The sequence below is a fragment of the Malania oleifera genome, chromosome 5 (genome assembly GCF_029873635.1).
Source record: "Malania oleifera isolate guangnan ecotype guangnan chromosome 5, ASM2987363v1, whole genome shotgun sequence".
Taxonomy (NCBI): Eukaryota; Viridiplantae; Streptophyta; class Magnoliopsida; order Santalales; family Ximeniaceae; genus Malania; species Malania oleifera.
In genome coordinates this window covers 33,668,713-33,740,801 of record NC_080421.1, presented here as the reverse complement: position 1 = coordinate 33,740,801, position 72,089 = coordinate 33,668,713, and the positions used below count along the sequence as shown (strand labels likewise).

The window sequence follows — 72,089 nt, the reverse complement described above, 5'->3', positions numbered from 1 at the left end:
TCAGAATTTGAATTTTTCACAGGGTTCAATCGGCTGTGTTAGGTGTCAGTTAGCCAAGCCAAAAGCAATTTATGAACCTTCGTAGGTTCGATCGGCCGAAGCTAATGTCTGGTATGCCAGTTTTGGTAATCGGTCGGTTGAGGGCCTTTTGTGCTTAGTTCGCCGGTCGGACGAGCATTAAAGAATAGGCTAGATAGGATAGGTCGATTACCAAAATAATTAATGCTGAAGAAATTTCTCTCTCTGCTTAGTCAAACCTCCTCCCATACTCCTACTTCAAGGGATGTGTTGTTGGAATTGGTGTGATTTTAAGAGGGGGGTGAATTAGACATTTAAAAATTTTCGGCTAATTTAAAACATTTCATCGATTCACCACAGTTCATATCCCATTCAACATATATACATGTATGTAAAGCGAGTTTAATAATAAAAGCAAACATACATGTGTGCAGTATCTTTTTTAAATCAAATGTGTGTATGAGAATAATTTTGACATTAAATAAACATTTATACACATGCTGAAATTAAAGTGCAGGAATTTAAATAAGATAGAGAGAACACCAAATTTGTTATCGAGGTTCGGCCAAACTAGCCTACATCCCCGCCTTGGGCATACCCCCAAGGATTCCACTATATCTGCTCACTTAACCGGGCAGAGCAAAAGCCTTTTACATCCTCTCCTTACAAGGCAAGGAACACTCCAACTCAATTACTAGGCTGAGCCGAACTAGTCTCACTTACGGGGCTGAGACTCCCTAGTTCAATTCCGGGCGGAACCGAACCGGTCTCATTTACAGGGCTAAGACTCCCTAGTTCAATTAATGGGCTGAACCCAACCATTACATTAAAATCATTTTTGTATATGAAAATGCTTCTGAAAATATAAGCAGACATGCACACAATAAAGCTCAATACAAGCACTCTAAAATGATATGAAATGATGCTCAGTAAAGTAAGGGTGCTTTCCTAAACATAATGTTTTCAATCTTTGAAAAGTAGTGTATATGATATGCACAACAAAGATTTGGACCCTAATAAAATATTCTCCCAAAAATATTTCTCCAAAAATAATTGGAGAACCTAGGGTTTTGATTTTTCAAATGATTCTTGCAAGATAAATATTTTCTATGAAAGCATGAATGCAAGAAGTAAATGCCCAAATAAAATGTATGCTCTCTTTGAAAAGATTTTCTAAGAAATAATAAAAAGAGATTTGGAGAGTAAAATATTTGCCCCAACGAAAGAGTTTTTGCAATAAAAATGTTTTTGGGGGAACTTTGATTAGGATAAAATTAGAGAGAAAAGTTGGCTAATCAAAGTTGCTAATTTTGGCTTATGAATGGGTATATATAGACTCAAGGAAATTTTTTACCATTAGGGACACGCTGGGTATTATTAGAAAAGTTTAATTAATTTTTAACCCTAATTACCCCAGTTAAAGAATTGCAACCCGAGAGTTTCGGTCGCCCGAGCCATAGGTTCGGTCGCTCGAATACTCCCAAAGAAAAAAGGTATTTTTGAAGTTTGGGTGCTCGAGTCTGAGTTCGGTCGGCTGAACAAAGGTCATAAACATTCGTTCGTAGGTTCGAATACCCGGTGCTAAGTTTGGTTAACCGAATTGACCAATTCGATCACCCAAGGTTTGATTTGAACGTGAAGGTTCGGACACCCGGGTTGGTGAAAAGCATTCTGACATGGGTTCGGTCGCCCAAGGAAGCTCAGTTCAAATTAGTTCGGTCGCCTGAACCAAGTCAAACTTTTGACTGGATAGTAGTTCGATCGACCGAGGCAATTTGGCTTGCCTAGGTTTGGTCGTCCGAAACCTCACAAAAATGTTGTATTTGGTCTCTTAAACCTATTCAACCATGTGTGAATAAGTTATGGCATTTTTGTGTAAAGGGCTAAGGGTCCTAGAGTCAGACTATGATTTAGGTATTTTAATTTATCCTAAAATCCTGGCGTCGGTCGACTGAACGGTCATTTGATTAACCTACGGTCTAACTATGACATTACTGAGCATCTAAACATATCATGCAAATGCATGCAATATTACAGACCGGAATAAAAAATAAATGCATTACAAATGAGATAAACAAATGTCTTCTTCTTCCTTTTGCTCTTCAAGCCTCCATGGAACGCGCTAGAATGATGATAAACTTGAAGTTTCTCCTGTATTCCACTTCCCCTTATATGTGTGTTGAATTATAACTTGTTCAGTCACTAAAATAGACACATAAGTAACACATGTGTTTGTTAGCATCAAAATAGAGATCGGACTTAAAAAGCCAACATGTGTTTTATGAACATTTCAGCTATAAACATGTTAGAACAAGGATTTTTCGGGTCCAACCATTTAGAACATCAGAATTATCTTTTACCAACACATCCACATACACTAGACTTCCATTGTTCCCTCGTTGCAGATATCTCGAAATAAAATCTAGATTATACTCATTCTAATCAATGCATAATCCTTCATATACATTCTCTTTTAGATTTTCTAACTTCATTCTCCTTCTAACTTGAATTACCTTGGACTTGTACTACACTCAACACTAGTTGACCAATGTATAATTTCTCCCCTTATAAATTGCAAAATGATAATTTTATTAGAAAATGAACTTAATGCCATTCTCAAATTTCAGTATCAAGCTTAAGTGCACTTTGAATCCTAGGTATTAGATTTCTATGTTCGAAAACCTTATTTTATTGAATACTATCCTAATGATAAATATATTCCTATTATAATTTTGGAATTTAAACTAACTATAACTTATTAATTGTAATACTCACTAATACTCTTTTCAAAGTAACCTAACCAACGTAAATGGTATTCCTTGTCAATAAAACTTAATTATACTCATTGATAACTGAGTCAAAAATCACAATTTAATATCTGCTATATTCTAAATGACTACTAACTATATTTTATGCAACTAAACTTAACCGTAAAATAACGACACTAATTTTACTTCTTATTTCTTGAAAGCGCCTAATACTTAACCTAACACCACATAAATACTGCTCAATAATACTATTTTTAAACTACAAACAGTAAATAACTATTTCTAAAACTTAATTATAAACACTAATAACTAAGTTGAATCTTATTTGGAAACATATTTCGAAAAATGACTACGTTGTTGAATCTTACTAGATCAATAGGAGCAATCCTTCAAATATGGTATTTTATCAAAGCATCCAATCAAGAACTTGCAAGAAAACCTTATGTGAATGGGGATTTTAGGAATAACTTAATGCCTAACTTAGGAATGAATCTTATAAATTGTTAATCTAGAAAGTTTGACCGATCACATACCCCGCTCCCACCTAGGGCCTTCACCCCCCCTTTTGTTTGAATTTTATTTTTGTAAATGCTCTCAAAATGGACACATTCAACCATATTGATTATCTAATAAAATTCATGCTTTTTGTCACTATGCACTAATTATTATATTGATGTTTCTCTTGCCAAAAATAATATTAATAACTTTTTCAACATAAAATAATGCAACTTCCTGCTAAATCGACATAGGTGACGTGACCGTTTTGGTTATCCAACTTAAATGATATGATGTGCCAATTTGCAACCTTCGCTCCTCTTTATTAAGTTGTTTTTTGAAAAAAAAAAACTAAAAAAAAAAAAAAAAACATATCTGCTTTACTACGTTTTTTATGAGAAGAAACAAATTTGTAATATATGTATATGCATAGATAAATAAAAGCTCTTTATGAGCAATCCATGAGTCCATGTAACAATGTTTAACAATTTATTTTTATTTTTATTTTTACCTATCTCTACATTCACTGCTTGGCATTAGGACCTTTTACAACCTCTTTTCAAGACCAAGCCTTCTCTTATAAAGCCAATCATCATTCCTTTATAAACCACCTTCAAGACAATTTTGATTAAGCAAAAATTAGAAAGGAACCAGAGCGATTTAGTCTCCTCAAACAAACCCAACCCAACCCATCAAGCTTGAAGCCAATTGCAAGATTTGTGTGGAAAATTACTAAACCTTGTTAGCATGTTTCCCTAAATATATATGTCCCTAATTTAGGCACATCTATGTGCTTACTGAGTTACCCTTGTAATTTGCCTCCTTCACCTATAAAAGGATGGCTCTTGTATAGTTTTAAACACACAAAAAGAATAATATAGAGTTTATTAGTTTTAACATGGTATCAAAGCCTACTAAACCTATTTTTTTTTTCATCCATAACATTCCTTGCTGTCGCCACGCAACAGCCTCCGTACGACTCCCTCTCTGTCTCCATCGCGAATCACGTCTCTCTCGTCTGGCTGTCTCTCGTTGCGAATCACGTCTCTCTCGTCTGGCGTTCTTGATTCTCTACCACTCTATTTCTCTCATCTCTCAGCGTGCTTCGTCTCTCGGCGATGACAACTCTCCTTCTCTGGCGACGACGTCTTTTTGATAACTAGAAATCCTCGCCCGCAACTCCTTCATCCTCCAAGACCAGCTTTTTATCTTCCCCACCGCCGGCGGCTACAACTACCACAAACTCTTTGCCTTCGGTGACAGAACCACCCTGCCTTTTGGCACCTCTCTGCCTAGGTCCTCTAGTATGCGGCTTACCTCGAACACCTCTGTCTGCCTCCCGCGTTCTGGGTTTCTTTCTAGAGGTCGAGGGCACAACGACAGCCGAAGACAGTCCGACGCTACTGGAACCTTCGTCGACTGTGACCATTGTCACATCGGTGTCCACTGTAGACAACTTTACTATCTGATTCAAACGCAGAGAGCACCCGAGATCATGAGACACTGTGTTATCACATCTTAGCACATCTTCCTCCGCCATAGCACCAAGCCACTGCTGCATACTCTGAGCCAACTAAGGGAGGACGACATCACCATTACACAAAGGTGCCTCTGCATGACCGGTGGGCTGTAGAACCGATCTCCTCTCTTATTGTGAACCGTATCACTAATTCGAGACCACCATAGCACTAATTCGAGACTTGATTAATTTTTACTATGTTTCAAATTTAAAATATTGTCCTTGCATCTTTTTTTTTCTACATGACCACCATGTGCAGGATATAGATAGCTCTCCGCAGCGAGCCACCTCACCTCTCAGTTCCGTATTCGGCTCTCTCTAGTAGCGTTCTTTCACTGTAGACGCACCAGTTTTTCAGCGTGGTATCTCTCAGACTCGTCTCTCACATTCTATTAAATTTCTCTTTGCTCTACATCGGTCAATATTATCCATTTTTTTATGGCATCTTTAACTGATGTTGCTCACCCAATAAAGATTGTTTTGAATGGCTCCAACTACAATGCTTGGGTCCAACAAATGTCGGTTTTTTTTATTGGTTGGAGATTATGGCGTTTTGTCACTAGAACAAAACAAAAACCCACAAAAACTACCCCACAATCCACAGAGGAGTTTGATGAGGCTCTTAATGAATGGGAACGTACTCATTGTAAGATCCTTTCCAGGTTTATTAATACATTAGTTCCTACTATTCAGAGCCTACTTCCTAAGTTTCATAATGCCAAACTTGCTTGGGATTTTTTGGCAAAACGATACAACTGTGGTAATGAATCTGCTCTCAAGTTTCAGTTGGAAACTAGGCTTTCCCAGATGCGTCGGGCACCTAGATAGTCTATTGCTGAGTTTTATGCTCAAGTTAGTGGCATTTGGGATTAGCATTCTCAAGTTGACCCTACTTTTTCTGATGAGCAGTCAATTATGCTTTTTGCTGCATATCGGGATCGTCATCAGTTCATATACTTTATTATGCATATCCGGGATGAATTTGAGAATACTCAAGTTTCTTTGTTACATCAATCTCCTCTTCCTACACTTAAGGTTGCTCTTTTGGAGCTCATTTCTAAGGAGACACGCCAATAGACTCGTCGGGTTCATTTTACCAATATGGTCTTGGCTACTACCCCGTCTAGCTCCTCTACTTCAGCTACTCATGCTGCAGCTGTTGCTTCTTCTAAACCATTCCATTTCAATGGCCGGTGCCATTATTGTAAGGAAGATGGTCACCGTATTTCCGATTGTCCTAAGAAGAAGGCCAAGGATGTTAGGGATGCTCTTAAGGTGAAGACATCTTACTCTTCCAAGCCTGTTGCTGCTATCTCCACTAGCTCCTCAGTTTCTGCTACATCTTCTGCACCTCCTTTGTTATCTCTTTCTGTGGCTGACCTCGAGGCAATTATCACCCAGGTTCTATCCCGTACTTCTACTGCCTTATCAGTCTCCACAGGTACCTTTACGCCTTGGTTTATTAATTCTTCCTATTGCAATCATATGACCTCTGATTCCTATTTAGTGGCACATAAGCAGTCTTTAAATTCTATTCCCTTAATTTATACTGCTGATGGTTCACATATATCTGTTAGTCATCTTGGTCATGTTTCTACTCCTACTTTTTATGTACCTGACACATATGTTGTGGCTAACTTGTCTCTCAATCTGCTTTCTGTTAGTCAACTTGTTGAAAGTGGTTTGATCTTAACCTTTTCTCACAAAGGTTGTGATGTGCAGGATCTGAAGACGGGCCAGCTTGTTGGGACCAGGTGTAAAGTTGGTTGCCTTTTCGAGCTTACATCTCTACATTTGCCTCGTTCGTGTTCTCCTCTGTCTTTTTCTGCTACAGTGTCTTCCAGTGTTTGACATTCTCATCTCGGTCATACCTCTTTGTCTCGTGTTCAGTCTTTAGCTTCTAGTGGTTGCTTAGGAAATGTTAAGTTTGAACCTTTTGATTGTATGCCTTGTCAACTCAGAAACAAAAAGATTTACCTTTTAATGAAAGTAATTCTTTGTCTTTTGCACCTTTTGATTTGGTTCTTTTTTATATTTGGGGACTTGCTCCTGTCCCTACTAAGGGCGGGTCTCATTATTTTGTCATTTTTATTGATGATTACTCTAGGTATACATGGATTTTTCTTTTGTATGATCGCACTGGGTTACTTAATGTTTTTCGTGACTTTAAGCAAATGATTAAAACTCAGTTTGATCACACCATTAAAGTCCTTCTGTCTGATAATGCTCTAGAATATTCTTCTACCCCTTTCATTGCAGAACTTCAAGAGGCTGGCACCTTATCCCATCGATCTTGTCCATCCACCTCCCAATAGAATGGTCGTGCCAAATGTAAGCATCTTCACATTCTTAACATTGTTCGCTCTCAACTCTTCTCTACATCCATCCCTGAATCCTTTTGGGGTGAAGCTACTCTTACCACTGTTTATACTATTAATCAGGTTCAAACCCCTACTCTTTCCAATAAATCTCTATATGAGGTTCTCTATGGAAAGGTACCTGATTATTCTCTTCTCAAAGTATTTGGTTGTGCTTGCTTTGTTTTACTCTCACCTCATGAACATACAAAACTCGAACCTCGCTCTCGTCTCTATTGCTTTCTTGGTTATGGCATTGAACACAACGGTTATCGATGCTACGACCCCATAGCCAAGCGTCTTCGAGTCTCTCGGCATGTTCAGTTTTGGGAACACAAAATATTCACTAGTATCTCTCCATTTTGTTCCAATTGTCCCTCATACTCTCCCATTTTCACTACCCCTGCCATCGATCCCTCTCCCAATTTTTCCTCTACTACAGGTCATGACAGCTCATCAGGTGATCACTCCGTGTCTACCTCTCCCGAACCTAGACTATCTAATAATCATGCCATCATATCCACTTCTCCCGAGTCCTCTAATTTGGACGTCCGTCGTTCTAGTCGGGTAAGGGCACCTCCTACCTATCTTAGTGATTATCACTGTTTTTCTACTCTTGACTCCCTTCACGAGCATCGCAATTATCCCGAAACTTGTTTTGTTCCTGTTTGGTAGCAAGTTATGTCTGAAGAACTTGACGCACTTCACAAAACTCATACTTGGGACCTGGTTGACCTACCTCCTAGAAAGACTGTAGTTAGGAACAAATGGGTGAATAAACGGAAAACGAACTCTGACGATTCTGAAGTAAGACATAAAGCTCATTTAGTGGCAAAGGGCTTTACTCAGGAATATGGCATTGATTATGAGGAGACATTTGCCCCTGTTACTCGTATTACCTCTGTTCGCTCCCTTTTGGTTGTTGCATCTACCTGACGATGGCCTTTATTTCAGATGGATGTCAAGAATGCCTTTTTACATGGTGATTTGGCTGAGGAGGTATCTATGCAGCCCCCTCCAGGGTATCCTCATCATCTTGGTAAGGTCTGTCATCTTCGCCGTGCTTTATATGGGCTTAAGCAAGCTTCCCGTGCTTGGTTTGCCAAGTTTAGCTCCACTGTTGCACAACTTGGGTTTGCTTCTAGCCCTTATGATCCAGCCATTTTCCCCCGTCACACTACTACTGGCATCACTATTCTACTACTTTATGTTAATGATATGATCATTACTGGTGATGATACTTCTGGTATTCATGAGCATAGGCAATTTCTGTGTCCGCAATTTGAGATGAAAGACCTCGGTTCTCTTCACTACTTCCTCGTCTTAGAAGTGTCCCCTACCTCTGATGGCTACTCTTTGACTCAAGCCAAATATGCTTCTGATCTTCTCACATGTGCTTGTCTCACAGATTGTAAGAATAATTGATAATCCGTTGGCGCCCAACATCAAACTCCGTCTATTTGTTGGGGAGCTTCTTCCCGATGCCACCCATTACCGACAACTTGTTGGGAGCTTAATTTATCTCATTGACACTAGACCAGACATTGCTTATGCAGTGCACCTTGTTAATGTCGGCTCCTCGTTTCGTTCACTATGCAACTATTTTTTGCATCTTACGATATGTGAAGGGAACATTTTTTCATGGGCTTTTTTTTTTTTTCCTCTCACTCATCCTTGACGTTGCAGGTTTATTCAAATGCTGATTGGGTAGGGTACCTTATTGATCGTCGGTCCACCACTGATTTTCTTTTTCTACTTGGTGACTCTCTTATCTCTTGGCGGAGCAAAAAACAGACTGTTGTTGCTTGCTCTAGCATTGAGGTTGAGTATCGGGCTCTTGTTGATACTACTTTTGAGCTTCTTTGGCTTCATTGGCTTCTCCAAGATATGAATGTTCCTCAGTCCTCGAGCACTTTGCTTTATTGTGACAATCATAGTGCTGTCCAGATCGCTCACAACGATGTACTTCATGAACGCACCAAACACATTGAGATCGACTGTCATTTTGTGCGTCATCATCTTCAGGAAGGGACACTTCGCCTCTTGTCAGTTCCTTTGGCTAATCAGTTGCCTGATATCTTCATGAAGGCTCATCCACTTGATCGTCATCGTGCTTTGGTCTGCAACTCCAGTTGACATCTTCGATACCACCTTGAGTTTGAGGGGGGATGTTAACATATTAGGTACATTGGTGTACTTGTTGAGTTACCCTTGTAGTTTGCCTCCTTCACCTATAAAAGGATGGTTCTTGTACAATTTTAAACACATAAAAGAATAATACAGAATTTATTAGTTTTAACAACCCTATTAGTATTTTAATCAAACTTCCAATACCTCAACAATTCTCCCACAATCAAAAACCTCCATGACTACAAAATCCCTCCTATAGTTCACATGGACTTACCTATAACTATAAAGTATAAGGATCTACCTTTGACCTAAAGAACAGTAAAGGATTGTGATGAGGCTTCCCAATGCCCTCCCACCATATAAATGATTTTGTAAATCTTCATATTAAAATGATTAAACATGTAGGAGGACCAAAAATAAATAAATAAATAAAAATCTAAGATCTTTATACCCTACTAATTTTTCTTTTTACCTTCAATTTTTCTTTTTCCTTTTTGTCCTCTCTCTCTCTGTTCCATGCGGCCTGTTAACTCTTTTAAAATCATTTTTAATGAATTGTTTAAACTATTTTTTCTCCTTCTATAAATCAGGCCCCATTAATTTTTATTATTATTTTTAAAACTCCTTTTTCTATTTTATGAGAAAAATTTAAAACTCTCAACATGAATAAATTCTACTAAACTAATTTTTTTTTAATGAGTCTCAATTCAACCACTTTCCCTCACTTTCTTTCTCAATACTTTTATATTATAAAACTAATATAGGTTATTAGTTTCTAATTTTATTATCTTTTATTTATATTTACATACACTAAAATTATAGAATTGATTTAATTTATATTATTAAAAAATATAATATATATATATATATATATATTGTGTTCGATTTTTGAGTAGATACGTTACAAACATTAAAATTAGAAAAGTGATTCAAATTATTTTTAAAATATTCATTACAATATACACAAAATAATACAATTTTGTTTTCACTTACTTTGCATCAAAAGTTTTTATAATAAAATATTACAATTAATTATAAATATAAATTTATATATAAACACATAAATGCATATAAATTTAATAAATACTCAATTTCTCATATTTTATAAAATAAAGTATTTAATTTTCATTCAAATTTTATATTTTAAATTCTCATTCAATATTAATATTATCTATATATGTATTTTATTTTTTTAATTCATTTTAAATTTAATATGATCTACTGTAAATAAATTTATATCATATGTAAATATTCTTAATATTTTTAAAATTTTATATACTTTCATAAAGATTACATTATTTATATAAATTTACTAATATTTAATAATTTTGTTAAATAAATAATATAAAATAGTATGTTGAATTTAAATAGTATGGTTAAATATTAATTATCAAATAGCACGCGCGCGTGCGCGCGCGCGCACACACACACACACACACACACACACACACACACACACATATATATATATATATATATATATATATATATACACACACATATATATATATATCTTTGTCGGCCACTGGCTACTACAAAATTTGAAAGTTTGAATCTTAGAAGAAAAAATTCGAAGTATTCAAAAGACTATTGCTAGAAGTATTATTCAAGATCAAGGAGGAATGTTAAAATCAATTTTCATTCATTATTAACTAGAAGTAGAAGTGTAGGACAATCTTCAAGTTCAAGGAGTATCATAAGATTTAGGAAGAAAAAGTATTTCAAGTGTTTATACCGAACCAAACAAATATTATAATTATAAGCTTAGAGGAATTAACTTTGAACCATAAGTTCCTCAAGGATATTATCAAGAAAATTCAGAAGATTTAACTTCACCAGCTTTGTCACAAGCACTTGATGAAAAACAAAGAAAAGCCCTTGAAGAAGAAGGTCAAAGAAAAAAATTATTAGTCATAAATAAAGTTTTTGAACCAAATATGCAAGTTCTTAGAGAAGATTACAAAAACAAACTTAATCAAAAAAATCGAAATAAATTCTTCGCAAAATATAATGAAGAAGAAAGGGAAAAAATAAAAGCTGAATGATTAGGAGAAATGCAAAAGGTTCAAAAGGATATTCTATTTTTTAAATATTTAAAAAATAGACAAAATGTTTGTGTTATTCATAATAATAAAAAGAATTGCAAGTTATTAGACAATAACTATGTATCATCAACACATCCGCCAACAGATTTTTTCAAAATTGATTACAAAGGAACAGAAGTAATAGCCTCACCTTATAAAGAAGTTTAAAAAGTAAATAATGATCTTGATCAATTAATAAGTCAAAATAATTATACAAATCAAATGCTTCAATCTATTGCAAATCAATCTACAAGAATTGAAAATATTTTAGAAGGATCATTAGAAATTAAAAATAATAGTGGCTTTGAAAAAGGAGAAGCAAGTAAATGTAAAAAACAAGAACCAATATTCAAGCCTTTCTCAATATCTGATATTAATTTTAGCTTGGAGTCTCAAAATGATCAAATCACTAGAAAAATTGAAAAGATTCTTAAAAGACATAAAAACATTAGTACTTTAACAAAAGAAGAAGTTATTCATGATTTGGAAAAAGGTTTTAGAGAGGAAAGTGATTTTGAGATAAATAAAATAAACAATAATTCTTGCAAAACCTAAAGTGCTAGAACTTATTACAAAAGACCAACATCTCCAAGTTTATTATTTGAAAATGAACCTTTGAAGTCCTATAGGAGTTTTGGAAGTGATTTAAATGAGTGGAATCTTGATGGATTTACAGAATATCAAATAGCTACCTTAATTCAACAAATGACATTAGCAGTCACTTCTTTTAAAGTAACTAATCCAAGAGCTGAAGAACCAACAATAGCAGCTATACATGTTCAAGGATTTAATAGGTCACTTAAAGCTTGGTGGGATAATTATCTCACTCTAGCAGAAAGAGATCAAATTTATTCTGCAGTTAAAATTAAAGATAAAGATGGTCAACCAACACAAGTAAGTGATGTTTGTTGTATCAGCATTACTTTGGTCAATACTCAAAGCTTTTACAGGAGATTCTAATGATAATAAGGAGAAAAATAGTGTAATATTAGTCAATCTTACATGCCCAAAATTATCTGATTTTTCATGGTACAAAGATATTTTTCTTGCAAAGGTTTTATGGAGACCAGACGATAGAAGGGGGTTCTGGAAAGAGAAGTTTATAGGAGGATTACCCAAATTATTTGCTCAAAGAGTTAGAGAGCAAATCAAAGATATGCTAGGAACAAATTATATCACAATTACTTATGGGCAGATCATTAGTGTTATAAATCATGAGGGTCTAAAATTATGCAACGAACTCAAGATACAATCTCAAATGAAAAATGAATTTAAAAAGAATAAATGAGAATTAGGAGATTTTTGTACTCAATGTGGGTATGAAAGGATCCAAGCTCCTTCAAAAGGACATAAGTATCATAAAAAAAATTATAAAAAACCGTCTAAAAGATATTACAAAAGTTATGACAAAAATTATTACAGAAAGAAAAAGAAAATTTATTCAAATTATTCTAAGCCATCAAAAAGTAAAACAAAATATAAGGATGAAAGAGAAATAACTTGTTACAAATGTGGAAAAAGGGGTCACTATGCTAAAGATTGTAGAATTAAACAAGAGATTAAGGAATTAAATGTAATGATGAACTTAAAAGAGGAATGATTTCATTAATCATGAGCAGTGAATCAGAATTATCATTTGAATCATCTTCAGAATCAGAAGAAATTATTCATAAGATACAAGAAACCTTTTCCTCAAACTATTTAGAATCATCATTAAATGAAGAATCATGTAATGAAGAAGTAGGATTTTGTTTTTGTGATAAATGTTCAAAATCTCTTGATGTAATTACAAAAAAAAAAAGTGAAGTAATGTTAGAAATGATTGAACATATAGAAGATCCAAAGGTAAAAAACAAATACTTAACAAAATTAAAAGAACAATTAATTAAAGAAGAAAAACCTATGTTTCGAAAGGGTTATGACATTACAGAAATTATTAGTAGATACAGGGAAAAGGGAGTTTTAGTCAATAATACAAATAACCAGCCAACTATCCAAGATTTACAACGCGAAATTAATAATACAAAAGAAGAAATAAATAAGATAAAGAAAGAGATGAATAATCTACAAATAAAAGTTAGTTCATATAGTGACAAAGGAAAAGAAAAAATTGAAATAATAGAATCTGAAGATGAACAAGAAGATGAAGAAAATGACTTTCAAATAGATGATGAGAAGGAAGCTTTTTTAGGATACCTATCAAAAGTCAATATACATAAGTGGTATATAGAAATTAAAATTGTAATTAAATAAAACGTTTGTTCTTATTGCCCGTACCTTATTAGACACTAGAGCAGACATGAATTGTGTTCAAGAGAGACTAATTCCAACACAATATTATGAAAAAACTAGTACTCAATTATATGGAGCAAATAATGTAAGATTACAAATATAATATAAAATATCAAATGTACATATTTGTAATCAAGAGATATGTTTAAAAATTACATTCATACTTGTCAAAAATATGCAACAGGAAATCATATTAGGAACACCATTTTTCACTCCAATTTATCCTTTTCAAGTAGATGAAAATGGTATTCATACTCAAATAGGAGGCCAAGAAATTATATTTGAATTTTTAGACAAAATGAAAGAAAAAGAAGTTAATATTTTAAAGAATCTTGCTATCAAAAGAATTAATTTAATTCAGCAAAAAGGAAAACATATTAAATAATTATCAAAAGAAATCTATCATAAAAAAATTAAAGAAAGAATGCAAACCCCAGAAATCAAAAGTAAAATTAAACAATTTAAAGAAAAATTAGAAAAAGAAGTTTGTTCAAATTTACCTAATGTATTTTGGTCAAGAAAAAAGCATATGGTAAAATTACCTTATGAAAAGGATTTTACAAAAGATAAAATACCAACTAAGGCAAGACCAATTCAAATGAATCAAGAACTACTTGAATATTGCAAAAAAGAAATCAAAGATTTACTTGACAAGGAACTAATAAGAAAAAGCAAATCTCCTTAAAGCTATTCTGCATTTCATGTTCAAAATCAAGTAGAAATCGAAAGAGGTGCTCCAATATTAGTCATTATTTACAAACCTTTAAATAAAGTCTTGCAGTATAAGATTTTCCTCGCTGTAAATGAAAGCTACTGAACTGCAAGAGTTTCGAATATAGGGGAGATAGGGAGAGAATAAGCTTTACTGCAAAAGAAGAAAATGTTGAACTGAGAGGGAATTTCCGTGAATATCTTCCATGTCTAATTACTGTATAGGATCAGTATATATAGAGTACAAAATGGAATCAAGGAATCAGTTGGTTGCAACCACAGGAGTAATATACAACTATTTTCTAACAATTTTCTGTAACAGAAAAAAAAAAAAAAAAAGGAAAAAAAAAAAAGAATCTGAGCTGTTATGGACAGTTGGCTGCAGGCATGTTAGTCTCCTTTAGTCTTCAACAGCCCCCCACAAGATGGAGAGTAGATGTCTTCTACTCCCATCTTGGATAAGCACGAATAGAAGGCTTGTGAGCCTAAGCTCTTTGTGAGAATGTCTGCCACCTGCAACTTGCTTGCCACATGCTTTGTTGAAATGCAGCCCTCTTGAATCTTGTCTCTAATTAAATGACAATCTATTTATATATGCTTTGTCCTTTCATGGAATATGGGATTGGTGGCAATGTGTATAGCTGATTTTTTGTCATAGTACAAGAAAGCAGCCTGTGAATGAGTGATTTGTAAATCCTTAAGCAGATACCTCAGCCAAGTCAATTCATAGCTGACATTTGCCATTGCCCGGTACTCTACCTCTGCAGAAGACCTAGAGACCACACTTTGTTTCTTTGACTTCCAAGACACCAAGGATTTCCCAAGGAACACGCAGTAGCCTGTCACGGACCTCTTAGTGTCTAGACAAGCCCCCTAATCTGAATCACTAAAACCTTTGAGTTGGATTTTTGAGTCCGTTGGATAGAACAAACCCTGCCCTGGTGACCTTTTGATGAACCGTAGTACCTTGTGAGCTACCTGCAGGTGTGGCACTCTTGGATTCTTCATGAATTGACTTAGCATTTGGACTGAGTAAGCTAATCGGGCCTGGTTATGGTCAGGTACAATAATCTACCAATTAATCTTCTATAAAGAGCAGGCTCAGGAAGCAACTCTACTTCTTCTTTGGACATTCTCACATTTTGATCTAAATGAATCTTTGCTGGAGTAGAGCCAATGGTACCCGAGTCTCCTAAAATATCCAAAGCATATTTGCATTGGCATAGATGAATTCCCTTTGCTGTACTTGCCACTTCAATACCTAGAAAATAATTCAACTTACCAAGGTCTTTGATTTTGAATTGGTCATCAAGAGATCTCTTCAATTGACCAATTGTATCCATATCATTTCTAGCAACTATTATATCATCCACATATACTAAGATCACTGTGAAAGAACCTTCAGTGGCCTTTGTGAACAAGTTGTAATCTGCCTTGGACTGAATATCTCCTTGGTGAATGATGAAATTTGAGAGTTTTGAGTACCATTGACATGAGGCATGTTTGAGACCATACAAGCTTTTGTTTAATTTGCATACTTTTCTCCCACTTTCATTAGGATACCCCGGGGGCAACTCCATGTACACCTCCTCCTCTAAATCCCCATGCAAGAAAGCATTATTGACATCAAATTGCTGCAAAAACCATCCTTTTACTGTTGCAATGGCTAACAAAGTTCTCACTGTAACCATTTTTGCCACAGGAGAAAAGGTTTCATGGTAATCCAACCCCTCCTACTGTATGTACCCCTTAGTAACAAGATTAGCCTTGTATCTTTCTATGCTACCATCAATGAGGAATTTGATTTTGTAAACCCATTTATAGCCTATTGGTTCTTTGTCAGGAGGTACATCCATAACAACCTAAGTGTCATTGAGTTCAAGGGCAGCAATTTCAGCTTTCATGGCCTCCACCCACTTAGATGATGTACTGGCTTCTAGGTAAGTTCTAGGTTCAGTGTGTGAGGTTATGGAGGTCACGAAATCCTTGTGAGGTGTAGACAACTTATCATAAGATATGCTAGCACTTAGAGGAGAAGGCTTACCTGATAAGATCTGATTTTTCTGCTTGTCCAAGTCCTAAGATGGGAGAAGGAAGGTTGACTTTTGACATATGAAATATTGCAAATAGGTAGGAGCCCTCCTTATTTTGGTTGATCCTCGAGGTAAGTGTATATGGATGTTGTCATGAGTTTATGTTTCTGGTTTGGAGTTATTTTTGGGAACTGACCACTTCATTGTTTTATGAATCAGGTAATGCAGTAGGCATTGGCTCTGAAATGATATTAAGGCTGACAATGTCTATAGAATGATTATGAACAGGTAGAGTGGGAATGGAAGTGATAGGGTTTTGAGTAAAACTTAATTCATTTGGATTTGGTAGTGGATTAATGTTGCTGAGATGGCTGATTTTGTTTGTTTTGAATGGAAAAATAGTTTCATAAAATACAACATTTTGAGAGATGAAAATATTTTCTGTATCAAGGTCTAGCAGTCTATATCCTTTGACACCAAGGGGATAACCAATAAATACAAACTTTCTAGCCCTCAGATCAAATTTATGTTTTCCATTGACCGGAGTGGTAGCAAAAGTCAAGCACCCAAAAACCCTTAAATGATCATAGCTGGGTTTCCTTTTGAACAAAATCTCAAAAGGGCTTTTATGATCTAATAATGGAGATGGAGTTCTATTAATGAGATATACAGTCGTAAGAATGTAGTGGTTCCAATACTTCAATGAAATGCTACTTTGAAATTTTAGTACTCTTGCAACATTTAAAATATGTTGATGCTTCCTTTCAACAGTAGCATTTTGTTGAGGTGTCTTCACATAAGTTCTTTGGTGCAAAATTCCATGTTTTAGATAAAATTCTTTCATGTCAAACTCACCTCCATTGTCACTCTGAATGGTTTTTACTTTTGTTTTAAATTGGGTTTCTACCATTACATAAAAATTTTGTGAATTGGTGTTGACTTTTGATTTCAATTTTAGCATATAAGTCCAAGTACACCTACTGACATAATCCAAAAATACCTGCAGCCATCATGACTAATCTCATTACATGGACCCCATATATCACAATGTATTAGCTCAAAACATTTCTTAGATTGATGTTGACTAGTAGGGAATGGTAGCTTGTGTTGTTTAGCTAAAGGACAAATGAGACATGGCTGATCATCAGAGGGTTTTGGTATGCTGACTTTGGTATTTGTGTCAAATTGAGAGTAAGAAGAATGACCTAATCTATAGTGCTAGAGGTCAAAAGATTCACTGTTGTTACTGACAGAGGCTGAAAGGCAAGTTTTGAGGTTGTATTTGGATAAAGCATCAAATAAAGCTGAAGGAGAGACTTCATTTTGCAGCATATGATAGAGACCTTGCTTCACTTCACCCATGCCATTCGTTGTCCAAGTCAAAAGGTCTTGAATATAGCAGCAATCAAATAAGAAAATAAGGCAACAATTTAGTTCTTGAGTCATTTTCTTTGCTGAAATCAGATTAAAAGAGAAATTGGGAACACAAAGGACATCATGCAGTATAAGATTCTTGGTGACTTTGGCTGTTCCTACATGAGTAACAGGCACTATCTCATCATTTGGTAAAGCTATAAAAGAGGAAATAGTACTTTGGATGGAATGAAATAAGGACTTGGTGTAGATCATATGGTCTGATGCTCTAGTGTCTAGAATATAAGGAGTTTCTGAGATATTGTTGGATTTGGGAGTAAAAGCAGAGAGACACAGAGATATACCAGAAATTTTGTGATTATTTGCATCTGAGGATGAAGGTGTGACCATGGTATGAACATGATTGGCCGTGGGAATGAAGGCTTGGTTGCTAGAGACAAGTTTCAAGAGAGCCAGGAGTTGAGTGTATTGCTTTTGTGTAAATTACATTTGAGGTTTGTCTTTCAGAACCTCCTGCTTAGGACCAACAACTGCATTTGCACTTGCCAGATTCATAACGGGGTTGTTCTTCCCTTCTCCCTTGTATCCTACTGGGTACCCATGCAACTTGAAGCATTTTTCTACTGTGTGACCTGACATTTGGCAATGAGTACATGTGGGCTTGTTTGGATTTTCTTTGAAGCATCTCTCTAGAGAGTGTCCTGGGATTTTACAGAAGGTACAATGATACCTGTCCCTCCTTTGTTGCCCAGCAGATTGTTTACTAAAATTCCCTTTGCTCGCCATAGCCATAGAATCACTGCCCAGGCTGTTTGTAGAGATTTCTCTTCTCTTTTCCTCTTGTTGAATAATGGAGTAAACCTCATTCAAGCTGGGAAAAGGTTTGATCAACAGTATCTATGCTTTAATAGCTTTATAAGTATCATTGAGCCCCATTAAGAATTTCATCACACAATCCCTTTGCTGGTTCTGAATTACAACTTTTAACCCTCCACAAGTACAGTTAGGGATTGATTCATAATTGAGTAATTCATCAAGCAAGGTTTTAAGTTTATAAAAATAGATGCTTACTAAGTCTTGGTTTTGCTTTAGGTCTATGATACCTTGCTTCACCTCGAAAATTCTTAGAGCATTTTGCTGAGCAAAACGTTGTTCCAGCTCCAACCAAAGCTGATGTGCAGTCTCTGCATATATAGTGCTAGACTTGATATCAACTGCCATTGTGTTCTGCATCCAAGTTATCACGATGTATTGTACCTTAGCCAATGTTCCATTAGAGGATCATTGGGCTTAGAGGGTTCACAGATGGTGCCATCAATGAACCCGAGCTTGTTTTTAATCCGCAAAGCCCTCTTCATGGATCTAGCCCAAGAATAGTAGTTGCTGGAGTCCAATGTATGAGTGACAAGAATTGCACTTGAACCATCGCTACTGCCAATGTAATAAGGACCGGTGAGCTGCGTTGGGTCGTGGGGAACAACTCCTGACCAATTGGTGTTTGGTGGTGGGTTTGGAGGAGTGGTTTGGCTAGTATTGATGGATTCCTCCATCACTACTCTAATACCATATAAGATTTTGCTTGCTCTAAATGAAAGCTACTAAACTGCAAGAGTTTCGAATACATGGGAGATAGGGAGAGAATAAGCTTTACTGCAAAAGAAGAAAATGTTGAACTGAGAGGGAATTTCCGTGAATATCTTCCATGTCTGATTACTGTACAGGATCAGTATATATAGAGTACAAAATGGAATCAAGGAATCAGTTGGTTGCAACCATAGGAATAATATACAACTATTTTCTAACAATTTTTTGTAACAAAAAAAAAAAGAAGAAAACAAAAAAAAGAATCTGAGCTGTTATGGATGGTTGGTTGCAGGCATGTTAGTCTCCTTCAGTCTTCAACATGCAGTGGATAAGGTATCCAATACCTAACAAAAAAGACTTATTAAATCGATTATTCAAAGCATCAATCTTTTCAAAATTTGATATGAAATCAGGATTTTGGCAAATTCAAATAGCAGAATAAGATAAATACAAAACTGCATTCACTGTGCCATTTGGACACTACGAATGGAATATAATGCCCTTTGGTCTTAAGAATGCACCTTCAGAATTCCAAAATATAATGAATGAAATTTTTAATCCTTATACAAAATTTACAATTGTATACATAGATGATGTTCTTGTATACTCTGAATCAATTGAACAATATTTCAAACATCTTAACATTTTCTTTGAAGTAATAAGAAAAAATGGTCTTGTGGTCTTTCAACCAAAGATCAAATTATTTCAAGTTAATGTTAGATTTTTAGGACATAATATTTATCAAAATAAAATTACTCCAATACAAAGATCAATAGAATTTGCAGATAAATTTCCAAATGAAATCAAAGACAAAATCAATTACAAAGATTTTTGAGTTGTCTTAATTATGTTGCAGATTTTATTCCAAACTTTAAAAAAATTCTTAAGCCATTATTCAATCGGTTAAAGAAGAACCCATCAACATGGTTGATGAGCATACTCAAACAGTTATTAAGGTCAAAGCTTTAGTCAAAAGTCTACCTTGCCTTAACCTTCCCGACCCAAAGGCTTTCATGATAGTTGAAACAGATGCCTCTGATGCAAGATTTGGAGGTATTCTTAAGCAAAGGATAGGATTAAAAGAAACTTTAGTTAGGTTTCATTCAAGAGCTTGGTCTGGTCCTCAAAGCAATTATTCAATCGTTAGAAAAGAGATTTTATCAATAGTTTTATGCATTCAGAAATTTCCAGATGATTTATTTAATAAAAAAAATTTACTAAGAGTTGATTGTAAAAGTGCAAAAGATATTTTAGAAAAATATGTAAAAAATTTTGTTTCAAAACAAATTTTTTGCAAGATGGCAAACTATATTATCTGTTTTTGATTTTCAAATTGAATTTATAAAAGGGACTTCAAATTCGATTCTAGATTTTCTTACAAGAGACTTTTTATAAGGTAAAAATGCCTAATCATCAACAGGCTAGTGACTATTACTCAAAAGAAATCCCTGTTCAAAACAGATATTCACCTCTCATGAGATCTTCAACCTCTCAAGTTCCCTCTTTCAAAGAAATTATGAAAAGACAACAACAAAGTTCTTCATCTCCTCAAAAGGCTTCAAAAGGTTACAGTAATAAAAATATCATCGAAGATTTGTTTGCCATTGAACCCGAATGGGATTCATCTTCACCTTTTGACGTTATCAAAAGTTATTTTTTCTGAGGTTGTCATTTTGAAACTCCAGAATTTTTAATGAATTTTTTAAACTCTTCTTTTGTTAAAGTATTAATGTTTTTATGTCTTTTAAGAATCTCTTTAATTTTTTTAGTGATTTGACCATTTTGAGATTCAAAGCTAAAATTAATATCTGATATTAAGAAAGGCTTGAATATTGGTTCTTGTTTTTTACATTTACTTGTTTCTCCTTTTTCAAAGACACTGTTATTTTTAATTTCTAATTATCCTTCTAAAAGATTTTCAATTCTTGTAGATTGATTTGCAATATATTGAAGCATTTGATTTGTATAATTATTTTGACTTATTAATTGATCAAGATCATTATTTACTTTTTAAACTTCTTTATAAGGCGAGGCTATTATTTCTATTCATTTGTAATCAATTTTGAAAGAATTTGTTGGCGGATGTGTTGATGATACATAGTTATTGTTTAATTACTTCCAAATCTTTTTATTATTATGAATAACATTAACATTTTGTTTATCTTTTAAATATTTAAAAAATATAATATCCTTTTGAACCTTTTGCATTTCTCCTAATCATTCAGCTTTTATTTTTTCCCTTTCTTCTTTATTATATTTTGCAAAGAATTTATTTCGATTCTTTTGATTAAGCTTGTTTTTGTAATCTTCTCTAAGAACTTGCATATTTGGTTCAAAAACTTTATTTATGACTAATAAATTTTTTCTTTGACCTTCTTCTTCGAGGGCTTTTCTTTGTTCTTCATCAAGTGCTTGTGACAAAGTTGGTGAAGTTGAATCTTCTGAATTTTCTTGATAATATCCTTGAGGAACTTATGGTTCAAAGTTAATTCCTTTAAGCTTATAATTATAATATTTGTTTGGTTCGGTATAAACATTTGAAATACTTTTTCTTCCTAAATCTTCTGATACTCTTGAACTTGAAGATTGTCATACACTTCTACTTCTAGTTAATAATGATTGAAAATTGATTTTAACATTTCCTCCTTGATCTTGAATAATACTTGTAGCAATAGTCTTTTGAACACTTCAAATTTTTTCTTCGATATTTTCATTAAGATTATCAAATTCCCATTCTCCTCCAGTTTGGATCTCATGCCAAAGAAGTTTCTTTGGTTGAGAAACTAACGAGGTTCTTTCATTGTTAGCTTGAAGTAAAAGAGTTTCTTCTTTTGGACTTTCTTTGATTGCATTTGGAAATATTGTTGATGTTGTTACTTTATAATAAATTCTATAAATCATTTCTAAATTTGAAGACCTACTATCCATATTGTAATTCTTTGTTTGGATATCTAATGTTAATAATTTGTATATGGATTCATCATGAAGATTGACTCTTATGTTTGGATAACATTTAAAATAAATTGGTCCTTCTGCAATATTTGACTCAAGCATTCCTAATAATAAATCATTGAACTCATGATGTATGGCATCTCGAAGTAAGATACAGACTGGTTTATTAAGACCATCTCTTGTAAGAGGAAATAGTCCTACTTGGACCGTTCCTATATGGATTCTATCATATTTTGATCTAAAGGCTTCTAAATTTTCTAAACTTATGAGTCTCTTTTGCTATCTAGCTTCATTTGTTGCTAATGAAATGAACTTATTAATAATTTTGACAATATATTTGTTCATTGAATTCTAATGAACCCTTTTGTTTAATAATTTGTGATTCTGTTCGAGTCATCTTTCAAATTTCTTTTGGCTCTTATTTTGGTAAATCTTTACCATTCTAGTTTACTAATGTTTTCTCATTTTTTTCCTAGTGAAATTTGAATTTCTTTTTTGTCTGACCTTTTGCTTGAAGTAGATTCTTTCTGTTCCATTTTCACTTCCTTTAAAAACTTTCCTATTCTTTTAATATTTTGAACCAACCTATCCACAATACTTCTTTATTTTTCTAATTCTTGTAGATCTTAAATTCCTAATCGGGACCACCCTTATGCTCTCTTAGCAAATGGGCTGACCATCAGATTTCCACTGGCTGACCAATGCTTAGGGGAATTAAAACATGCAATTTTTAGAAAATTAAAGATAATAATGAATAGTTATGGCTTGGATACCAAAACTAGCAGGATCGTTATTATTAAAAGTAAAAAGTTATGAAACAATCAGAAAATGAAAACATCAAGCAAGATCAAACAATTTCTGATGCAGAGGATTAATTAATAGGTTGCAACTGCAGAGCATACTTATAAAAATAATGCTTATGAAAAGGATAAATTAGAGTGAAAAATGGTGTTCCTATTATGATTTCCTATTGCATATTTTTGACAACTATGAACGTAGTTTTTAAACATATCTCTTGATTACAAATATGTACATTTGATATTTTATATTGTATTTGTAATTTTGCATTATTTGTGTTGGTTGTCCCAGCCCGGGAGTATATAGTCTAAAGGGGGGTGTAGACTCTTTTCGTAGAATATGTATTTTTTCTACAAAATAAAAATTCTTGGCAAGATATAAGAAATTATATCGCAATATAAATATAAATCATGCACAAGATATAAAATAAAGAAAGTAAGGGAGAGAAAGAAAAACACCGGTATTTTTACGTGGTTAGGCACCAAGCCTACGTCCACGACTTAGCACCAAGCCAAGGATTCTACAATCCACTATAATCGCTCCTTCCGCAGCAGAGTAAGTCTTACAAACTCGGGAACAAATCCCTACCGCTCACAAAAAGTCTTTACCGATTCAGTTCACAAAGAACCTTACAACTTGGTTTACAAAGAACCTTTCACAAAAAGATGGAAGATTACAAAGAATGTTCCTTACAATGAGCAAATATGATTTACAACTCAAACCTCACACTATCCTCTCAAGAATTGAATCAAACACAATAAGTGAGTAAGAGAGAATGAGCACATGTAATGAAGAATTGATATGCAATGTGCTAGTTTTGTATAAAATGATGTTTTTTTACTAACAATGATCAAAGACCTTCAAAACCATGTTAATACAAGTATAATAGCTTGTATTTATAGCCCAAGAGCCTTAGGAGCCGTTAACTAGCCGTTGGGGGGAAGAAAAGATATTTTATTTGGCAAACTAGTCGTTTTCCGCCCGTTAGAGTCATTCTGCCGTTGGACTCGTCGACGAATCCCCTGTGTTCGTCGACGAGGTCCCTGAATCAGAAAAAATCATAAAAACGAAAGTTGTGGCATTTTGTCTTAACTTTCCAGGGACACCAAGATCGTCTCATTTGGACTTTTTTAGAAAAAAGTTATGCCCAAAATACCGCAAGGTGTTTAGGACTCAAGGCTGCACTACGGTAGTGACGATTGCTTTGTTTTTCTGTGTCAAAAAGTGTTTTAATGACTCAAAACATTCCTGGACAAAAGTATATGAAATATATTAAGTCTAATAAAGATTAAAACTTGTCCAAATGAGTTTCCTTTGGAATATAAGATATCTTAATTAATAAAACACATTTGAAAACCCATTTTGATATCTTATATGCTTAGTATGTCCTTTTATAAATATACTTGACTTTCTTTGAACCTTTAGGACATAAAACTTGTTTTACCACAATCGAGACTAAATATAAAAATGTTCTTAAAACTAGGATGTTAAAAACTTGTCCCTTTGAAAACATATTTAAGTTTTAGGATTCATTTGACAAACTCTTGTTTTAACTTAGAAAATTTTGAATGAAAGTTTGTTATTTTTGTGCAGTTCCTATATGCTCATTTGTCCTAGTATGCTTATGCAATGACTCAACTCTTACTCAAAAATCATGCAAGACACACACCGCAAGAGTTACAATACATACTCACTCACACAACCCTTATTACAATTAATTTATACACAATAAAAACTTCGGGATGTGCTTTGGTGCTTCCGAGTCAGGGTCCTTCCAATCTTTCCTATTTGATGTCTACTCGGTTCGATCTTTACTTCTGATTTGGTACTTCCATGTATCCGACACTTTGTACCTGTACTAAATAAGATCTGCAAAGATAGGAAAACATTAGGAACAACATATAGGTTAATATCATCAAAACACATTAAATAATGATGGTGTAGCCACTAAGGCTAACATTCTCCCTCTTTTTGATAATGTCTAACCTATTACTAATTTACGTAATCTTTGCAATTGTATTTATACTAATCATGGCTTGATATGCAAAGATAAGCTTACCTAAAACCACTAATGGGTTGTTATCATCAAAACAGTGCAGTTAAGCTCACATAGCCTCTAAGGCTAACATTCTCCCCCTTTTGGATGATGGCAAACCATTGGTGTTCTCCTATAGGGTGAAATTTAAATCTCCCCCTTAATTTATGCATATACTCCCCTTTACTTTATGCATATAAGGTGTAAAAATATTTAACTATATTTTTCATATCTATTAGATCTTTAAACATGCATACCATAAAATAGTCCATTTAGGATAAAGCCTTCTCCCCCACACTTAACCTCAAACATCTTATTCCTAACATATATGACACCAAAAATCTTCTCCCCCTTTGATCATCATCAAAAAGAGAGATGCAATTCATTTTAGCTAAAAATTATTTCCCCTCCTTAATATAAGATTTCATGGTGGTGAGGTGAGTATGTGCTAAACACATAAACCAATTGTTGGTGCTAAACTATAACATGTGAAATGCCCAGATTGGCTTCCTTATTTACTCATGAATGATGATTTCTAAGGTTTATTACCACTTAATGTTGAATCAATCATTCAATGATCATTCAAAAATGGACATTTTCAAAATAAGTACAAAATATTTATGCTTGTAATTTAAGCACGGTAAATATGTCCTGACAACTTGGCAAAGAGCATGTAGATGTAAACTTGACTTTATTTGACAATGCTCTTTAGAAAATAGGAGACATGTTCTCCTAATTTGCCACTAATGAGAGTATTCTTCAAACATAAGATGTTACAAATAAATGCTTCATTTTATAATACCACTTGTTGTTATGATTATTTTTACTAAAATTCAATTTTTAAGGATGTTATGTTTTAGATCTAAACTAAAGCATATATCATCAAAACAATTCACATGAGAAAAATAAGGTTTTTCCATTTATCACTCATAAAATTTATTTTTAACTAACAAGCTTTGCATGCTATTTCACCCCATAAATAATAGCCAATAAAAGGAAATAAACCAATTTTCAAGATGAATACAATTCAAGAAATCATATTGGTTTTAGTATTTTCATTCATCAACGATGGCTTGATCATCAAGAATTCCCAATAAAGTAATTTAACAATTTAGAATGCATTAATTGGGATTTTATCCTTTAAGCACATCTTAGTCATCAAATTTTTTTTACCTAGGTAAAGTAAAGTCTACCTTAAACTAATTCTTAATCCTAGGTTCTAAGGAAACAAGAATTCAAAGATCACGTGTTTTCTTTGGGTACTCATTCTTCCTTGGGTGCCAATGAGTTTTTCTTCACTACCTATTCTAACTTCTTTTGTTTGCCTCTATTTCTTCTATAAAGGTAAAAATATCTTATGTGACCCTTTCTTTCACAATATAAACAAATTTTATTTTCATGTGAGGGTCTTGACTTATTTGTATTATTTTTGCTTGTTGAGGCATGACCATGTGGTTTAAAATTATTTTTTGTAAAAATTATTTTTCTTAACTCCCAAAAATGCTTTTAAGTTTTCTTTTCCTTTAATGGTTTTGCTATGATCTTCCTTTATCTTTTTTAAGAGAGTCTTTTCTTTCATAATATTTTCATTTGATTTTTCAAATTTTCAACTTGCTCTTGAAAAATTTTATGATCTTTTTGAGCTTTTTCATTAAGCTCCTCATTTTCTTTTTAAAGGAAGCATTTTCATCTTTCAAGGAGGAACAAAGACAAGGTTCTTTTCTTTTGTATTTTGACAATTTTTCCTCTAAGTTTTCTATCTTTACTTGCTCATTTTGAGAATTTAAAACAATCTCCTCATTCTTCTTTTTAAAAAATTTTTTTTCTTCTATCAATGAGGATTCCCTATGTTTTGACAAAGCAAGTTCTTTCTCCATATTTTTGTTCATTCTTTTTACTAAAACTAATTCATCATATAATTTAGCACAATTTTCTATTACTTCATCATAAGAAGGTGCATAATCCTCCTCATCCGAACTTACTTCATCTTCTTGTTCGTTAGCCATTAAGCATGTATGTGTTTTTTTTTTCTCATTTTTGCTTATTTTTCCTATAGTGTTGTTTTTCTTCAAGGAATTTTCTAAAGTCTTTTATGAGTGATTCCATATCATGCTTACTATCCTCATCATTTTTTAGCATTTCTTTGAATTTTGGATTAGATGATTTAAGAGCAACACACCTATCCTTCCTAGGCTTTTGAGGATCCAAAGTTGTATTTTTCTTAAGTTCATAAGTCATAAGTGATCCAATAAGCTCATCAAGTGTGACTTTGGTTAAATCCTTTGCCTCCTCAATGGAGGTGGATTTAGCATGCCATGAATCGGGTAAAGATCGTAAAACTTTTTGAACATTATTCTCCATAGAATAAGTTCTACCGAGTGCTTTTAATTCATTTATGATGTGTGTGAACCGAGTGAACATGGATGTGATAAATTCTCCCTCATCCATTTTAAACATTTCATATTCATTGACTAACATGTAAATTTTGGACTTCTTAACTTGTGAAGTTCCTTCATATGTGACTTCAAGTTTTTCCCATATTTCTTTACCGATATCACAACCACAAACACGATTGTATTCATTATCACTTAAAGCACAATAAATAAAATTTTTGGTTTGAAAGTTAAGCTCAACTAACCTTATTTTGGTGTCCGACATCTCCTTAAGTTTTTTTGGTTTACCCTTGGTATTTTTGAATTCGTAATTTCCCTCTGAGATGACACGCCACATTTTGAGATTGCGTGCTTGGATGAAGATGGTCATTCGGTTTTTCCAAGCCGGGTAGTTTGAATCGTTGAACAATGACGGTCTTGCCATGGATTGTCCTTGGGAGGAGGTACTTGCCAAATACTCCATTTGATCTTTACGCTCAGGATTTTACACCGTTAAATGCAAGCGTCTAACTCTAATATTACTTGTTGGTTGTCCTAGCCCGAGAGTATATCGGCGGGTGAATAGACTCTTTTCGTGAAATACGTATTTTTCTACAAAATAAAAACTCTTGGAAAGATATAAGAAATTATATCGCAGTATAAATATAAATCATGCACAAGATATAAAATAAAGAGTGTGAGGGAGAGAAAGAACAACACCGGTATTTTTACATGGTTCGGTACCAAGCCTACGTCCATGCCTTAGCACCAAGCCAAGGATTTTACAATCCACTATAATCGCTCCTTCCGCAGCGGAGCAAGCCTTACAAACTCGAGAACAAATCCCTACTGCTCACAAAGAGTCTTTACCGATTTGGTTCACAAAAAACCTTACAACTTGGTTCACAAAGAACCTTTCACAAAAAGATGGAAGATTACAAAGAATGTTCCTTACAATGAGCAAATATGATTTACAACTCAAACCTCACACTATTCTCTCAAGAATTGAATCAAATACAATAAGTGAGCAAGAGAGAATGAGCACATGTAATGAAGAACTAATATGCAATGTGCTAGGTTTCGTATAAAATGATGTTTTTTACTAACAATGATCAAAGACCTTTAAAACCATGTTAATACAAGTCTAATAGCTTTTATTTATAGCCCAAGAGCCTTAGGAGCCGTTAACTAGCCGTTGGGGGGAAGAAAAGATATTTTATTTGGCAAACTAGCCGTTTTCCACCCGATAGCGTCATTCTGCCCGTTGGACTCGTCGACGAATCCTCTGTGTTCGTCGACGAGGTCCCTAAATCAGAAAAAATCATAAAACTAAAAGTTTTGGAATTTTGTCTTAGCTTTTTAGGGACACCAAGATCGTCCCATTTGGACTTTTCTAGAAAAAGTTATGCCTAAAATACCGTAAGGCGTTTAGGACTTAAGGCTGCACTACGTTAGTGACGATTACTTTGTTTTTTCTTATCAAAAAGTGTTTTAATGACTCAAAACATTCCTGGACAAAAGTATATGAAATATATTAAGTCTAATAAAAATTAAAACTTGTCCAAATGAGGATATCTTAATTAATAAAACACGTTTGAAAACCCATTTTGATATCTTATATGCTTAGTATGTCCTTTTATAAATATACTTGACTTTCTTTGAACCTTTAGGACATAAAACTTGTTTTAACACAATCGAGACTAAGTATAAAAATGTTCTTAAAACTAGGATGTTAAAAACTTGTCTCTTTGAAAACAAATTTGAGTTTTAGGATTCATTTGAGAAACTCTTGTTTTAACTTAGAAAACTTTGAATGAAAGTTTGTTACTTTTGTGCAGATCCTATATGCTCATTTGTCCTAGTATGCTTATGCAATGACTCAACTCTTACTCAAAAATCATGCAAGACACACACCGCAAGAGTTACAATACACACTCACTCACACAACCCTTATTACAATTAATTTATATACAATAAAAACTTCGGGATGTGCTTTGGTGCTTCCGAGTCAGCGTCCTTCCGATCTTTCCTATTTGATGTCTATTCAGTCCGATCTTTACTTCTGATTTGGTACTTCCATGTATCCGACACTTTGTACCTGTACTAAATAAGATCTGCAAAGATAGAAAAATATTAGGAACAACATATAAGTTAATATCATCAAAACACATTAAATAATGATGGTGTAGCCACTAAGGCTAACAATTTGCTCCATATAATTGAATAGTAGCTTTTTCGTAATATTGTGTTGGAATTAGTCCCTCTTAAACACAATTCATGTTTTTTTAAACTCTTCTTTCTCTTTCTATACATCTGGCCCCATTAAATTTTTTTGTATTAATTTTAAAACTCCTTTTTCTATTTTATGAGAAAAATTTAAAAATTTTAACATGAATAAATTCTACTAAACTTTTTTTTTTTTTTTTTAATGAGTCTAAATTCAACCACTTTCCTTCACTTTCTTTTTCAATTCTTTTATATTATAAAATTAATATAGGTTATTAGTTTCTAATTTCTTTATCTTTTATTTATATTTACATACACTGAAATTATGAATTGATTTTAATTTATATTATTTATATATACGTACATATATATATATATATATATATATATATATATATATATATATATTGTGATAGATTTTTGAGTAGATACATTACAAACATTAAAATTAGAAAAGAGATTCAAATTATTTTTAAAATATTTATTACAATATACACAAAATAATACAATTTTTTTTTCACTTACTTTGCACCAAAAGTTTTTAATAATAAAATATTACAATTAATTATAAATATACATTTATATAAAAACACATAAATGCATATAAATTTAATAAATACTCAATTTCTCATATATTATAAAATAAAATATTTAATTTTCATTCAAATTTTATATTTTAAATTCTCATTCAATATTAATATTATCTATATTTTATTTTTTAATTAATTTTAAATTTAATATGATCTATCGTAAATAAATTTATATCATATCTAAATATTCTTAATATTTTTAAAATTTTATATACTTTTATAAAGATTACATTATTTACTTCTATGACCTTAACTTTCCTGGACTCCAGGCAAGGACATGGCTCTAAAACCACACGAGAGTCGGGAGCCCCAAGACCTTCTAAAGGAAAGCAACCAATCTAGGACCACATCTCCAACATAGGCCTTCCCATGGCCACTCAAACGGAGAACTCGGGTCCTTCAACCAAATGCTTTACTAGAGGAGGTTTTCGGGGATCGTACAACCTTTCTGATGTGCAGGATCCTCCTTAAAGGCAAGCATAGAGCATACTCGGTGTCATGCTATGATCATTTAAGGAACCTATTACAGTTTCGTTAAACCAGAGGTTTGCCTCACGCCAGTACAGTGACTTGGTAGGTTACGGGTATCCACTGTAAAGATATCCCTTGTAATATCATAGAGACATTACAAGCTCATAGAAGTAAGAGAATAGAAGTTCTTCGGGCAAATAGCTTTTAGGGGAAGAAGGAAATTAGAGAGCCATGGAGGAACACACAAGGAGGAATTTTATTTCTAACTCCGTCCAATTCTAGTCTGCCTTACAAAAGGGAAGGTAGTCCCTTTATATAAAGGTCTGAGACCCTGAAGCTTACATGATAAGCAAACGTTGAGAACGACATAAAGCAACACGATATAGACATAAAGATGGACGACGACATAAAGCAAAGTCGGTGAAGACTTTTGTGGCATCAACTAACAATTGATAAAGATGACTTAACTACTGACAACAATCATAATTAAAAGTGACAGCACATGGGCGGCTGCATTTGTGCGGGAGTGACCCATCACCTTTAATTATGCAAGACTTCTTGACTAATTAAGCCAACAAATACTGACTTATAAACAAACTTACAACACATGTAGACATAGGACGGCCCACCATTATGGACTTTAGTAACAATAATACATAAAGTAGCCTGCCATTATGAACTTCGGTGAGATGGCGAGAGGTTGAGATTAACATAGTCTTCATCCGTGATTTCTCCATGAATCGGATGGTAGTACGTCTTCTGCTTCCATGGATTGTCTTCATCATCTGTATCCATAGGGTCTGGATCAGGAGGGTCTTTGTCAGGTGGCTTGGGAGCAGGAATTTCATCTGGAATGGCCGTAACGAGCTCAAAACAGAACTTCAGGTCATTCATTTCATAGAGGTGATTCAACAGTGAGGGCTTGTATCTTGGCCATGTAGAAAGGTTGTACAGCGTATCCCATTCATAGGCTTGATTCTGGGACCATAGGAGGCTTCTGGTCAGATTGTAAAAATACGGCCTATGAAGTATGAAGATACTGTGTACTGCGACTGCTTCAGCTAGGTCCATCTTCCAAAGGTTGTGATTACCCATGAGGGTAGCCAACTTCTTTCTCCATGTGGATAGAGGATCGAAGAGCTGAAGGAAGGTTCAGAACAGGGATTTCTGGTTGGCTAGATCATCAAGGTGAGCGTACGTTTCTTGGAGCGGGAGGAATACAGCATGTACCTACAAAACATAAAGATACCATAGATACCATAATACATGAGTATTGAAGGATGATGGTTTGATGACGTAGGGATTGAGGAATGGATATGCTGGGAAGGTATGGTGATGACCAATAGTCTGAGCATAGAGGTAACAGAAGGATTTTGCATAGAACTTGATTTTAGAGACATCAGTGGTTTCTTTAGGTATTTCTAACAGGAAATGTATCTGTGTAGAAGCACTGAGGTAGAGGATATCTGGAGGTGATGATGAGGATGAGGCCATGAAAATCAGTGGTATGGCTTAGTGTCTGGATATGAGGAAGGATGTTTTCCGGGGGTGAGACAACATATCAGCGAGGACATTATGATCGCCTTTTATATGCTTCACGGAGAAGTCAAATCTGGAAAACTAGTTTTTCAGTCTGAGAATCTGTGGATTAGGGAGAATCTTGTTCCGAAATTCAAGCATCTTTGGGAAAGATAAGTTGTCCATTTCAACTGTGAAGTGCTTTGATTTGACGTAGAAGTCAAATTTTTGAATTCCATTTTTCACCGCAATTATCTGTTTGAACACAGTGTGATAGTGCTTTTGAGAATCTTTGAATTCTCCACTTGCGTGTCCGCAATAGGACCTTTTGTTGTCCTTATCTTCAAGCAATAAAGCACCCCAATAATGGTCACTTGCATTTGACTGGAGGATAAGATTTCCGGTGGATGGAATAGTTAGAGGCGATGGATCCTTGGCAGCTTTTTTAAGATATTTGACAGCATTTGTTTGGTCAGGGCCCCATGGGGGTGGTTTCTTTTTCAACAGCTGTGACAGGGAGCTGGTAAAATGACTCGCATGCGGGATGAAGTCTCTGATGTAATTAATTATGCTAAGAAATTGTTGAATTTCTTTGACATAAAGATTATCATCTGGAAACTGCAATAATTGCTCTACGATATGTGGACCTGGACAGATGGTTCCGTGGGAAATTTTCATCCCCAGAAAATCAATTTATTTTTGTCCAATCATGCTTTTCTTTTATGATAACATTATCTCGTACTGTGATGCCAGTTGGTGGAAATGATCAAGAAGGTGATGATGATCTGCAAGACTTTTTGAGAATAATAAAATGTCATCAATATAAATCAGGGTACTATGCAGAATAGGATTAAAAATCTTGGTCATCGCCTTTTGAAACAGTGATGGCGCGATCTTTAAACCGAAGGGCAAAACTGTCCATTGGAATTGTTCATTCGGAATACAGAACGCTGTCTTGTATCTGTCATCTGGGTGTATCCCGAGTTGCCAAAAAGCACCTTTTAGATCGAACTTTGAAAATATTTCTGCCTCAGTAAGATGGATGAATTGTGTTCTGGCTTTTGGAATAGGGAACCTATCATCCCTGATGAACATATTCAACGGCTTGTAATCAATAACTAGTCTTTTTTTTCCTCTGATCTTTTCTAATCTTTTTTCAACATAAAAAGCTTGACATGCCCAAGAGGAATTGGTTGGTTCAATGAGACTTTGTTTCAATAAAGAATAACATTCTTCTCTGGCTAGCTTGAGGTCTGATGGAGTCATTCCCGGATGGGTAGCCTTGGTCGGACTAATATCTTCATTGAGTTTGAAGGGAATGTGGATGAAAAAATCTGGGTTTTTCCAAAGTGGATGATCATGAATGAACTGATCATGACTTTCTGCACACAACTTGAGGAGTTTGTTTTGAATGGGCTGAAAATCTGGAGGAGAATACGAAAGAGAATAGATTTTGTTTGTCTGGGTAAAAGGTTTGAATTCTCTTTTGTACTTAATTCTAGTAGGAAGAATCCTTAAGGATTTGGAAAGACAATAAACATCCCATCCTAATAAGACATCTTTCTGGGGAAGAGGACTACCGATAACATGAGTCCAAATGATGCAATTAGGAAGGAGTTTAATCCCTATTTTCCTTTTGGAAATCAAAGTAGTAGTAAAAATTTGATCATTAGCAGCTTTGAAAAATTGAGTATGGGAAGACCAACAATCTGATGGTAGAACTTTTGGATTGATCATGGTCTTATGGGATCCTGTATCAATGAATGCAATAGCGGGAATGGGTTTACCATGCTTTTTTGGAAGGAGCTGAATTTGAACATGAGGATTGATTTGAGAATCTTGAGAGAAGAGAATAGGTTGGACTTGAAGAGTTTCATCCGAATGATAATCATCTTCTGAATCAAAGTTTTCTGAATCAGTAAGGACAAGAATAGTTTCTTTAGTCATCTCTTCTTGTTCTGAAAGAACAAATTCTGCATCTGCATCTAGTTCTTTATTCTGTAACTGTTGGGCAAGCTTCGAGATTTTGTCCTGTTCATCGGGCATTGCTTTGCATAGTGACCTTTTTTCTTGCAAATGAAACAGCGAGGAGATTTATCATGTCCTCGTCGGTTCTTCTTTTTGAAGAATCTGAACTTCTTTTTCTTTCTGTGATCTTTCTTGGAAAGTTTGTCAGAACCATAATCTTTGAAATGCTTCTTCTTTTTGGGACTACAGATGCAATCCTTTTCTTTGCATTTGATCTGCAAGTAAGGCTTTTTGCATTGCTTTGTGAACTTATGATTCTGTTTCATCATCTTTGAAAACAACTGATGAGTATCACATAGCTTTTCAAGAGAAGTGAGTGCCAGTTGATGAATTTCTCCTAATGAGATTTCTTTGAGTGGTCGCGAAAGAGAAGCAATTTTTCTCTGTAAATCTGGCTGGATATCTTTTGGCAGAGAATTAATGTAAACTTGTCTGAGGTTATCATCATGAAATCCACCAAGAAGATAATACCTCTTAGACATCCTTTGATAATGAGAATCAAGATCCTTTCTCTTTAAAGAACAGCATCTCATTTCAAAATATTCTTGTCGAACTGTATTGGCATGAATATCTGGATCACCAACGAATTGTCTGTAGAGTGTTCCCAAAGCAAAGGAGGGAATCTGGGAATTAATGAATGTTACTTGTCTGAATTCACCAAGACTTTGAAACTAGTCTCTTAATGTTCCAGTAAATCTGGATGTGAATTCAACGAGAACTGATTGTAAAGTGTTCCCGGGCTTTGAGAGCTGAAGGTCAATCCATGCACCAAATTCACCAATTCGATCTCTCCACTTAGCTGGAGGTAATCCATCAAAAGAGAACCATGAATTATTGTTTGAATGGTGTGGAGCTGAATGAGAAGTAGCCGAAGTGGCTTCAGAAGGTTCTTCCACAATAGGAACTGTGGTATTGGTCTCTTCATGGAATTCTTGGATTCTGGATGATCCTGGTTCTGTGGGAGATGCCATCATCATATTGGTGAGATCAGTAATTTCTTGATCTGAGGAGGAGGACGATGTTTCGATTTCAGTGGAAACATCACTGTTATCATCAATGGGTATTTCAGGAACAGGGTCAGCAAGGAAGGATGGAGATTGATCGGGTGATAAAAATGGAGTTTTGAGTTTTTGGTCAACAGATTCAGGAGATAAAGGTTTTGTCGGAATTGGAGATTTGCGAGTAATGGGAGCTGATGGAATAAGAGAATGTCTCTTAAGAATTTCAGCAATGGACTTGAAATGCTTAGAATAATCTGGCTGTTGGTAGGATGGAGTCGGTGTTGACTGAGGAATGAAAGAGTATGATGGAGCATATGGAAAGGCTTTAGGTATGCAGTTTGGTGAGGGAGTTGGACGATACTCTCGTTCAATTTGTGATACTTGGTCTTTGAGTCTTCTGATTTCTATTTCTTTTTCATTGAACATTGATCCAAAGTGTCCTACAGAAATGAATTGTCTGAGTGTATCAAGGCAATCAATTCTTCTTTTGAGATCAACATATAAAGCTTCAATTCTGGAATCAAGGTGGTCAAAATGTTGGTTCATCTAAGTGCCATGTTGGATGAGTTTGTCAACTTTGTGATCAATGGCAGTCAACGTTGTATTTTGGGTTTTAGCATTCTGGGTTTGCCAGTTTAAAACTTGTTCAACTTGTGATGGAAGCTTTCTGGAACCGTCTGGTTGGATTTCAGAGGGTTGGATGAAAGGTCTAGTATGAAGGTTAGAATTGAAATAAGATCTTGGTTCCAAGGGTGGAAACTGTTTGTCATAGGGAGAAGCCATGAAACAGGGAATTGGCTGAGATTGGGGTAGTTTGGAAACTGGAGTTTGGTAAGGTTCTGGTTCGGATTCTTCTGGAGGAAGGAGTCCTTCTTCGCGAAGAATCTCAAGGGCTCTATCATAGATCCATAAAGGCTTTGGTTTTGGATCTGGACGTCGGATGCTTATCCATGGGCTGCTTGGGTTATCAGGTTTTCTGTGAGGAGAAAAAGGTTTACAGGATGATTTGGTTTCTCTCTGGTGTGTTTGGCGGCAAGTACAATCTGGATCACACATGGAAGGATCAACATCCCATATGAAATGTCCTTCAATTTTGTCAGTATAAATGGGAGATCCGTCTGCTTCAATATGACTAACTGGAATGTTATCTTCAAAAGTAACAGGCTTTATCATTAATGATTGGAATACCGGAGGAGTGCTGGATGAAGCTGTATCTTTCGGGTTGAACACCGTCTTTACCGTTCCATCTGGAAGTCTCTGGAACTTAGGATCTGAGAGATGGATGGGTGAAGATTGCTGATGAAGCTGTTCATAGTTGGAAATCCATTCTAGAGGAATGAGTTGTTTTAGTTCTTCTCTGGGAATCTGTCGTGGAATTTGAAGGATGGTAGGAACATCATCTTCTCGTTCAGCAGTAATCAGGATAATGTCCTCAGACTGTCCCGGAAGGGGGAGATCAACAGCGTGATCTTGAAGTCTATAGATGAGTTGATGATGCAGGGTAGCCATGTAAGCTGAAGAGACTTGTGGAGAACCAGTAATTTGCAGTTGAACCTTTATGCAGTTCCTCAGGTTCTTGTCTCTGAGAGGAATATTGAAGTTGGGGAAGAACATGAGACAAACGCTACTAGCTTGGAGAGTGGTAAGCGAGGTACCAATTGCTGCATTTTCATACTGTGTGTAGGTAGTATTGAGTAGAGTGATCTTGGCTGTGACTGGAAGTCCTTTACGGCCATGGAGTGTCAGTGATGTAGGACGGGAAAGGTCGACCTATGTCCTACGATTCAACCCTCACACAAGCACATACACTTAAACACTTTAATTTAAGAATTTAATTATCCGAACATAAACACAATAAATCATGTTTTATTTCACATGTTCAAGGATTTTGAAAAGGTGTATGACTTGTCTAGCAATTAAGTCCCGATTGGTTCTTTCACAAAGGAATCAAGTTATATACTGAAAAGTTGTTATTTCAAAGATTCAAGAATAAAAGTTCTATGTTAGCAAACTAATATTCATACAATTGATTTTAACTAGCAAGTACCAATATTGCAATCTATGGATCAACTGGGCTATTCAAAGATGTGATTTTAATCTACTAGCAAGGGTTCACAAAAAAAAAAAAAAAAAAAAAAGATTCAAACACAAGTATTGAAGTTACCAAGATATTGGTTTGGATGACTTGACGTTGTTCCACACGTAGTTAGGTCATACCGTTGGTCCTTTGTACAAGCTTTGAATCACAAGATGAACACAGCAATGAAGTGTAGATGATGATCGTCGTGTGGGTGTATGAAGACGCTGGCCGTGTGGTGTTGATGGGGGCCGTGAGAATATTAGATGGAGGAGGGGTTGATGGAGTCGTTGGATAGTTTAGTGGTCTCTCACCACTTGATCTCCGGAGAGAACGCCGTAGCCTCACACTACTCACTCACAAGGAGAGGAACAAGCTTTACAAGCTCAAGCAAAGAGATGCTTCTTCAATATTCAACTTCAACTTCTTCCTCTTGTTCTTACAATAAGAAAGCTATTTATAGGCATAGCCTAGGAGACAAAGCTTTAAACACTCAACAACTCTCAACAATTTTCAACAACAACTCTCCATAACTTTCAACAACAACTCTCAACAACTTTCAACAACTATTAACCTAACACAATTAATACTTACTAAAAAACAAGGAACTTCAACTCATAAGCACACAAGTCAAGCTTAGTTGTCTTGCATTATTACAATTCAAATTTGAAATTTAAACACATTCCAAAAGGAAGGCCAAAACCGTGTGGGACCCATTGGAGCCATGTGGGGGGGGCCACATGGATTTTGAGTTGGACTTTGCTTCAATACTTCACTTGGGTCTTCAAGCATGGTCTTCAAGCACCTAATAATCTTGAAATAACATATCCACAAAAAATATAAATTAACATAATAGCAAAGTCTTCACATAAAAAAGTCTTCCATCAAAGAAGTAGATGATCTTCAATTAATCCCATGTGTTCCTGCAAAATAGATATAAACAATAGTGGACATCTGGAGGTCGTCCACGTGTCACCATGTCAGCAAAGGAGTGGAGATCGGGAGGTCGTCCATGTGTCATCATATCAGTAAAAGGGATACATAAGGCGTGTTGATCCCCATCAGTCAGGAGGAGTCTGACAGCACCAAAATAGAGATAAGTGTAGCCTTCTTTGATCCACTAGTTGATGAGATCTTGATCAAGCTCAAGATTAACATATTGTTCCCTGGAAGAGGCTGGGATGAGACACTTGTCAAGAGCTGTAGTCTGAACGAACTCCTTGACTTGCGGTCTGTTGTGAGATATGAGAAGAGTACGAACTTGGTTGGCAAGAGATCTTTTTCTTCTAAAAATATTATAGGGATTTACAAGAGGAAGAGAGGTTTCCTGGATCGGTGCAGAGTTAAAAATATAGGAATATTCTACTAGGTTGGTAATTTTGAAAGAAGTAGTTTTCTTGATGGAGGGAGAAAGAGAGATGGAAGAAGAAAGTTGAACAGGTGTAATTTCTGAACTTTGTGAATGAGAATACATGGTTTGCAAGTTTTCCCTTTGAGCTATTTGTTCCTCGTTCTTTTATAATTTACTTTTATGATCTTAACTTTCCTGAACCTGATACCACACGAGAGTCGAGAACCCCAAGACCTTTCAAAGGAAAACAACCAATCTAGGACCATATCTCCAACACAGCCTTCCCATAGCCACTAGCTACTACAAAGTTTGAAAGTTTGAATTTTAAAAAATAAAAATAAAAATCACAACTCGAGCATATCTTCTCCCATGTGGCTGTAATTCCCGGGAAAATCAGATGGACCGTTCGTTGTCCGCAGTGCACCGTTCTTTCGCAAAACTCTTCGAGCAATAAATCTTGCATTTGTCTGTATCATGAAACCCTCTTCTCCATTGTTCTCCAAACCCGCCAAATCAGCTTTCATCAGAAGCTTCAGATGGACTCCAAACGCGAAAAGGCCGTACAATTTCCGGCTTTCTGGTGTCAAATTTCCAGCGACCATAATCACCGGCCGGAGACCTAAGATTGCCCCAACGACGCTGTGGGCTGCGTATGCCGCCTCCTCCTCAGCATCACCGGTGATTGAATCGGATATGGGGCGTGTTGTGTCTTCTAACTCGCCACAGCCGGCAGGGAAGTTGGAAGCCATAGAGGAAGGCATAGAGAAGGTGGGGATTTGGAAGCACTTTTTAACTTTGAAAGCAAAAATATTATTTATTTTTAGTTTTTACTTAATAAGAGAGAAAAAAAAAGGCTTTGAAAATGCTGACGGGACTGCGTGTTAAGCCTCTTGGGTTGATGATGTTGTGGTATTAAGGTGTTTGATGGTGTGTAGGTTGTTTATCGGTGCCGGTTCTTGACGCTTCTTGCAGTTTGGGGTTCTTTGCTCGCTTCTTTTTTATGCTTTATCAAGGTATTGTTTTTTTTTTTTAACTTGTAATTATTTTACTGATTGGTTGGCATTCCTGGAAGCACTTTTTTTTTTTTTTTTGGGTTTTTTGTTAAATCTTAATTTCTGTGAAAATCTGACTTTGTCCAAATCCCCATAAGTTGGGCGAAACTATTTTTATTTCAATATCTAATTTTCAGAGGGATAGAATGGAGTTTTCAGTTTACATAAGTAATCTCTGGAATGCTGTTTTAGGGACGTAAAATTTAGATATGTATAGTTTTTTTAGCAAACATGCACGTCAAGATGTGCCACAGCTGGATGATTTATGCATGGTTTATCAAATTATGGATAGGCCCCTCAGCTGCTTGTAGTTTAAATTTGAATGGAGTGTGAGATCATCAGTTAGTTCCTAGTATTAAGTGAAATCTATTTTACTTCCTATACTTTTAATTAGTATAATAATTAAGGACTTCTACTTTGATTTCATGTATTTGTAATTTATCATCCTAATTCAGCCTAACAATGTTAGCAGAGACAGTCCGACACATTATTAAATGATGAAGTGGCATTGCACCTTGTATGCTGTTTGGGACTAGGAGTCTAGCCTTAAAATTTTCTAACACTACATTTGGGAGTATGGATTTCATATCTTAGATATGGATTTGGGTGGATTTGGACAAATTTTAGTACAATTTTATATTACAAATTATTCAAATCCAATACAAATTCAAATTCAAAGCCTCTCCAAAAATAGGCTAAAAGAAAAATAAGAAGATTTACCTGATTATGACCTCCCATTATGGCTTCAAGTTTTAAAATGTTGCGTAGTTTGCATAAAATAATTTCAAAAATTATGTACATTGTTTTTGTTTGTCTGCTGGATTTTTTTCCCCCAAACCAGTGGTATATAGGTCCCTTTTAAGGCCCATACAATCCATATAAGGGCAAAATATCCATGCCTTAATTCCCACCCTCTTATTCATAAATACTGTTAAATTGTTTTGGATGAGAACTTTAATTTAATAAAATTATTAAGTCCTTAATTATATTAACTAAAATTATAGAGGCTAAAGTAGATTTTACTTAATAGTACAAGGATTAATTCATGATTTCACTCCTTGAATGGATTTACAAACTTATTTTTTCTCGTGTATATGGGATAGGTAACCATCATGTAAATAGTAGTATAGGTTTTATTCGATGAGTGTGTTAATGCCTTAGTATAAAATGGAGTTTGAATCCTTGGTTAGTTTTATGTTCCCTAGTGCAACTGCTAGAATAGCATAGAAAGCTCTTTAGGGGAGGGTGAATGTTTATCAGACATTGTAAAACTCCCTAGCATTTGTAAACATATTTATGCTACTTGCTTCCCTTACTAAACACACATTGCCTACAGAGGTATTAAGAATGAATTACATTGTTTTACTGTTTATCGCATGACTACTGTCTACTTCCTCTCTTCTTACTGCTTCTGCTTAACTTTGTATTTGATGGTTGAGAGTTTGTTCATGTGGTGAAACTGTGGTATACTTTCGGCATTGAAGTAGTTATGCATTAATTTATTAAGAATTTTCCCATAGGCCATGGTTTTGTGTGAAAGTTGATGGTTAGGTGATACTCTAAATTAATAGATTTTGTTGTTTCATATTGGTCCACCCACAAGGACACCATCAGATGGAAGGTGGAATGGGCTCAAACTCAGATTTTGGTTGGATCTTTGGTGTAGAATCATAACCTTAAAAGAAACTTATCAACTGTTGTATATGCTGGCTGGACACAAGGATGTTTTTGGTGACTAATGCACTATATGGTGTAGAGAGTGGTGATATGGAATTCCCTTGAAAGGGAAGTCCAAGATTGGGAGGTAGGAGAAGCAGAGATTGAGGAGTCTTATGCTGAGTCAAAATTAGTACTCTGGTGGAGAATACCATCAGATGGATGGGTTGCAAAATTCTACATTCTCTGTTAAAATTTTTTACGATCTGATCACTAGAGGAGGGACTACGACCTTTTCATGGAATGGGCTCAAAATCAGATTTTGGTTGGATCTTTGGTGTAGAATCATAACTTTGAAAGAAACTTATCAAATATTGTATAGGCTGGTTGGACACGAGGATGTTTTTGGTGGCTAATGCACTATATGGTGGTGGGAATGGTGATATGATGTTCCCTTGAAAGGGAGGTCCAATATTGGGAGGTAGGAGAAGCAGAGACTCTTGCTGAGTCAAAATTAGTACTCTAGTGGTGAATACCATCAGATGGATGGGTTGCAAAATTCTACATTTTCTGTTAAAAATTTTTACAATCTGATCACTGGAAGAGGGACTACGACCTTTTCCTTGGAAGGCTTTCTGGACAGCCAAAGCGCCCAAAAAATTGCCTTTTTTGCCAGGGAAACTGCTTCGGAGTCTATCCTTACTGGGGATAATTTGAGAAGGAGACTAATCCTTGTGAATGGTGCTACACATGCAAACAGACTGGGAAGTAGAAATCACCCTGTGGATCTTTTTATGGCAGAGGTTTAGTGCTGCATGGGTAATGCCTAACTCATTTTCATTGCTGGAAAAGAGGAGGCCACATTCATAATTTAAGGACAATTTGGACCATTGCCCCTTCCTGTGTGACTTGGAGAATTTGGAGGGAATGGAAGAAGAGGGATTTTGATGTGAAAGAATGGCCTGTACAGACCTTAAAGAATTTACTTGTGTATATGCCATTCATGTGGAGTTCTCAAAATTTCACACCAGATTTCTCTTCGAGGCTTTATTTGTTTATTTATTTATTTTGTTGCTAGACATTTGTTTTTGCAAATGTTTTAAAAGGCGAAGGTGTAAGGCGAGGCGTTTTAACCCTTCATAGGTGAGTAAGCCTTAAGGCATTGGGTTGTAAGCCTTTTGAGAATTTTATTTTTAGATAAAAATATGTAAATAAATTGTATATATTTTAAAAATAAAGAAAAAAATTAAGAAAATCACAAATATAATGTAAAAAAAAAAAAATTAAATATACTTTGCAAACAACTTGTTGGCCACTCAAAAATTGCTAACCTAAATTCATGACACTATAGCGATATTGTTACAAAGTTCAAATTATTTTCATGATCTAAGATAAAATTCAGTTATTTTTTGGAATGGTTGAGGTTCAAGAATTTTAGAAATCAACTCATATTTTCGCATTCATTCATATAAACAAGTAGTTCAAATATTCTAGCCAAATCTAGTTTGAGAATCACACATTCAAAATGTGTAAGTCTCAATTAAAAAAGTGCATAAGGTGTGCCTTTTGTACAAATGCGTGAGCCTCAACGTGTAATGCATTGGTCTTTTTGGAATTTGGTATTTTAAATTGAGTGTCGAGGAGTTTTAGGCATGCCTTGCCTTGAGGCGAGCCTTGGTTAAGCCTTTTAAAACATTGGTTTTTGCTAACTGATCTTTGTACTAGGGTTGCTGAGTTTTTCAGTAATCAGTTTGTCTGGTTAGAGATGCTTTGGGTGTTAGGATGGTGTTGGATTTGGGCTTGTAAATAGAAAAAGAAAAAAGCAGTCCATTGCATGAAGTTCCCGTGTAGTGGGGTCTGGGGAAGGGGCTGCTTATCCAAAGTTTAATAAATAAACTCACAAATGTTTTAAATGCTGGATTGGGCTCAATGAATATGGTTCATCAGAATGGAGACATTTTTTTTTATCAGTCCTCTATTAGCAGTGAAGCCCACAAAAAGGATTTTTTCTCCTTTTTAAAAATGATGCTCCATAGCTTGTTTTGATTAGCAAGAAGGATTGGAATGTGGTTGAGTTGAGTAACAATCTGATTTGAACCAGTGTAAAGAGAAGGCTTTTTCTCACAGGAACAATGTAGATTGGGTCAAATCTAATAAAGTAGTGTGGAATATCACAATGAACACAATTGGCTAATTCTCAAAGCAGAAGCCCAATCAAGGTTGTTGCCTGCATTTGTTGCTGTTGACTGAGCCACTGAGGCGATAGCACCATATAACGAGGCTGAAAGAGCACAAGGGCATAAACAACCAAATGACTGTAAGCAGAGCTGCTTGCGGGGGGTGAAGAATTGTCAGCTAGCCACCCATTGGGAGGAAAAGTTGAGTTGTAGCTCATAAAGCTAGAGCAAGGAAGATGATCTGGAGACATCTTTTCATTTCATGACAGTTACCTAATTATAAAGGAAAATTATTTTAAGGTTGCTACAATACTCCAAGGTCAGTGACGTTTCATGGTCCATAATGCTACCTCTATCTAATCAGAGAGTAAAATTTAGATGACAATTTTATAATCAGCTTTGTTTTGTATCGGGATGGACAGTTGAGAAGTGTGTTACCGAAATGAGTGTGGTCGAGATCAAGATTCTAAGATGGATGAGTGGTTTTTATCAAAAAAAAAAAAAAAGGATGGATGTGGATGCTACTTTGAAGAATGCTCCTCCTGGAGACAATAAACACAACAACGAGGAGTTATTGAAGTCCAAGAATTGGAGACAATAAACACAACAATGAGGAGTTATTGAAGTCCAAGCTGCTGCAAGGATAGGAGGTTAGTGAAAGCAGAAGCTATTGAATATTTTCTACCTTACTTTATTCATATGCACATCCCAATATATAATACGATTACCTATTCTAAACAAGGAAACAATTCCCTTACTGAATAATATCAAATCCCCCATGTTTACCCACTTTCCTAATTTGTATATTATTTACAATGATACTCGGGATTGGGATTTGAACACTCCCCCACAAGTTGGATCATAAATATTAATCATCTCCTACTTGCTAATAAGATCATCAAAGCTCTGTCGTCCCAACCCTTTAGTGAGAATATCTGTAGTTTGTTCCTTGGTTGGTACATAAGTCATATATATAATTCCTTCTTCAATTTTCTCTTTGATGAAGTGTCTATCTACTTCCACATGTTTATTCCTGTCATGTTGAATTGGATTGAGAGAGATGCTGATAGCTGCCTTATTGTCACTGTAGAGTTTGATAGGAAAGTTCACTGGGACCTATAATTCCTCCAAGAGTTTTCGTAACCATAATCCTTTACATATCCCTTGAGCGACTGCCCTGAATTTAGCTTCAGCACTACTACGAGCCACCACATTCTGTTTTTTGCTTCTCCAAGTTACTAGGTTTCCCTAGACGAATGTACAATAACCTGTGGTGGACCTTCTATCTTCCACTGATCCTGCCCAATCTGCATCTGTAAAGATCTCTACTTCCTTGCTTTCACATTTCTTAAAGAAGAGTCCTCTTCCCGGGGATCCCTTGAGATATCTAAGGAGTATACAACATCTAAGTGAACTTCTTTTGGTGAATGCATGCGTTGACTTACTACACTGACTGCAAATGCAATATTTGGTCTAGTATGTGATAGGTAGATTAGTTTGCCAACCAATCTCTGATACCTCTCCTTTTCTACTGGTTTTCCACAGTCTTCAACCCTCTTTACTGTCTCCATCGGGGTTTCGCTGGATTTGCATCCCAGCATGCCAATTTCAACTAGGAGGTCAGTAACATACTTTCGCTGAGAAACACTAATTCCCTTTTTCGTTCTTGCCACTTCCATGCCCAAAAAATACCGCATTTGTCCCAAGTCTTTAACTTCAAATTCAGCAGCTAGAACCTTCCTCAATCTCTCCATTTCTACAGTATCATCACCAGTAAGGATTATATCATCAACATACACTATTAGAATTGTTCTCTTACCTCCTTCATACTGTTGGAAGAACAGTGTATGGTCTGATTGCTCTTGTCGATAACCTTGATTCTTTAGTACTTTTGCGAATCTGTTGAATCATGCTCTAGGAGATTGTTTGAGGCCATATAAGGATTTCTTGAGTTTACACACTCAGTTTTCTTCACCTGTTTCACTAAATCCTGGTGGTATAGTCATGTATACTTCCTCTTCTAATTCTCCATTTAAGAAAACATTTTTAATATCAAGTTGTTGTAGTGGCCAATCTAAATTGGCTGCCAAGGACAAGAGAACCCGAACTGTATTTAAGCTTGCCATTGGTGCAAATGTTTCAGTATAGTCAATGCCGTAAGCCTGTGTAAAACCTTTAGCAACAAGTCTGGCTTTATATCTTGCAACTGTTCCATCAGATTTATATTTCACTGTGAAGACCCATTTACAACCCACTGGCTTCTTCCCTTTTGGTAGATTTGTCAACTTCCAAGATCCATTTTTTTTCTAGGGCTCGCATTTCTTCCATGACTGCCTCTCTCCATTTCGGTATTTCTAGAGCTTCCTGAATGTTCTTTGGCATTTTCATCCTGTTAAGGTTAGAGACAAACACATGATATCCTGTAGACAAACTTTTATAAGACATGTATTTAGACCAAGGGTATTGAGTACATGACCTGGTTTGTTTTCTGATTGCAATAGGTAAATTGATATCATCAGGTGCAGGATTATCAGAGGAAGACTCAATTACCAGATCGGGATTGGGCATGGGCTCATGGTTATTCGGAGCCATCACCGGTTCCAATGCTCTTGGTGCCTCAGGTATGAGATTCTCCTTATCCTTTGTTTTCGGCTTTCTTAAGTAAACGAGTATGTCTACGTTGTTTTGCTCTCCTGTATCTCCCTCTGAGGGTAAGTGTTCTGTTGTGTTTGGCAAGTCAGGGAGTCATGCAATGGAAGGCTCGATAGATGGGTCAGGGAATGGAGTAACCGGAGAGAATGACTCAGATTCAGTAGTAAAGAGGTCAAAGAACCGATCTTCACTCCATTTCTCCCCCTGAAGAGAGGGCTTTGGGAAATAAGGAGTGGTTTCAAAGAAAGTGACATCAAGACTAACGAACAGTCGTTTTGAGACCGGATCATAGCATTTGTAGCTTTTTTGGGTAGGCGAATAACCAAGGAAGACACATTTAATGGCACGAGGATCCAATTTATCGCGATGGTTTGCATGAACATGAACAAAAGCAGTACAACCAAAGATTTTCAGCGGGAGACTGGAGGGGAGTCGAGAGGTAGGAAAGTGTTCTTGGAATTTTTGAAGAGGGGTGACAAATGAAAGTGCTTGACTCGGCATTCGATTAATGAGATGTGTGGCTGTTAAGATGGCATCGCCCCAAAAATAATGTTTCATGTTGGTAGTAAACATTAATGCCCGTGCTACTTCAAGTATATGTCTATTTTTTCGTTCAGCAACCCCATTTTGTTGAGGGGTATCCACACAAGAATTTTGATGAACAATCCCATTATCTTGAAGATAAGTTCCCAGGATAGTATTAAAATATTCCGTACCATTATCAGTACGTAAAACTGAATATGAGTCTGGAATTGTGTATGAATCATGGAATGGAAACTGATGAAAATGAAGCGGACTTCAGTTTTGTCTTTCAGTAAGTAGACCCAACAAAAACGAGTATGGTCATCAATAAAGGTAACAAACCATTTTGTATTGGTGCGATTGAGGGAACGTGAGGGACCTTATACATCACTGTGAAACATAGTAAATGGGCGAGATGATTTGTATATGGATGATGGAAAAGAAGCACGACGATGTTTGGCAAGCTCACACACTTCACATTGAAACTCAGAAGCCATTTTATTTAGACAAATAGAAGGAAACAAACGTTTTAAATATAGAAAATTGGGATGACGCATCCTTGAATGCCATAACAAAAGTTCACTATTTCTAGAAGTAGATGTAGAATCACAAATTGCAGTATTACATAGTTTACTCAAACTTGCCTTCTCAAAGTAGTAGAGTCTCTCATACGCTTTAGCAGTGCCAATCGTCTTCCTCGATCATAGGTCTTGAAAAACACAATGAGAGGAAACAAATTTAGCAGAACAATTTGAGTCTTTTGTTAACTGACTGATGGATAACAGGTTGCAAGATAACTTGAGGACATGTAGGACAGATTGTAAAGTTAAAGAATTAGATATGCGAATACTTCCTTTTCTAGCAACTGGTGAGAGCGAGCCATCTGCAATTTTTACCCTCGAATTCCCGGCATATGGTGAGTAGGATGAAAACCATTGATAAGACCCAGTCATATGATCGGATGCACCCGAATCAATTATCCATGGAGATTTGTAACAAGATGTAGTATTTAAAGCTGACAGATAATTACCTCGGTGTGCCATGGAACTAGAGGAATACTGACCCGATGTTTGAATTGACGAAATCATCTTATATAGCTAATCCAACTGTTCAGGACTGAATGCACTACTGGGAGAGGTATTGGTGTTTTCTCCTTATAATCTTTTAGTTGATTCGTTAGTGTTGGCCTGGTACCCACGATTTTTTTGGTATTGTCTCGGCTTCTAATCTTCTGGTTTTCCATGAATGTCCCAGTAGGAATTTTTTAAATGACCTGTTGTTCGGCAACGTTCGCACCATAATTTACCTTTTTGCGGTCCCCCTGGGCCTTTTGATACAAGAGCCGAAACATCCGACCCAGCGTGTCCAGTGTGCCTCTAATTTTTGGGCGGATACGGGTATGGGGAGGTCCAGCCGAGCAGGTTCATTTTGAGGCCTCAGCATCACATGCCTCCTGTTCTCCTCCCTCCTAACCTCTACGAAGACCTCTCGGGTTGAAGAAAAAGGTCGCCGGCCAAGGATCCGTCCCCTCAGGTCGTCGAGCTCTCGGTTCAGACTGGCAAGGAACTCGAAGACCCTCTTGTTTTCGAGCCTCCTTCAGTATCGTGTGCTGTCGCCGGAGCCCTCCCACTCCTCGTCGATGCTTAGATCGAGCTCTTGTTAGAGATGATTCATCTCCATGAAATACTCGGTAACGCCTCTCTCACCTTGCCTCATCTGCCACAATCGGGTCTTGATTTCGAAGATTTGCGAGTAGCTTTTGACGTCGGAGTATGTCTTATGTACAGCTTCCCAGACTTCCTTAGCCGTTGGCAAGAACAAGTAGACTTTTCCAATTGATGGCTGCATCGAGTTGATGAGCCAAGCTGTGACCATGGAGTTTTCGGACCTCCATCTTTGCAAGGCTACAACGTCGGTAGGGTCTGGTTTCCTCCGCTCACCAGTAAGATAACCTAGCTTCCCTTCTCCCTCAATCACTAATTTCATGGATTGAGCCCACTCACGGAAATTTTTTCTATTTAATTTTTCCAATGAGAGTGGAAAGGCCGTGTTATCCAGCCCATTCGAACCCCCAACGGATGTGGCCTTTGAGTCACCGTTGATATTTGTAGAAGAGGTAGAGCCTCTGCTGTTGACGGTGCTATTGGCTATCATTTAGCTAAGGTTGAGAAACCCTAGCTCTGATACCATGAAAGTAGAAGCTATTGAATATTTTCTACCTTACTTTGTCCATATGTACATCCCAATATATAATACGATTACCTATTCTAAACAAGGAAACAATTCCCTTATTGAATAATATCAAATCCCCCATATTTACCCACTTTCCTAATTTGTATATTATTTACAATGATACTCGGGATTGAGATTTTAACAGTTAGTTAAAGAGAATTTTGTTGAGGTATTTAGAATTGGATTTTCTTTTTCATTAGTAAATCACTAATTTAAACAAACGTTTGAAAAGGTTCCCACTAAACAAGAAATTTGACATATTCAACAACAGCATATATTTCAGTTACCTCCTGCCTGCTAAACAAAAAATTAATGCAAACATGAAATTCAAAACATTTATATTAGAGTTTGGTTGATGGGTCCTTTGTATACCATGTTACAACTTGTATATGGGGATGTCCAATAAGTCTTGCATTTTTAGAAAGTTTTTGAATTCCTCTTTTCTGTTTTAACTTACTCTTTTGAGCACAAATTTGCAGGGTTGCACTTTTGTTGTGTCGGCTTTCATGGACTATTTTGTGAACCGTGGGAAGGTTATTATGTTGCTGGTGGAGGCCATTGGTAGGTTTTGTACATCTTTATGCTCTTTTTCTTTTAGCTTTTAGAGAATTAATGTTTCTCTTTGTTCTTTCTAAACAAGAATGTTACTTTGGGTTTGGGGAGAAAGGTAGTAGATTTGTGAAATAATTTTGAAAATTTATTATTTTGTTTGTAGCACTGGAATTTTGTAGCTCTTAATTCTAAAGTGACCTTTAAATCTTGATCTTGACATAGAATACAGGGAAAAAAAATAAACATTTATCAATGACTTTGATCAAGAATCTGTGATAAATTATTAAAGATACATGTGTAAAGGTAATTAATTGAGCAAAAGACACACAAGTAGTTTTGGCAGTAGATGCAGAATTTTTTTGAATTTGCATTTTCATGCAGTAAAACTTTGACAAAGGAGTGATGCCAACAGTAAGGTAATTTAATAAAATGCTTATTATTTGCTTTTGTTTTCTAAAAATTTGTGATAGATATGAAATCTTCCATATGAAGTCATCCTTTTTCATTTAATCAATTAATATTAAAAGTGGAGGGAGCCTATGGTGTAGGGTATTATTATGCCATGGATTACTTTGAGACATTTCTCTTGTGGTTTGATGGAATTCTGTTTGGGTCCTAATTTCTTTGGCAGTTCATTTTGAGCGATCCTTGTACTAGTTGGATGTTAAAGATGCATTTTGTATGGTCATAGAAGAAGAGTTTACATGGAGCAAGCTTTGGGATATGTTGCTAAGGGGAGAGTAGCATGGTTTGCGTGTTGCGTAAGCCATTTTTGCTCGTATGCAATCCCTTTGGGTTTGGTTCAACAATTTTAGTAAGTCTGAGTGGCATTTTATAGTGTTATTCTAATCACTTTTCTTTGTCACGAGGATGGTGACATTTGGTGCTTGTAGTTATGTTGTTCCTATCGCCATCTTTGTTAGTGATCCTAAAAGAACCGTGATTAAGTATTGTGTTCATAAGCAATTCTAAATCAAAATCTAAGGACACTTTGCCATTTCACGGGTATTGAGGTTGATAGGTGCAACAAAGGGTTAAATATGTTGCAATAGAAGTATGCTTTAGAATTATTTATTGAGATAGGTAAGTTAGGAGCTAAACGTGTAGATACTCCAATGGATCGAAATGTGAAGTGAGGTGAGGTGATAGAGGGGATTTTGAAGACAAGAAATAGTATATGTTGGTTGGAAAGTTGATATACTTGATTGTTGCCAATATCGTCTGCTTTTAGTGTTGTTTGTTTAGGGAGAAATTGAAGCAACCACACGTGGATGCTGTTTGGAGGATTCTTCTACACCTCTAGGGCTCCACTAGTAAAGGACTAGTGTAGAGAGAACTTTGATATTGGTGGGCTACTTTGATGCTTGAGTTGGTTCGGTTGAAGATAGGAGATTGACTAATTGCTATTGTGCCTTTGTGGGCAGTCATCTTATCACTTGGAGAAGCAACAAACGAACTATTCTGGCAAGATCCAGTTCTAAACTAGAGTGCTGAGCTATGGTACATACAATCCACGAGTTACTGTGGTTGATTTCTCTCACTTATGTCAGATATTGGTTTCTTGTGGCGAGAGTCGTGAGACCTATGAATATTTTTTGTTATAATTGCCTGCTATTTTTATTGTAAATAGTCATTTGTTGCGAGGACAAGGCATATCGATATGATGAAAGATGTTTTGATGAAGAAGGTAATGGCTACAACAGACTAGGAGATTAATTCACAAATGGGTCTTGGAGATTTGTTCAAAAGGTTTGTTTAGACCCGCGTTTGCTAACTGTAGGTACTGAGTTGGGGTTGGGTAATATTCATACACCTCCAGCTTGGGGCAGGAAGTGGGGGGTGGTGGCAGATTATGACATAAGATATTGTTTCTTATTGTTTGAAAGTCTTTAGCACTTTCACATATAGAAAAGCTAGCTGGTGTGTTAGACTCCCTCTCTCTGATCATAACTTTTCTATTAATTTCTTCCTTCTTTTTTGTTTCCTGTCTTTCCCTAACGTAAACTCACATATTATCTGGTTAATCATGTTGAATGTTAAAATCCCAAGTATCTTTGTGAATAATGAGTAAATTAGGAAGGTGGGTAAATGTAGAAGATTATATATTGTTCTGTAGGGGGATTATTTCCTTGTTTAGAATAGTTGATTATATTATATAATGTAAGATTGAGATGTACATAATGAGAAGAAGAAATACAGAAATTTATTCTATCTTCATGGTATCAGAGCTAGGGTTTCTAAACCTTAGTTAGCAATGGAAGACGGCGCCGTCAACAGCAGAGGGTCGAGCTCCTCTGCAACTCTCGATGGTGACTTTGAAGTTACCTCCATCGTGGGTTTGAATGGGTTAGACAACTCAGCCTTCCCACTCTCGGTGGAGAGATTGAATGAAAAAAATTTCCGTGAATGGGCTCAGTCCATTAAACTAGTGATTGAAGGTAAAGGAAGGTTGGGATACCTTACTGGCGAAAGGAAGAGGCCAGCCTCAACCGATGTAGCCGCTCTGCAAAAATGGAAATCTGAAAATTCCATGGTGACTGCATGGCTCGTAAACTCGATGAAGCCCTCGATCGACAATATTTACCTATTTTTACCAACGGCAAAGGATGTCTAGGACGCTGTTCACGAGACGTACTCCGATGCCAAAAGCTACTCCCAGATTTTCGAGATAAAGACTCGATTGTGGCAGCTGCAGCAAGGAGAGAGAGATGTCACCGATTACTTCATGGAGATGACTACTCTCTGGAAGGAGCTTGACCTAAGCGTTGATGAAGAGTGGGAATGCCCTAGCGACAACATTCGCTATAAGAAGAGACTCGAAAACGAACGAGTCTTTGAGTTCTTGTCTGGCCTCAACTATGACCTGGACAATGTGCAAGGAAGGATCCTCAGCCGACACCCCCTTCCTTCTACCCGAGAGGTATTCGCAGAGGTAAGGCGTGAAGAGAGCCATCGCAGCGTGATAAAGAAAGGACCAACCGGACTCACAAGGGATGAAATATCAGCCTTGCTCTCGAGAAATCGCAATGTTATGACGAAGGTTTCGACTAGACATACAGGGGATGAAATATCGGCCCTTAACTCGCGAAATAATGAGGTACCGGCCCTAATCTCAGGAAATTCTATCGGCCCTTTATTGGAAGTCGTGACAAAAAATCACAAGGCGAAAAAACCAATAATACCACTCCAAGTAGTGCATTCAGCCCTGAGCAGTTGGATCAGCTATATAAAATATTTTCCTCTATTCAAACATCGGGTCTATCTTCCATTGGTTCTCTGGCTCACCGAGGTAATTATTTGTTAGCATTAAATACTATATCCTGTTACAAATCATCATGGATAATTGACTCGGGTGCATCCGATCATATGACTGGTTCTTATCAATTGTTTTCATCCTATTCACCATATGTTGGAAATCTGAGAGTCAAAATTGCAGATGGTTCTCTCTCACCAGTTTCCGATAAAGGAAGTATTCGCATATCTGACTCTGTAACTTTGAAATCTATCCTACATGTTCCCAAGTTATCTTGCAATTTGTTATCTATCAGCTAGTTAACAAAAGACTCCAATTGCTCTGCTAAATTTGTTTCATCTCATTGTGTTTTTCAAGACCTATCATCGGGAAAGACGATTGACACTGCTAAGGCATATGAGGGACTTTACTACTTTGAGGAGGCAAGCTTGAGTGAACAATGTAATACTGCAATTTGTGATTTTGCATCTATTTCTAGAGATAGTGAACTTTTATTATGGCATTCTAGGATGGGTCACCCAAATTTTCAATATTTAAAACGCTTGTTTCCGTCTATCTGTTCAAATAAAATGCCTTTTGAGTTTCAATGTGAAGTGTGTGAGCTTGCAAAACACTGGCGTACTTCTTTCCCAACATCCATATACAAACCATCCGCCCATTTACTATGATTCACAGTGATTTGTGGGGACCCTCAAGATCCCTCAATCGCATCGATACGAAATGGTTTGTTACTTTTATTGATGAACATACTCGTCTTTGTTGGGTTTACTTGTTGAAAGATAAAAATGAAGTCCGTTCCATTTTTGTCAGTTTTCTTTCCATGATTCAAACACAATTCCAAACTCACATTCAAATTTTACGTATTGATAATGGTACGAAATATTTTAATGATATTCTGGGAACTTATCTTCAAGAAAATGGGATTGTTCATCAGAGTTCTTGTGTGGATACCCCTCCACAAAATGAGGTTGCTGAACGAAAAAACAGACATATACTTGAAGTAGCTCGGGCATTGATGTTCACTACAAACATGAGAAAATATTTTTGGGGAGATGCCATCTTAACAACTACACATCTCATTAATCGAATGCTGAGTCGAGTACTTTCCTTTGCTTCTCCGCTCCAGAAATTCCAGGAACATTTCCTACCTCTTGACTCCCCTCCAATTTTCCGCTGAAAATTTTTGGCTATACTGCATATGTTCATGTTCATGCTCACCATCGGGATAAATTGGATTCTTGTGCCGTTAAATGTGTCTTCATTGGTTACTCCCCTACCTAGAAAGGCTACAAATGCTATGACCTTGTCTCAAAAGGGATGTTTGTTAGCCTTGATGTCACATTCTTTGAAACCACTCTTTATTTCCCAAAGACCTCTCTTCAGGGGGAGAAATGGAGTGAAGATCGCTTCTTTGACTTCTTTACTACTGAATTTGTGCCATCTATTGAGTCTCCCATTGCTTCATTTCCTGGCCCATCTACTGAGCGTCCCATTGCTTCACTTCCTGACCTGTAAAACACGAAAGAGCACTTAACCTCGGGGGAATATGCACGAAAGCAAAACAACACAGACATACTTGTTTACTCAAGAAAGCCAAACACAAATAACAGGGAGAATCTCATACCTGAGGCACCAAGAGCGTTGGAACCGGTGATGGCTCCGAACAACCATGAGTCCATGCCCAATCCCGATCTGGTAATAGATAGTCATGAGCTCTCTTCTGATAATCCTGTACCTAATGACATCAATTTGCCTATTGCAGTCAGAAAACAAACCAGGTTATGTACTCAATATCCCTGGTCTAAATACATGTCTTATAAAAGCTTGTCTATAGGATTAGGGCCGGCTCTCCCTTTAGGCGGCTGAGGTGACCCAAATTTTTTTTAATATAATAATATATTTTTGGGGCCTTAAATTTTTTTTTTTAATTAAATAATGTTAATATTATTTATTATGCTTTTTTCCTATACATTGATTTCCCAACTAACAAATATATGAAATTGTATTTTAAAATGTAAAATAAATGCAATTTAATTCCTTTTTTTTTTTTTTCAAGTTTCATTGACTTTCCAACTAACAACTTTATTATGTTTCTTACTATCTATTACTCTCATTTCTTTCTTTTAGTCTCTCTAAAAAAATCTTTCTTTCTCTCCCTCTCTCACTCTTATCTCTTAGTCTCTCTATGATTTTTGTTCCGGATCTTGTGTTTATCATTTTCGGGCCTCCGATTCTCTATAATTTTCATCAATCCTAATTTTGATTTCAATGTTTGTGCATTATTTTTCTATTATTTTCACTCTAAATTTTTTTTTTTTTTTTTTTCTATTTTTTCTTAGATTTTGGAAGTTTTGAGGCTAGAGCGTTGTATCCGGCAAGAATTCGATATCTCTAAAGTCTCGCTCGCCGATCGATTTGTAATAATAATAATAATCAGGTTATATTATTTCAATCTATTATTTCTATAGATTTATTATATTTATTTTTATTTGTTTACATAATTTTTCAATTTATAGTTAGTGTTAATTTTGAAATTTAATTATGTCAACGTAAAAATATGAATCTGCATATGAAAAACGAAGAAAGAAAAAGAAAATATTAAGGGTCCCTGATTAAATCATTCGTTTAGGGCCTCATATTGTGAAGAGCCGACCCTGTATAGGATATGGTGCCTTTGCTTCTAACCTTGATAGGATGAGAATTTCAAAGAATATTCGGGAAGTTTTGGAAATACCTAAATGGAGGGAGACTGTCGTGGAGGAAATGTGGGCCCCGGAGAAAAGTGGAACTTGGGATGTAATGAATTTTCCGAGAGGGAAGAAGCCAATTGATTGTAAATGGGTCTTCACAGTGAAATATAAATCTGATGGGACAGTTGAACGATATAAAGCCAGACTCGTTGCAAAAGGATTTACATAGACTTATGGCATTGACTATATGGAGACATTTGCACCGGTGGCAAACTTGAATACAGTTCGAGTCCTCTTGTCCTTGACAGCCAACTTAAATTGGCCATTACGACAACTTGACATTAAGAATGCATTTTTAAATGGCGAATTAGAAGAAGAAGTCTACATGACAATGCCACCAGACTTCAATAAGAAAGGTGAAGAAAACAGATTTGTAAAAATAATAAAGAACCAAGGATATCGACAAGGGCAATCAGATCACACCCTTTTCTTCCAACAGTCTGAAACGGGTAAGAGAATAATTTAGTAGTGTATGTTGATAATATAATCTTAACTGAGGATGATACAGTAGAGATGGAAAGATTGAAGAAAGTTCTAGCTACTGAATTTGAAGTTAAAGACTTGGGACAAATGCAGTACTTCTTGGGCATGGAAGTTGCTAGAACGAAAAAGGGTATTAGTGTCTTTCAACGAAAGTATATCATTGATCTCCTAATTGAAACTGACATGCTTGGAGCAAACCTAGTGAAACCCTGATTGAAGCAGTAAAGAAGGTCGAAGACTGTGGAATACCAATTGAAAAGGAGAGGTGTCAGAGATTGGTTGGTAAGCTAATCTACCTATCACATACCAGACCAGATATTGCATTTGCAGTTAGTGTGGTAAGCCAACACATGCATTCACCAAAAGAAGCTCATTTAGATGTTGTGTACAAGATCCTTCGATATCTCAAGGGCTCCCCGGGCAAAGGACTCTTCTTCAAGAAATGTGAAAGCAAGGAAGTAGAAATCTTTACAGATATAGATTGGGCAGGATCAGTGGAAGATAGAAGGTCCACCACTGGTTATTGCACATTCGTCTGGGGAAATCTGGTAACTTGGAGAAGCAAAAAACAGAATGTATTGACTCGTAGTAGTGTCGAAGCTGAGTTCAGGGCAACTGCTCAAGGAATATGTGAATGATTGTGGTTACGGAAACTCTTGGAAGAACTACAAGTCCCGGTGAAATTTCTTATCAAACTCTATTGTGACAACAAAGCAACCATTAGTATCTCTCTCAATCCGGTTCAACATGATAGGACTAAACATGTGGAAGTGGACCGACATTTTATCAAAGAGAAAGTTGAAGAAGGAACTATCTGTATGACTTATGTACCCACCAAGGAACAAACTGCAGATATCTTTACTAAATAGTTGACACGACAGAACTTTGATGATCTCATTAGCAAGTTGGAGATGATTAGTATCTATGATCCAACTTGAGTGGGAGTGTTAAAATCCCAAGTATCTTTGTGAATAATGAGTAAATTAGGAAAGTGGGTAAATGTAGAAGATTATATATTATTCTGTAGGGGGATTATTTCTTTGTTTAGAATAGATGATTGTATTAAAATTTTGAAAAACTATTGTTCAATTTTCATGCTAGGTTTTATTTGATATTTTTGCAATTAATTGGACAATTTATACCCTTATTTGATCTATTAATAAGGTTTTGTTAGTACTTCCCTTTAATTGGACAATATACACGCAGCATTTGTTATATATATATTTATGTAAGAAAAATTTATTATCAAATAGGGACTAGAAGGAATATCCTAGTTTCCAAAAGGGATGTTCCCTTTAAACCCACCAAAGCCAAATAGTTTGTCTTAACAAGTTAATAGAGAACAACCCATGTTTCCATCGACAGTTTAAGTTTATCCCGATCATCATGTATGTGTGTGCACTGTGTGGTTTTAACAACTGGTAGTTACCATTATGTTAGGGTATCGATGCTTTCTAAAACCTTTTCGTGAGGATATCTTGTAAGCGTCTTGTTTCACATCTGTATATTTTGATATGGTTAGCTATTCAGTGTGATTTGTTGGCTGTTTTGTATTGACTTTAATCTTCTTTTTCAGTTTTTTTTACTCTGTTTTTTCTTGGGTGGATTCCTTATTCTCCTTTGTACATTCTTTCTTTCGTACTAATATTTTCTTCTTTTTCAGTCAAAAATCATCTAATATTGTTAGTGCCATAATGACCATTATGGTCCATTCCATACTACTACTCTCTGATACAGGTTGTTGCACCCCAAATTTTTACACTAATTTGTACTTGTTAAAAACATTTCACGTTTTAGAATTTTTTTCCTTTTATTGGTTAAAAATTATATTTGTAACACACATCTACATCCTTCATTTGGATCTATGAAGTTTAAGTTTAAAAATTTGCTAATGCCATAAATGAATTTATAGATGCAGCATTTGTTGTGCGTTTTGCAACATCTAGAATAACCACAACCACTACTATAACACGGACCACCGCTACTTTTAGAACTATGGTCTGCAAACATGCATGCATGTACAATATATTTGTAGAATGAGAAATTTTCTCTAGGGTGGGCCAATCGCGCACGCATGCAGATGGTAATGCTCCACCAATGCCTAGGATCTCTTCTTCTGGGTCCCATATGCAATTATGAAAAATAATCTCAACTGTTGGGTTGAAAGCTTATATCATTCAGAACTTCTTTTTTCGAAGTTGGGGCCATTCAATCTTGGCCGATGTGGTCAAAATTATGCTTATATTAGTTTGATTGCGTTAACTGTACCCGTCCAATATTAGATGGACCTAATTTTAAGTAGCAAATTAGACATGACAAACTTTCAATCTAATGTTGGAGAAATAACTTGTTGGTAATGTGGATCCCACATTAAAGGAGTCACCAAACTTAGTGTCACATAGATGTTGATGTTAGCATAGCATTTAGAATGTGCAAACATGCTCAAAATCTCTCTCTCTCTCTCTCTCTCTCTCACACACACACACACACATACACACACACACTTGGAGTTCCTGACCAAGAGGGATCATCTTGTTTGTTGGGATGTGGTTAGGAGACCTGAGTATAGGGGAGGCTTGAGTCTTGGAAATTTGGTATCTAAAAAGCTGTCTTTACTAAGAAAATAGTGTGGAAGTTCTCCTTTGAGGCTAATTCCCTACAGCATCAAGCTATTAAAAGTATTTATGGAATTTCATTGGAATCGGAGGAAGTGGCAATATTTCTCATGAGTGTCCTTAGAAGTTCATTTTGCAAGTTGCTTGTTAATTTTTTCCTCTTACTCGTTTCAAAGTGGCAATGGCAACAAAAGTCAGTTTTAGAAAGACGTTTGGGTGAGAGAGACTTTCTTGGAGCTATTGGTTCCTCACCTGTATAGATTAGCCACTGTTTATATTGTACCAATAACAACCTTTTTCTTTTGAGAGGGATGCTCGATTTTTGTGGTACTTCCACTTCTTTAGGAATTGGAATGAAAGAGAGGTTGATGAGCTTTCTTCTTTGTTGAGTGTGTTGGATTCTTTCATTCCTCAAAATAAAGAAGATTCTTGAGCCTAGTTTGGTGATTCCTGGGTTCCTTTTCTTTAAATTCTTTCTTTTTTCATCTTTTGAGACCTGCAACCCTTTTTCTTTTACCTCTGTATCATTTCAATCCTTGTCCTTTTCCTTTGTATCATAATGTTTGAAAAGCTGAGGTTCCTTTTAAGGTTTGAGCTCTCGCTTGACTTCTATCTCTTAACAGGATTATTACCATGATATTAAAACCTGGATTGGACTAGCCAGGCAGAACCGATGATAAGGCCAGCCTGGTCAACCTCTCAGAACCGTAATTGATGCAAATCGGAGTTTAGATCACCGGGCCAATCTGGTCAACTGCCCAAAACAGTAATTGTTGCAAACCTAAATTGACCTGGCAACCTGGTCTGAACCGGCTTGAATTGGTTTGAACTAGGGTTATAGGAGAACCTGGTCTGAACCGGCTTGAATTGGTTTGAACTAGGGTTATAGGAGGGTGAACCCAGCCCTTTGCTTAAAAAATTCTGATTGAATACACTGCAGCTTTGATTTGAAGCCAGATATGAGGTGGGTGTAGTGCCAGAGCTTACCACTGCACTAGTTGCAAAATTATGTCTTATGGACGACACACACTCTAGCTTCAAATATATTTGCTTTTGACCAGCAATAATAAAATTTTACAGAATATTTTATGAAAATAACAAAAATAATTCAAATTTTATTTAAATGGCTGTTAATGGTTTTTTTTTTGGGGGGCTTTAACTGGCTAATATTATATGTGATTCTAATCATACATCTTTGTAAAATATTCATATGGAATTGGTGTAATGTTATTTTTGTAATAATAATATTATACATATGTAATATGTTATTTATTAATTAATATATATGAAATTTCTAACTAGTTGATATTATTTGTTCTGGTTCAACTCTATATAGTTGAAATAAAGTATTGAACACAACTTATTTGTCCCTTAGAGAAGGTACCACTGGACCAGCCCCTTTTTGTTTTTTCCCTTTCATTTTTTGCCTTCTCTTTTTATTGGTTTTTTTTTTTTTGGGGGGGGGGGGGTGGGGGGGGTGGGGGGGGAATCGAATTTTAATATAATATCAGTAGACTTTGGGGTGGCCAAGATCCCCAATCCATAATAGTAGTTCCGTAATGCATGTACATGTATGCTTTTATGTGTATTTATTGTCATGTGCATAACACACTCTTGGGGCACTCCTGGTCCTGCCTTGTGTTGATTTTGAAATTTGCTAATTTGCCTTTCTCCTCTCATCCCATGTTGTCACAACTCAAGTGAATGTACTTAAATATCTTGGCATTCTGATTCTTTAGAAATTTGTGTTAATTGTCTTATATATTCTAAAAACTTCTACTATTTCTTGTGTGTTTAAATTTTGGATGGTATTTTTTTTTTGTGTATGCATGCATGAAGAAAATACCACTGCCAATAGCAATCACGGGCTGTTGTGTCTAGAATTAGTTGATGTAGTCAGTCAATTATTAGATTTTTTTTTTTTATTATACTGGGGATGCTGGAACTCGAGCATTTATCTTTTCTTTTTTTTTTTTAAGAGATTTTTATTTGTCCATTTTATTGCAAAGTAGTGTTGTTATTTTTTCTTTTCTAGGTGCAAATTGTTCTGTTAAACATGCATAGAAGTGACAAGAAATGCATCCATGCCTGATACTTTATTATTCTGATCTCTGATTAAAGCCTCCTATCTTTGTTGGAATCACTGATCATGTCGTTTTTCTTTTCTTTGGGCTGTGATTTTAGATGTCTATCTTTTAGGAACAGTGATGCTGGTGTTTGGAATGGGTCTATATGAGCTCTTTGTTAGCAATCTTGATATTGTAAAATCTCTTTCGGAGGAAAATTTTCCACAGAGATCGAGTTTATTTGGTTTATTTGCTTTAAAGGTGAGTTCGAACTGTCTCAATTTCATCATTCTTGCACAGCATCTAAACATGGAAATTTATCCTTCTTTCCACTTTATACACTTTTAGCTATTTTACCCTCGTGTCCTGAAGCTTCTTGAATCAATAACCAATGAGGTCCAATGAATTTTTGGTAAATTGATTGGTGGTTTCTTAGACATTCAATAAATGGAAGCCTGGTGATATATATATATATATATATATATATATATATAAATTTTGTGTGTGGACTGAAAAAGAAAACTTATTAAGAAAAGAGGGAAAAAACTTACTAAGAAAAGAGAGATGTACAAAGGGGAGGATAAGATATCATCTTAAGAGAAACAAAACAAAAGAACGAAGAGGAAAAACCAAGAAAAATTACAACAATAAGGTCAAGCTAAGAAAGCCATCTAATCCCACTGAAAATCCGAGGGTCAAAGAAAATGATTCTTTCCCGAAGTACGCAGATGCTAAGGCAAATAGTGACCCCGAAAGCTATTGGCATTCTTCTCTAGCCAAATGTCCTAGAACACTGCATAGACAGCATTCAACTACAACCTGCTTGGATCCTTATGCCTCTCAAAGCCTCTTAAAGGAGTGAACAAAAAAGCCTCCAAAGAGCTAGGCCACATCTGCTTTTGAAAGTATTGAAAATGTTTGATACATATTTTTCCCATATTCGTATCTTTCTATGCATTATTTCATGCTTCCTCACTCAATGCATCACTTCAAATTCAGCTGAGTCTTGCACAATCTTCTTGTTTTAACTTATGACTCTAACAGTTATGTTATCTATTGTGTCTTTTTCATTTTTGTTAAAATTCATAGGAACGGCCACAGTGGTTGGAAATAAAATCTGTTAACGAGCTGAAAACTAAGCTTGGACATGTAATAGTGATGCTTCTTCTAATTGGGTTTTTGGACAAGAGTAAGAAGGCAGTAATTCACTCTCCTGTGGATTTGCTTTGCTTCTCAGCTTCAATACTTCTTTCATCAGGTTGCCTATATCTACTGTCAAAGCTAGCCGACCCAAAATGAAAATTTCTTATCCATTGTAAGGCAGCATTTTAAAATCATTTCTTCGAGAAATGCATTGTCTGTGTATATATGTAAAGGAAAATGCTGCCCTTTGCGGATGTATTGTATGAAGTAACAATTGGTATATAATATAGTTGCTGCCCTTTGCGGTTGTATTGTATGATGAAGTAAGAGTTGATGATGCAATTTAGTTGTATCCTTTAAACACCTTTTTTGTTTTCTCAGTTTGAGTTGGATTGGGGGTCCCTTAGCAGGTTGGATCAGTAACTTAAGTTCTGCCAAGTGAAAGCATTATTATGCAACCATGTGCATTTGTTCTCCTTTCCCAAGTCTGTTTCGTAAAATTGCTTCACAAAGTGTTTCCAAATCACCCGTGTCTTGTACTATCTAAAGTAGCTCTAACCCCATGTCTGGAGAGACCTCGGATTTGGAGTTGTATTGGATCTAAATAAGATAATGTATAAAATTCTGTTCCACATAAATATAAATCTAAGGTTTGAAATCTATACTACCAAACACTGCCTAAAAGTATTATAATCTTTACTCACACTCAAAACACATTCAAATCTGATGTTAAATGTTCTATCTTCGAGGAGGCAGAGCACTCTATCCGAAGGTTGATTTTTAATAGCTTTTGAATTTTTGGTTTGTTTTGTTTAACTCTTTCTTGCTTTTTTTTTTTTGGATTACGCACCGGGTATCCATGTGTCTGTTTTACAGTCCACGTGACTAATCCCGCACCCCTTGAAGTTGACCCCACAACACCAAAGGGAGGGTAAATTCAAGAGTCCAGGGGCAGAAATGAACCCGAAAGGGTTTGAACACTTGACCTTGTGAGAGACATTCCTGCAGCTCGCACTACCACCTGAACCACACCTTGGGGGAACTTTTTCTTGCTTTTATTTAGAGAACACGTGTACATTAGGCAGTGAAATTGATTCTTTATTTTTTGGTTGGATACCAAAAATGCAACTTTTTTATTATTTTTTATTGATTCCTATCCTTAAGCATATGATATTTTTGGCATACATGAATGGGATGGGATCTAATTAGCCTTTATATATTATATTTTTTGGTCATATAATTTTTCTCTTGATTCTACCCTTAAATTCATTCCTACACAACCCAAATTGGGATGTACCTTAAGTCTTAATTTTTCTTTACTCGTTCTCTTAATTTTTATTGTTCAAAGAAAACACAAACATGAAATATTTTTTTTTCAGTTGTTACAATTTCAATATATTGGACTATTTTTTATTTTTTTTATTTTTTTAATTACATAGGAACTCCAGCCACCAACAAGTCCTTCGGACCTCCTGTTGTGGCACCAAACCTATGGATCGGCGTCCTCCCTTTAGGTCTCGCTGATCAGGTAAAATCCGAAATGGGAACACGGTTTCCGTGCATACCATGTTGTATTTTGAACATATATGCATGTTATCTGAAATCAATTTGAAAAATTTGTGCCGACTTTCACTATTAAACTGGGTTTCTCATTTTAGGATTTTAATTCAAGATTAGAATGTCTCAATTAATTGACATCTAGGCATTAATAAAATTTAGAATATTGTGTTGTCATTTTGTGATTGACCGGAGAAATTGAGCATGTCGTGTGTCCAATGATATCATATGTAAAGCAACAACATTGGAAGTTGTTAGTTGGTATATATTAGTAGTTAATTTTGAATTTGAAATTTCAAAATTCATATTCAAAAGGGTTTCTCCCTTGATTCTATTGGAAATCTATACAAAATTTATTTGGAAAAAAGAAATAGGCACGCCCAAGTGAGAACAAGAAGGGGTTTCTAAGAGTTTTAGTGAGATCAAATTGGGGAATTGATTGAAAGAAAAAGAGAGAGATAATTACATCTCAACATTAGTTTTAGGGCATTTCGTGAGTGAATTTGAAAGAGAGGACCTCTACTTGATCTATAGAAGTAATTTCTTTATTAAAGTCGGTGCCTAACCCTTCTTTTCATTAGTTTTTATTCATTTTCATGAGTTGTGTGTGAAATGTATGGAGGTTTATGAATGTTCATGTGTTAGATGTGTCATGTTTTTGTTATCATTTTATGTTAATAATTGCATGTTAGTAAAGTAGGGATTTTTTACTTCAATTCCATGAGAAAAACATGTTTTAAAAATAAAAATAAAAAATGTAATATTTTTATGAAGGTTTGCAAACGGTCGACCGGTCCATTTAGGCAGTCAACCACCCCGCTACCTTTTGAAAAGGCATTAGGCTGCCAGGCAGTGGGCCGCTCTCTATAAGTGGTCGACCGTCAAATCCTGAGAGTGTGTAATTTTACTTTTTTTTTCCTTTGAGATTTTTACCATTTTTTGAGTTTCTACACTCATTAGAGTGTAGTTGGTTGAGTTTAAGTGCTAGTTTATTAGAGGTTTTCATGATTTTTTCACCAAAAACCAAATTTCCCATTTCAAAAATGATTTCACACAAGTTCATCATGCTTTCAAATTTTTTTTTTAACAAAGTTTTTCAAACTTTCTTCGAGTCATACATCCATAATATAACTTTTGGATGTTCCCTAAGTCTTCAAACACAAATTTCAAGACACGTTTGCAATTCTCCCACAAAAAAATTCACAACATTTTCAATTTTAAACAATGAAAAATCATTTTTCAAATAAATTACCTATGAAGTGGCTTGAGGGTGGAGAAAAAAAAAAAAGATTTTTCTTAATATTTTAACTTAATTTCAATCTTTTTTCTAAAAAGTTTTCATTGAAATATCAATTTTCTAATTAAGAACAAATAATTTTTCAACACGGCTTCAAGTGTTTTTAAGTATCTCCTCAAAAAGATCACCAAAATGTTTTCTAAAACCATGTGTTTGAAAATGTTTTGGAACTACAAGTGGCATGATTCCTCCAATGGAGGATATGTAGTCAATCTACCTTTGTAGCTTCAGTCACAATTAAGAAACCTTTTTAAAAATAATAAAAAAAACTTTTATCTTTGTTTCTTGTCTGTTTTTTTTTTTAAGAAATTTGATAAGACATCCTAGTGGTGGAATTCCCATAGGGTATGTGCCTCTATACGAATTCTATGAAGGCCTTTTCAAATGGGCTAAAGGGTAGGAAGTTTGAATTTCAACAAACAAACAAAGTCAAAACTAATAGGAAGCGATTGATCGCTCTTTGTAGGCGGTTGACTGCTTGATCTCGCAAGCCTATATTTTGTATATTTTTTTCATTTTTTTTTCTCAAAATTTTAAACTTTAAGTGGGACATACAAAATCACATAGGGTAAGTGTTGTAACCATTATTGGAATAAGTGTTATAGGGTGCTAGACCTTTCAAATCTCAAATTAGGAAGATTTAAAAGTCCACCTTCCCTATTCACAATGGTACTCCCAAATTGGATTTTTTCTGAAAAAAGGTTTTCCTTTATTTTACCTTGTCAAAAATAAAAAATAAAATGAAAATTTTCTTATAAATAAAAAGGGCAAGTAAAGGAACTAGAGGATGTCTTACTTTACTTACTTTGGCTTTCTTAAGTCACCAAATGTTGGCAACCAAAATAGATTATCTAAACTTTGTTGACAACTTTAGCAACTCCACTAGGGACATTTGAGAGTCGAGCCATCTTTTGTGTATGTTTGTGTATGTGACTTTTTGTTTTAAGTGTACTTGCATGTATTTCCTTCTATGTTATATTGTGTGTTATGGTTTTGAGATGATATGCCATGTTATGAATGTTTTATCATGTTTAAACATCCTTTGCATATTCATAAGTGCTCTATTTATACACTTTCACTACATCGCATTAGTCTTGCGCTAACAATTGCTACTTGTATTAGGAATCGTAATTCATATGTGCTTATCACCTAAATATTATGAGGCGACAAAGGATAAAAATGACAAAGTAATTGGCGGTGAAGAATCACATTGATTATATCTCACAATAGTTTTGGGGTGAAGATGACATTGGCAATTATGAGAACTTCAGTGGCTACAAGATCCATTTACCCTTTACGAAGCTATTGGGCAAATTATTTTAGGAATTTTTTTATTGTATTTCTCTAGCAAAGTCCCAAGTAGTGATCAAATTCAAATAGACCTGAATAAAACCTAGTTGTCTCTCTATAACTTCATCTAGCTGACTAATTCCACTCTATCCTAGCCTAGGTAATAACTTTTTTGTGAATAATTCACCTTACCTCAAAATAATCAGTCTTATCCTAGGAGAGATTAGCTTATGTGATGCTCATCATATGCTTTGCTGGGTGTTATTATGTAAATCTTCATATGAATGTTGTGATTGGGAAATTATGACTATTTTTCAATAGCACTGTTCCATTAAATGACACTTATCATTTGCTAATAATTAAGCATGTTTTTTTTTTTTACTACATTTAGGTTGTGAAAATGTATAACCTTTCCTGGATCGAATAGTGGTCGATCAAATTATTTGTAAGTGATAGTTTTAGAATATTGAACCTAGAACAAGTTTTGTTCAACCAACAGTAGAGGATGGAAGAGGATCGTCTAATGCTGGATTTAGGTTGTCATCATTAGCAAGGTTTAAGTCCTTAACCAAATACAAGTTATGGTATTCTTCATATGTAGCTGAATAATAACCCCTCTCCTTTGTAATGTAATCAAATATGAGTTATAGTTGACATGCTCGCCCAATGCTTATCCACCTTTTTGCTTGATAGTGGGCGTACTTTGCCTGATGACTAAGGCAATCACCGTCACCTGATGACTACGTGATCTATGTTGTCTGAGTGACTACTTATGACTTCTATGTCACTTGGGTGATAAGTGATTCCATTTTTTAGGCTAATTTGTCTCTTCCCTGTAGTGTTTGACTTACGCCTCTTTGAGGTGATTCTCCACTTAGTCACTAGGATGACTAGGCAACACGTGATTCACCACTTAGGCAACCTCTTTTTTAAGACAATTATCTTGGTTAAATGATCATCACCATATTTTGAAGAGGTGCACAAAGATGATACAAATAACCAATGCTCATATGTTGTTTGCTTTGTTGTTGTGTTACTTGTACATTGTTGTTGCACAATGATCTTAGTCCCATGTCGACGAGGAGTAGAAGTTAATAAGTTTTCTCATTGTACAAATCTCACTACCCACTTTGCCAAACTTAAGCTACAATAGAGTTCAATTAAACCACATGGGCTTAAAGAACATTAGCTAATATTCAATTCATCCTTAGCCCATAAGTCCATGTAGACATGTTTGACTAAAAAAATTCAAATTTTGTTTTGTGCTAACATATATGTTTATTAATCACTTATAAATTTTAAAAATTGATTAAAAAAAACAAAACTAATAAAAACTTGACGATTTTTTTTTATTCAGTTGTTGATTTTTGGTTCATTTTCAATTTATTACTTTCAAATTTGATGTGTTTGGTTCAACAATTAAACTGAACTAAAATGAACCAATTATATCCCTATGTATTGTTTGAGTTTGTTGAACTCCTGAGATATTGTATGACTGAAAAAGAAAAAAGATAAATTGGATGATTGAACAATAAATATAAAAAAAAATTGCACAATATGACTTGATTGTGCTCTTAATACTGTACAAATAACATTTCACACATACATTTTTTTCTCATAATTTTTTTTTTCAACACAAAAAAGAAATCATATTGCCTACAATTTCTTACAACCTCAATTGCTTTATTATTTTTTTTTACAAAAACAACAGCGCTATTAAACAATTTACAAATTTAAAAATTTGCTCTTTACACATGAAATTCACATTACCCATTAGTTAGGACAACTAATTATATACACATAATGGTTAACTAATGTTTCAAGCAATGCTTTATCAACTCACATAAGATTTTAACCATGTCAAATTTTCCATACATAACATGGATGATAATATTTTATGCAACACTACAATTAAATGTTAGATGATCATACATATTTTTTAGAAGTTCAATCATGCTAGTACCTTTCAATTAATTTAAATCGTTATAAATTATTCTATACACTACAAAAAAAATGATCTTTTTAGTGACAAAGTAAAAATTGTTACTAATAATGCTCCATTAGTGACGAAAATCAAATTTGTCACTAATAATTACTGCATTAATGACGAACTTAGTATCTGTTACCAATAATACATTTTTAGTGATGATTTTTTACTTCATCACTAAAAGTAGGTTTCCTGCACAAACTATCGGGCGAAAATATTAGCAACGATTTATCGAATATTAGTGACTTTACTGTCACTTGTTATGAGTACGCACTCGGGTTTCTTCTAGTCCTAACTTTTATTGAAAATATTAATATCAAACAAGTTAGTCGACTACACAACCTAAGTATCAATAACTAGATAACTTACCACCATGGCATTGGTGTCGTGGATGTAACGCCCCGACCCCCTACGTGGGCCCGGAGTGCTACTAATTCATTCATTTACCTAATAATCCACATTCTAATATCATGTACGCAGCGGAGAAACATAAATATAATCTCCCAAAAAAATAATACCAGAGTTTTCCAATACCTGTCTACCAACCATAATAAATTAATCATCTACCTGTATTCAACATATATACATGTCTCCAAAACATAATCCCCAAATACCAGTATTGACAACTAACCATCTATCTGAAGACTTCAATACATAAAACATAAAACATAAAATATACATCTCAAAATTAACATAAAAATACACCCTTTTCTCTTTCTATTTCCCAAAAATGCTATAAAACCTCAAGTTCTCTAAACTCGATCTCGGGGAAATCCTGAAAAATATAAATTCATATTCAGGTGAGATACATCTCAATAAGGGAAGAAACAATATATTAAAATAGTGTATGACCAACATGAGTCTATATAACAATATAATATTTAATATTTGAAAATCGTTAACATAATTTTTGAAATCATTCTCTGATCCTAACCAAACACATGCAAAAGATTTAACCCATGAGATTACTCAAGGATAGGGGTGATTACCCGCCCATACAAGTAGCACCTCTCTGCTTTGATATATTTGGCAACCCGAAGGTCACAATTAAAGCATACCAGAGCACTCACCTTACTCAATAAGCCCTCAAGTATTAAATTGATCTCGTAGTCACACAGTTCAAAAAAGGTTTACCAGCGAAGGTCCTAAGTATAAGGAAATCTACCCGCCCATACAAGTAGGTTCCCTTTACCCTAGTACGTTATGCAGCTACTGCCACATCTGAAGTTACTAGTGCCCTCGCCTTACTCAGCAAACCCTCGGGTGAAGAGTATGTCTCGCCCAATCGTAACATGTTCTAATAGCATAAATACTTCTAATAACATATTACATTATTCTTTTTGCCATTATTCAATCATTCATATCCATTCTTGTTCATAGCTTAAACATAACATTACATTTCACTTTAAGTGACTATTTCCATTCATATCATTCACGTTTTACATTTCATTCCTTTATCATTTCATTGCCATTACATTGCATTTTTCTTTCTTTCCTTCGTACTACAGCTGGTCTTTAGCCATCATCAGTTAGTCTACAGCTACTTTTAGCTGTCATCAGTTAGTCTACACAAAAGTATGCTAGAATCTGCTAACACGGTTGTCTTTCAGTTGTCTTACATTTACATGGTTTCATTTAACATACACAAGCAACATAGTTCATATCATATTTTATTCTCAATGTTTTACTTACTTAACTTGCATCTCATATATTTAACATATATTTGCATAGAATTTACATTTACTCGTGCCACACAATTTGGCAATAAAATTCATACATATTCTTGTAAAATAGTTTAACTCACATTTAACATTTATATGCTGAAAATACATTTCATTTCTTACATAATTCCTCAAAAATTATTTTTCACTTTCATTCGTTTACTTTCACATATACTTTCACATAAGTAGTCCTAGGCTCATAAAACATAATTTTACATGGTTGACATTTTATAATTCACCCCAAAATATACATATAATCTAATGTAATTTGTTACTTTTAATTTCATAAAATCTGATTTAATATATAATTTTCCCTTACTTAGTTTCTTGAACTACGGCAACAGGGACACCGAAAAATACCTGCGGCGCTCACCTGGACCTTGAATCAAAAATCCTAATTCTATTAAATTAATCCTAAATAAAATACTATTTTAATATTTCTTAGGCCCTTAAATACCAAATAAACAGTTATACCCTCAAATATAACCAATTTGCCAAATTTCTCAAATCCCACTTTCGCTTTGGAGTGGGGCCTAAAAAATCCCAATTGGAAATTTACTCATGTCAAAATGACGACGATCACGACTAGGACCCCGTGGTGGTGTCTGATCGTCGATTTAATAGTAGTTTAACAAAAAATTGAGAAATTAGGGGAATGTTGCCTTACCCTAGGAATGGTGCCTACGTCACTCCCACGACAAATTTGCTCTAGTAGAAATATCAGTGGTGGAGTTAGGAATCCAATGGTACCTTCCGTTTTCCGATCGGCGCTTGTAGGCCAATGAAATTAAGGGTAGAGAGGAGAATGATTGAGGGGTGATTCAAAATTTCCAAGGGGGGCGGGGCTACTGTCTCTGTAATTGAAAGAATCCGCAGGAAGCTTCAGGTGAGCTTTCTTTTTTTTTACTTACTTTAACATAATAAGTAATTAAGTAACCAATCTAAGAACTGCCTCTCCCAACTCTCTGATACCACACGAGAGTCGGGAGCCTCTTTGACCTTCCTTAGGAAAGCAACCAATCTAAGACCACATCTCCAACACAGGCCTTCCTATAGCCCTTCAAACGGAGAACTTGGGTCTTTCAACCAATGCTTTACCAGAGGATGTCAATGGGGACCGTACAACCTTTCTGATGTGTAAGAACCTCCCTAGAGGCAAGCACAGAGCATACTCGGCACCATGTCATGATTATCAGAGGAACCCATTACAATTTCGTTAAACCTAAGGTTTGCCTTGTGCCAACACCGTGACTCGGCAGGTTACGGGTATCCACTGTAAAGTGTTCCTTCATAATATCATGAAGGTATTACAAGCTCGTAGAAGTGAAAAATAGAAGCCCTTTGGACAAATAGTCTTTAGGGAAAGAGAGAACTTAGAGAGCCATGGATGAAACACACAAAAGGATTTTATTTCTTTCAAACTTGTTCTAGCTCTTCCGCCTTACAAACGGGAAGGTAATCCCTTATATAGAGGTCTGAGACCCCAAAGCTTACACGCAAAACAAACATTGAGAGAGACATAAAGGTGAACAAAGACTTTTGTGGCGATGACTGACTACTGACAAAGACGACCTAACAACTGACACGATAAAAGTGATAGCACATGGGTGGCTGCATTTGTGCGGGAGTGACCCACCACCTTTAATCACGTCAACAACTTTTGACTCACACACAAACTTATTACATACGCAAACATAAAGTGGCCCACCATTGTGGACTTTGGTGACAATAATACATAAAGTAAACAGTATATGGGGCTAGGTGCAATGAGATGGCGAGAGGTTGAGGTTGCTGTAATCCTCATCTGTGACCTCTCCATAGATTGGATGGTGGTAAGTTGGCGAATCCCAAGGATAATCTTCATTAGTGTCCATAGGATCATGATCAGTGCGGTCCTTGTCAGGTGGTTTAGGAGCTAGAATCTTGTCTGGAATGGCTTTGATGAGTTCATAGTAGAACTACAGATTGTTCATTTCACAGAGGTGATTTAATAGTGAAGACTTGTAGGTCGGCCATGTACTGGGGAAAGTGTACAGCGTATCCCATTCGTAGACTTGATTTTGGGACCATAAGAGGTTCCTGTTTGAATTGTAAAAATAAGGTCTATGTAGAATGACGATACTGTGTACTGTAGCTGCTTCAGCTGGGTCTATCTTCCAAAGGTTGTGATTACCCATGAGAGTAGTCAATTTCTTCTCCAAGTGAACAGAGGATCAAACAGCTAGAGGAAAGTCCAAAACAGGGATTTCTGATTGGCTGGATCATCAAGATGAGCCTACATCTCCTGAAATGGGAGGAAT

General features: G+C 35.5%; 1 protein-coding gene across 1 annotated transcript; it reads left to right on the top strand.

Annotated features, from left to right (window-relative positions):
• The first annotated feature begins 39,112 nt into the window (after positions 1–39,112).
• On the top strand, positions 39,113–62,395 carry LOC131155406 (uncharacterized). The gene is made up of 5 exons (XM_058108498.1): positions 39,113–39,552; positions 39,720–39,797; positions 49,555–49,636; positions 60,913–61,055; positions 61,884–62,395. Exons 1-5 carry the CDS (start codon positions 39,259–39,261, stop codon positions 62,091–62,093), a joined length of 807 nt encoding a protein of 268 aa, XP_057964481.1. The 5' UTR covers positions 39,113–39,258; the 3' UTR covers positions 62,094–62,395.
• The last annotated feature ends 9,694 nt before the right edge of the window (positions 62,396–72,089 follow it).

Excerpts from the sequence above, each read along its gene's own strand:
- LOC131155406 (XM_058108498.1), top strand. The coding sequence starts at position 39,259 with ATGAAACCCTCTTCTCCATTGTTCTCCAAACCCGCCAAATCAGCTTTC. Across the intron at positions 39,553-39,719 it reads TAGAGGAAGGCATAGAGAAG|GTTGTTTATCGGTGCCGGTT; the intron begins GTGGGGATTTGG and ends GATGGTGTGTAG. Across the intron at positions 61,056-61,883 it reads TTGGTTTATTTGCTTTAAAG|GAACGGCCACAGTGGTTGGA; the intron begins GTGAGTTCGAAC and ends TAAAATTCATAG.